The sequence below is a fragment of the Tachypleus tridentatus genome, chromosome 13 (genome assembly GCF_004210375.1).
Source record: "Tachypleus tridentatus isolate NWPU-2018 chromosome 13, ASM421037v1, whole genome shotgun sequence".
In the NCBI taxonomy this organism is placed as follows: domain Eukaryota; kingdom Metazoa; phylum Arthropoda; class Merostomata; order Xiphosura; family Limulidae; genus Tachypleus; species Tachypleus tridentatus.
In genome coordinates, this window is record NC_134837.1 from 82479748 (window position 1) to 82546650 (window position 66903).

Sequence of the window (66903 nt, forward strand, 5' to 3'; positions counted from 1 at the left end):
ACATCTCTTCCACTGACTCATTCGGTGCACTTAAAAGAGCAAGACGAGCGCTTTCACAAAGATATTCTGGACTTTCAACGTCGCTACCAAGGAGAGTACAACGAAAACATGATGGAAGTCTATATTTGGGGACTGATACGTGAAAGTGATTTACATTACATTCTCAAATCTCGAGAAACTACTCACTTCTAAAAGTTTTAAACATTTTGTATAACATTAGTATAAATACATGTAAATCTTGATTCTTATGTTATTTTATTCAGACCTTATGTAAATGAAAATGTGCATATATTTTCATAGAAAAACTAGTTTTTACATAGAAAATAGGTTAATTCCTACATTTCATTATCCAGGTCACGAACGCAAAGTTTGAAGGGGAATAATGGCCATTTTCTGTACTTTTACAACATAAGCAATTAAGAAATAACACATATTATCCAAGAACAAAATTTGTGTTACATAGTCGGACCTAGCTCGTAGAGCACTTACTAAGTGCACGTAAGGTTCTAAGTTCAAACCGTTGTGATTGGCTGCATCTATGCCAATTCCGTTTTTGCATTTTCCACGAACAGGGTTGAAGTAGTTACATTAGTTTTTTCAAAACATCTCATCCAGAAATAAAGGACTTCAATGCTACGTAAGTCTAAGCGTTTCATCAACGTTAGGATTATGTTCGCGTGTAGGTTTATCAGCAAATATTAGGCAATTAGCAACGAACACAAATAGTGCAGTTGAAACAAAAATAACGAAAAGCTGTAAGCGAGACAGAGATATGATGTAGTTCTATAAGCAACGCAGAAGCTTAAAAATCTCTTACCAGCTACAATAAATTCTTCTATTTTTTAAATCCTCATACATATTATTGTGTCACAAGTACAAACGTCAATCACAAAATGAGTAGATGGTATCCCAAGTGTAAGAAACAATGAAATAAAGTCAGAAGCAGTATATTCCTGTATAGCTCATTCTACGGCTATTTCTTAATGTGTATATACGTAGTAAATCTAGTATTTTCTAGAACCTAACAACTGACTGATGTAGGTAAATTGAACTTCTACTGTTTTCAAGAACTTTGTAAGTTTCGACTGAAATAGATACATGATATTCGACTGTTTTTTACCATGTTAACAATATCAAGAGTGAAGACACAGAGGATTAATTATCCAAGTTAAATATTATACCTTCGTTTGAACTGTAGATAAAGAACTAAGAGCAAGTTGTTCTGTTGACAGCTTATAAGAAATGTTTAGTCAGTCAGTACAGAAAATGTTTATGCTAAAACAACCCATCTTATAAAATAATTTTTTTCTTACATTTCATGCAAAATATCGTTGTTAAGCCTTAGGCCATTTTTTATTACAACACCTTTAGTATTTTTAACTCACAAAGATATCTCATAAATCATCAACTTTATGATTCAAAGATCGATTGTACCACACAGTTTTAGTATAAGTGAGGCCCGGCATGGCCAGGTGGGTTAAGGCGTTCGACTCGTAATCTGAGGGTCATGGGTTCGATTACTCGTTGCACCAAACATGCCCATCCTTTCAGCCGTGGGAGTATTATAATGTGACGGTCAATTCCACAATTAGTTGGTAAAAGATTGGCCCAAGAGTTGGCGGTGGGTAGTGATGACTAGCTGCTTTCCCTCTAGTCTTACACTGCTAACTTAGGGACGGCTAGCGCAGATAGCTCTCGTTTAGCTTTGCGCGAAATTCAAAACAAACAAACAAACAAAATGTTTAAAACCAAAAAAACATCGCTCAGTAATATTTAGCAAAAAAAAAGAAGAGTGGTAATTTGTCAAACTAACGCAGTATTCTTTGTTGATATTATCATTTATTACTATTTAGTTTTATTTCGATTTAAGAAATGTACCAAGAAACTCTACCAGCTAATCAAATGGGATTATCCACCAGCAACTAAAGTACTTTCTATCAACTCAAACCACAACATTCTTTCATTCTCGCAAACAAAACCTATTTTCGGTCTTTATATGAGAAACGTAGGATGACCGTTAAAGAGGCAGATATTTTTCTTAGGTAATCTAGTTTTGTTAGCCTATAACCCTATATATTTAATTTCGATAACAGCGAAGGACACTGGGTATATAGCTCATTGTGTAGATTTGTATTTATTTTATACAAAATTACTTTATTTTATTTCTTTAATTTGATTATCAATCGGAAACTTTTCGCACATCATGATTAATATACACTAATAGTTTTTCGTAAAGTAGGTTTTAAAAAGTGCAACTACCTTATGTATAAAACTATTACACGGCAGAGTTCTGTCACATTTATTGCAATAAAATACAAAATATTGTTACACTTTGTGCCATCACTGATCGCATCAGATAGATTATCTGTCGTTTGTGGCCCTTTTTAAATTTTTTGATCTTGGTGTTTCTCCTATTGGATTGTTTGTAATAACGCACAAAGCTACACAGTTCAGCGAAACTCGGTTTATAGTGTTGAAAGTCCGTAGATATTCCACTGTGTTACTGGTGGGCCTTAAACTGGAGTCTCGACTCAAAAGGAGGGTTACGAGGCCATAAGAATTGCGATAAAGGACAGTTTAAAACAAGTACAGTAATATGCTATCAGTTTGTACGTGTGGGTAGAGATAGTTGAGTCGCAACCTAAAATATTTTCATAGTTGCGATGTGGTCGTTGGAAACTCCTGCTTTATGTCATCGTTTCTCTATCTACCTCATCAAATTTATTTCAGAAATGTTCTCTTTGTTTACAATTAGTTTTATTTTGAGAGAAAATCGTAAACCTGTCGAACTTTATGGGGAGAGGGGGTAAAGGTGTAGCTGACAACTTGTATTGAATGGTATCTTTGGCCCATCTGCACTCTTCTGTCGTCTTTATATGGGGTTAGTAAAAAATTTTTTTAAATCGTTATGATTCAGTTTTTCTGTCGGAGCAGTTCAACTTTCTACATACCTGTTTGATTGTTGGAAATTCTATAGTTGTGTGACACAATGAAAACGTACTGCTTGTAGTGTTATGTTAATATAAAAAAATTGGTACAGGTGGTTTAAAGTTTTATGTTGTAATATAATCTTGTATTTGTTTTTTAGCCGTGGCATAGTGGCTTATAGAATAGTTATGAGTTTTTTTTTCTTCAAGTACATAATTGTAACTTACAAACTTCTATCTCTTTAGCGCTTTGAGATCTAGTTTCAGCCGCGGCATTTGAGGATTCCCTTTTGTTTTGTTACTATATCTATGCATATTACATGGTTTTAGAACACTATGCTAACGTTTAGTATTTTATGTAATTCACAAATTCTTCATCTGATACTCATTATTGTTAAAAAAAATTACATACTGCTATTTCATGCTTACGTGTTCTATATTTTTCGTTAACTTTCCCATTATGTAAACGATACTTATTACGCTCTCATTATTCGACTGTTTGAAACACTATACTTAGTTATAAAATGATGTGTTGTAACTATTACTAGTTCCATTGTGTTTATGTTTGTTATTGTGATGCGTATCTGGGCATCCGGAAATTGTTATCAAGTCACATATTGAGAAAAAAGTAGTTTCTTGACGATTTCCGGACATCCTGTTATATATTAACAACTTTTTCAACTCGTGTTTTCTCTGATATTGTTTCTTTTATGTACAAGTTTGAAATGTTTAAGTAAAGAGATGTGTCTTTCATGGAATCGAATTGTTCGTTGTGCTGACTGTTTTTTTTTATTTGTAAAGTTCGTCGCTTGGTGGGACAGCGGAAAGACTTCGAATTTACAACACTAAAATCTGGGATTCGATTCCTCTTGGTGAACATATCAGATAGCTCATTGAGACATTTTGAAGCTCTTGAACGTGTTAAATCACTGAGAATGCTTAATACATTTTAACGTTTTTTTTTTATCTTAAAGCTTTAAAATGGGGTATCTAGGGCTTTGCCCACGCAAACATCGAAACCAGAATTTTAGTTTCCTAAATCCTCGATGTTACTCATTCTGATGCTTACCCATTATCAAACTGACTTTTATTTCTGATATAAGCAGATAGTTTGTTTTATATCCACTCATTATTTCAGTTGGCTTAGAAATGTTACACGCCCTGAATTTTCAAGTACACAATATTGTTAAAGATAGAGATCAGAATTAGCAAAATGCTAAATTATATTTTTTTTTACCAGATAACTAAACTTATGGTGTTTAAGGTTACACTGTTGTATATAACCATTTGTGTTACGGACAAGTCTCCGATTTATTATGTTACGTACGTTACGTATTACGATTTCAAATAACCGGAAATTTAATTTTAATTCAGAAGTTAATAAATGTTAATATGTATTAAATATATGATATTTGCCAACAATATTTATACACACAGTTTTCTTTTTTTTAACACAAATATGTTTTAATATATAAACAAAAACACAATACCGTTTATAGTAAGGGTTATTAGTGACAGTTTTTATAAATGATGGTTTATTTACAAGAGTTTTACAAACTTACAAACAATACTGAGTCTTATAACTGGTATAGAACTGAATATTTTATTGATGATCTCGGTTCACGACAAGCAAATTAATTTTGAGTTGATATTGTGACACCTTCCTTAAGCAAGCTAGCTTGATTGGCCTCACACCGCTGTCTTTTAACCGAAGGAAATATTCAAGGTACTTGTAAAAATACTAACGTTTGAAGTTAATTCACTGAAGTTAAACGGTTTGTTCGAAATCTGTAAACATTCCTGGTCAAAAGTTTCTAGAAGGTTCAGCAATGTTCGAAAACAGGCTAACGGTTTCGTAAACTACATATTATTGATTTCTGCTCTCCAGAATCTTCTAAGTATTTAAACAAGAGACAAAACTTGCGCAATACGCGTTGAGCAATATACTACCCATAATTTAAACAACTATACTGAAACAAATTTACAACAGTAAATCTTAGAGAATTAAAAATTGGTATTAGTAAGATGTTACATAAATATACATATTGATAAGAATACATTAAATACAATACATTTTCAAAGAATTATACAATTTAAAAAATCATGACAATATATAACAAAATTAATACAAATAACCTAATGATAATAAAATTCCATAGCACTTAAAAGTGATAAAACACAAATGTTATTTTTCTGGCTTAACACAATCAATAATTGTATGACTGAGGTGTTCTTTAAAAGCTGATACAGACTTCAAAGGAGTAATAGAAATTTTCTTGTCGGGTTTTCCTTGCAACTGATATATATGACACTTTCACAAAGGTGAGAAACATCTTGCCTGATTTTTGGCCAAAAGAAATGTCTATAATTTTGTCACACATGTTGTTAATACCTGTGTGACCTCTCATGGAAAGTTCATAGACAACTATGATTTGCTTTGCAAACAACTATTAAGTAAGCTATATATCCTCATAAGAGCACCATTTTAGAAAAATAATCTTTGTAACGTTATCTAGTTCATCTTTTAGGACTGCATATTTAAAGAGTAATAAAATATTTGGATCCTCTTCCTTCTCGATGATCAGTTAAGGACCTCGACTCGTAATCTGAAAGTCGAGGGTTCGAATCCCCGTTTCACCAAACATGCTCGCCCTATCAGCCATTGGGGCGTTATAATTACGATCAATCCCACTATTCTTTGGTAAAAGAGTAAGAAAGAGTTGCCGGTGTGTGGTGATGGCTAGTTGTCTTCCCTCTAGTTTACATACAGCAAACAGAACTTAACCAGATAAACCACATTTCTCACGTTTATCATTTTCACTCACCGAAGAATTATCAGTAGGAACAGTTAGTTATTCACAAGATCCCCGTCGGATCCCACAAATGTCTTAGAAAAATCTATCATGACTTCCTCTGAACACGTGTCTAACACATCATTTTGACTTAATCTTTTAGCCTAAGTTTGAGTCACAGCACACGAGGGAAACACTTCTGGATTCTTTTCAGCAACATAATCCTCAAATGAAACAGTGATCAGCTTCATAACCATATCTGGTTCGTTAAAACGACTTTTTCGCAGGCAATTGTTTCCCTACAATAATGATAAACCCTGAATTGGTCCTTCAATAGGTGTGATGTTAAATAAATGTTACGAGAGAAATGTTAATAAAACCATGCACAATACCCTGAGGAATAATTAACTCACCAATGGCAGAACTTGAATATAACAACAATTATTGAGTCGTCACAGTATCACGTACAATACGTACGGGTATGGAATTAGCAGTTCCATTTGTAAAAAAAACAACACAGAACAAACAGACACAAAAGGCCTAAATACCTCTCTGAGAACATTAGATATTTATCAGGGGCTAAATCAACAACATTGTTCATATGTTGCAACAAACATAGTGTATGGTGCCGTCTTTCTTTTAACCTTCTAATTATCGGACACAACATGACAAATTTTGTTAAAAATGGCCGACAGGTCTTGATGATTTTGAGGAGCTGGAATTATTAGAAAAATCTTCAATTTTAGTGATTCTTGTGCTCAAGTATCTTCCATAAACTTAGAGAATAGACGGAACGAATGCAATACGCATTCCATAATATACAGTACCTGATAATATAAAAATATTAGTATTTGTGTTATTTTCTTTTTAGCTCTAGGTATTAGTTCTGCCTAATATTTCTAGATAACGTTTTTGTTCAAACATCAATTAGAAAATACATTACAATAATATTTATTGTTATACTAAGAACAACATGAGAATTTTCTGTATCGTTATGTCTCTTGAATTGATGATGTAAATTGTCTTAAGTTGTTTAAAATTTTCGCCTGTCATGTCGAATGTAAATAATTGAAAATCCTCGGAGAAGACATGGAAGCTCATTTGAAGGAACACTATCGATCCGTTATGTTTATTGTGCTTTCACTTTTAGAAATATACGTTGGAAACTCATTGTCATTTTAATTCTGACATTCTTTAGTCTGATGTATTCAAGCCAAACCTAATTTAGTTAGGACTAAAATTTAAAGCTTCCTTTTGAATGTATGTGATTCAATCAGGATAGACTATAAAATATGAATAAAACTTATAACCCAAGAAGTTCAATAAGACCGAAATGTAAATTTTAAATAATTCTTCATAACAACGTCTAGTAACTGATGAAAACTCATTTGACGGAGCTACGAATCTTTTAAGCACTTAGTGACGCCTGTGGAGCCTGGTAACAGAACGGTGTACATAATACAGCAAAAAACTAATGTTTATGTAAGTAAAAAATAACAAATTAATAACTAAACAGTATTGCAAATGGAAATACTAATATAATCCAAAATAAATAGGCTTAATCTATTTCCAAGTTGTTTGTTTGTTTTGGAATTTCGCACAATGCTACTCGAGGGCAATCTGTACTAGCCGTCCCTAATTTAGCAGTGTAAGACTAGAGGGAAGGCAGATAGTCATCACCACCCACCGCCAACTCTTGGGGTACTCTTTTACCAACGAAAAGTTGGATTGACCGACACATTATAACGCCCCCACGGCTGGGAGGGCGAGCACGTTTAGCGCGACTCGGATGCGAACCCGCGACCATCAGATTCCGAGCGCATGCCTCATCGCGCTCGGCCATGCCAGGCCATTTCCAAGTTGAAAGTTTGTTCTATTTTTCTAACATATATCATAAATATTTGAGCCTAAATCATCTAAGCAGGAAAGATAATTTACGTACTATGTATTTGATATTAAGTGATGAGGTAATTGGACGCCCCTAGTTTGCTATTAATATAAACAGTTTTTTAAGAATGTTTTGTTTAAACTTTAGTATCCGTAAGATCGTAACAAGTATGTGAGAAATTATCTGTGATTACAACAAACGTGACAGCAACTCAATAATAAAACATATTTGTTGATAACTGATCGGCCTGGCATGGCCAAGCGCGTAAGGCGTGCTACTCGTAATCCGAGGGTCGCGGGTTCGCGCCCGCGTCGCGCTAAAACATGCTCGCCCTCCCAGCCGTGGGGGGTGTATAATGTGACGGTCAATCCCACTATTCGTTGGTAAAAGAGTAGCCCAAGAGTTGGCGGTGGGTGGTGATAACTAGCTGCCTTCCCTCTAGTCTTACACTGCAAAATTAGGGACGGCTAGCACAGATAGCCCTCGAGTAGCTTTGTGCGAAATTCCAAAACAAACAAACAAACAGATAACTGATCCTTTAGGGCCACACGAGTAGCTGCCAGTATGAGCCAGTATTTTGTGAGAATAAATGTGGACTAAAGATTCTGCGAAGATTTGTTACTACTCACCAAAAGAATGAATGCGCCAAGAGGCTGGTAGCGTGTCGATATTGCCAGAATAAGTTTGTTTATGATACATTACAGGTTAGATTTTAAAAAAATTCCTTGTTGTCTAGAATATTTACTAAACTTGTCATTAAATTATTTTATGTGTATTAACGTTATTAGAATAACATGGCACTTTGTAGTTCTGCATTATTTATGTTGAGCCATCTTTTGAACTCACAAATAAGTTTCTTGTTTTCATTTACTTAATTTTGATCTGGCAAATTTATGATTTAAATTCTAAATTTTAAGAGAAATCGACTGTAAAGGATAACTAATATAAATCTTATTGTTAAATTTCTAAGTAAAGTATTTCATTCGGTAGTCGACGGCAGACAGTGACATCGTAGATATTAAGGGTTAAACGAAAATTGCCCAAGTAAAATATCCTTCAAATCACTCAACTACGCCGCTGGAATATATTAAATTGAGAAACATTTCTGTTACATACAAAAGTTGCACTTTTAAATATTTAAAATTAAAAACCTATTAACTTGAAAATGTTTTCTTATTGAAACACAAATTGTTTCACTGATTCGTAACAAATATTTCATTGTTTTAATTGATGAAACATTTGAAAATTGAACCTTCTCTACAGTGTAGGGCTGTGGTCTCTGTCTGAGTATTATATTTTATTATCATATGTGTCCGATAATTATGTTTTTATTTTTTAAAGAAAAAGCTTAAATTAAGATGTATTTTGTATCAACAGACAAACACATATTCATTTTATTTTCCAGGTATTATATTAATAAAGTGGAAACTAAAGTGTTGATAATAAATTCATATAAAATTCGTGTTATCTACAAAGAATAGCAGTTTTATTTTGAAAGGCTTTCCACGTTTGGCAACTATTTCCTTGTCATTCGAATTACATATTAATCTCAACTAGAGAATTGTATAGCTCGCAACTATTTTTACATATCAATAATTTCTGATTCTATATGGGAGTTCTGTGTAGCTGACAGTGTGGTTTTTTACGTCTCAATACACTCCGATTCTAGGAAAAAGTAGTATTTGGTCGACAATGTGTTTTTTCATCTGAACAATCTCTGATTTTGGATTGAAGTATTATATAGTATCATAAAGCATGAGTAAAAAAACTGTTTGTTGACTAACGAATTAAATTTAAGAAGGCGAAAGATTGACCATCAGAGGTCGAAAGTATTGTTAACAACGAATGCACCGCTACCTAGTGACCTGGCATGGCCAAGTAGTTAGGGCGCTCAAGTCGCAATCTCAGGGTTGCGGGTTCCAATCACCATCACATCAAAGACACTTGCCCCTTGGCGGTGGGTGTTGATGACTATCTATCTTCCCTCTTGTCTTACACTGCTAAAATAAGGACGGCTGGCAGAGATAGCTCTTGTGTAGCTTTGCGCGAAATTCAAAAAACAACAATAACACCCCATCCCCAGTGGCACAACCATATGTTTGCAGACTTACAACGCCAGAAACCGGTGTTTTATATCCGTGATGGGCAGAGCACAAATAGATGCTTAATTACAAATAAAGCGATGGTACTCAATTGAAAAATAATAAATTTTAATATTTATTAGTAGTTAATTAACTGTACTAATGGTTTAAAAAACCCACAAAGAAACGGTTTCTTACAAAGTTTTACAGTAATGGTTCAGTTGATCTTTAGTTTCTCTTTAAGTACACAACTAACTATGATTGGAAGTTAATATTATTTAACTTTGTTTCAGAGAAAGTATCTCACGGACAAATAAATTTTTTTATTGCTTAACATGTTAAGCAGCTTTATAACCGAACAGCTTTTTGTAATGTTGTGAAACTGCAATGAGTTTTGGAAAGAATATTTATAATAATTACCCCATTGTCTACGATACAAACGGTAGATACTGAGATATGTTTGTGTCATTGTGATATTTATATTTACAGAACCACACAACCAAATGTCCCAGGTATTCAGTGCCTTGTCCTAACCTCTGTGAAACAACTGCCCAACTTCCAGATAATTTAGACATTTCTAAAGAGCAGTAAACAAAGTCAAAATATATACATCTGAAGTTACAGGCCTCTGTTTTTTATTTGGTACACAGTAAATTATATTATTATTTCATATATTCGAGTTTGAATTAAATCAAGACTGAAAGTATTATTTTTAATAGCGAATAGGGAAGACCATATTTCTAAAAATGTAATTGAGCCTTTATAGGTATTTGACCTTGATTTTACACAATTTTGATGCACTGTTAGTTTGTTCGCTTTTGTAGTTTATTTAAATTGTCTTTCTAAATTTAAAACTGAGAATCATCGTTTACCACATTTGCAAAAAGGTTTCAGTAATATTTAATAATGTTAAAGTAGATTCGAATTAAATCGCAGCACTATGAAATAGTTATACTGTGACAGTCAATCCTACTATTCGTTTGTAAAACAGTTGCCCAAGAGTAGTTGGTGGGTGGTGATGAATAGCTGCTTTCCCTCTAGTCTTACACTTCTAAATTAGAAATGGCTAGTTTTGTAGAGAAATCAATAAAAATAACAAAACAAATGGTATGAAATATTAACTATTTGGTAATCTTTTATAATCTCATTATAAAAAAGTAGAAACTTTTATTGTTGTATTTTTAAATCCTATATGTGTGTTGATATTTATTACTTATAGTTACAATATTTTTTGTAACATCTGATCTTTTTTAAATCCGCTGTATTGAACTTATATTACAGATTATGAACATAAATTTTGGCGTTTGATAGACTATCACAAATAATTAAATTTGTAAGATGTTATTATTATTATTGTTTTGCTAGAATGTTCTAGAACCCTCAAGAAACGTACCGGCATGTCCAGGTAGTTAGTGTGATACTCCGAATCTGAAAGTCACGAGTTTAATCCTCATCACACCAAACATGCTTGGCCTTTCAGCCGTGAGGGTGATATAAGGCACGGTTAATCCCATTATTTGTTGGTTGATAGAGTTGTACCGGAGTTGGCGTTGAGTGGTAATGACTAACTGCTTTTTTTCTTTTTTACACTGCTATCTTAGGGATAGCTAACGCAGACAGATCTCATGTAGCTTTGAGCAAAATTAAAAAACAAATAAACCCACGAGAAACACACCAGTAGTATATAAACTATTAAAAGGACCCACGACGTGTGATTTGTGAATAGTTTTTGTGCATGCACTTTGACATTATTTTTTCTTTTCAATATTATTTATTCGTCGCTACCACATCTTCAGGTTGTACAAATGACCCAAACATATTTTGTTCTATTTTGTAGAAAATTTTATCAAAGTAAGTGTTTTATTTTCCTTTTCGATTTGTAAAAAATCCTTGTGCGATATAAAAGAAAGAATATTATTTCCAAAATCTGCGTAGCTGATTTATGGAAAATTCCTTATTAAAACCAAAATAAATTTTATGAAGTTTAAATGTGCAGAATACATGTTCTAAACAACATCAAAAATAACCCCAATTTAATACACTAATATAAAAGGTGGATAGTTGCGAAAGATAACGAATATGCGGTTATGACTGACAACGTAAGTATAAATTAATTATATTAGGTAACGTTTTGTCACGTGGTATTGCAACAAAAGCGTCCGGAAGGTTATCAAAACCAACGAAGATTTAAAACTGGATGTTTTGTTATTAAACTATGTTTCCGACAGGTATGCTCCTCTTCAAGGGGATCAAAATATGTTAGTGTTTTGTTTTTTTTTCAATTTACTCTTCAAGTGTTTTTCTCTTATAGCAAAGTTACATCAGGTTATTTCCTGTGCCCTGAATTTAGCGTTTTAAATCCATTGCCTTACCGCTGCCTCAACGGGTGACGAACTGTCTATGTTTAATCAGTATTAACAAAAGAAATAAAGTGAGGTGCTTTTTTTTCTCTCACGTTATGGTTCACATTTTGCTCTGGAACTACACATTGAGTCAAGTACCAACGTTCATCTCGACCTGATGAGTGATTTAGTCTTGAAGCAACAACACCAAATCATTTCGCTTCGAAATGCATTTCAGAACCTTACATTTAATACATGTGGTATTCTGCTATGGGTGGTTAGTGATTACACCCAGAAGATGTGAGAAGCCAAATCCAGAAAGAGCTACGAGATAAGTAGTTTCCCGTTTTATACTAGCCAGTATGGTTGCAAACTGGTGGTAACTCTTCTTTTCCTGAACGGCAACGGAGCAGGAGAAGGTAGTCATTTGTCTGTGTATATAAAGATTTTGCCAGGAGAGTATGATTCCCTCCTTTCTTGGCCCTTTTCACACACTGTTTCTTTCACACTTCATGATCAGGCCGCCTCTCCAGAAAACGCCTGTTACATTGTCGAAAGTTTCGTGCCAAACCCTTCCTGGAAAAACTTTCAGCGGCTAAGTAAAGAACCAGACAGTTTAGGCTATGGTTTTCTGATATTTGTTTCCCACGAAACTCTGAAGAAGCTCAACTATGTAAAAGACGACACAAACTTTTCATCTCGTAAAACTCTAGTAAAATCGCAGAAGTGTGAAAATATAACATATTCGTGTTTGGAAATCATGTTAAGCCTAATTTAATACATTTTTTGAGTGTTACGACTGATAAACTCACTGTTAGTTTTAAATAGTATAACGTGTAGATTCGTTTGTTGTTGTTTTTGTGATGCTCACAGAAGCTAAATGAACATTTTTTTTCGAAACAGAAAACAAGAGCTAACACATAAAAGTAAGTTCAGTTTGTCTTTTCGTGTGATGTTTCGTGTGATGTCAACCGAATTAAAATATCTAATCATGTTACAGAAAGTAGGTTTTTTCGTCACACTAATATATTTTACTATAGGAAATTATTTTCATTTTGTACCTTATAAAACTTCTTTGGTACCACAAAGTCTTCTTAGTATAGTGAGTGATTACTACTTCAGAATTATCGGTATTATAAATTACTATTTGATAGTAGTTGGTTTCTAAGTAAATATGTGTTTCTGTCAGTGAAAAAGAAAAAAGAGGGTAACAATAGAACTATATAAAATGTCATGACATAGATATGTTCTGTTGTTAAATATTTTACTCATAAAGGTTCGACAATTCTGTATTTATCTGAACAAAAGATGCATAACTGGTATGATGTGAACAGTTTAGTCGTGAAGTAATTTTTTTTCACAGATGAAAATAAATAAAGTTACATGTTGTATTTTATCACTGTTGGTTTTGTGCATTTATATTTTGAAAAGCTAAATAGATATTGTATTTTTATGCTTGTGATAATTGGGTGAAGTTTTTATGAACTATCACATATAATTACAAGGAACTTTACCATGTATAAAACGTCATATCTTTAGGATCCTCTCTACTTTAATTTTGCACCCTTTGATATGATAACATTTCACTAGCTCCTTTCTCTCCACACATGCCATGTTCATGTTAGACTTAATTTATACGTATCCCTTGAAAGTGTGAGGAAGAAGCCTCCTTGACACTTTTGATGACAACATATATCTCTGGTGATATGGTTTAAATATCGCTCAAACCAAACAATGAAAGACTAAAAGGAAGCCGCCAAGTCATAACGATAGTTTGTGAGACGCAGATTCTAACCTCCAACCCGTAACCTGGGAGTCGAGTGTTTTAACCATATATCCGTTTTAGACTGCTCATAATATTGGTTTATGCAGAATTATTGTTAGATCTAATTTTACTCTAATTTGCGGCTAACCAATGATGTAATTAAAGACACGATAAATTTATACAGCTTCGAAATATTAAAATAAGTATAGGGAAAATAAAAATAATTTTTTTTTAGCATTTAATAGGGAAAATTTTAGCACTATGAATATGAAATTAGCCCAAATACTAGCTGGTCTAAAGTTTAAGACCTTACTGAAACGAAGCATTAATCGGTAAACACGTAACGAAATTTAGTCATTTGTATTCAAGCATTAATGTTGTCAACATCTTTCATTTTTATCTCTGGTGTTACTTTGGTTAAAAAAATGGCAAAGGCTAAAAAGTTGACAGAGTTTAAACTGGCAGAATTGCTGAGCTGCAAAAGTAAGGTCACTCTCAACGCGCCATCGCTGGTGAGATTGAGCGTAGTAAAACTGCTGTTTCAAATTTCTTAAAAGACCTTGAGGGATACGGAATGAAAATTCCAAATGGTCAGCTCAAGAAAATTTCGCCGGCGTTGAGCAAGAGGATCCGACTTGTTGTCCGGCAAGACACCAGCCGATCGTAAAACCAGATTAAGGCCCTTACAAACGCAGAATGCATGCTAAAAAACAATAAAACGGCATATTCGAGAGAAAGGCTTTAAAAACCATAAACGTATTTAAAGGCCACGCCTCCTTCCATACAACGAAACAGCTCGGTTAAACTTCGCTGAGAAGCACCAAACATGGAACGTAGAAAAGTAGAAGAAGGTTTTATTCTCTGATAAGAAAAAATTTAACATGGATGGTCCAGATGACTTCCAACGTTACACGATAAGTATATCAAACTGGAGACATTTTCTACACGACACAGTGGAGGAGGTTCGATCATGATCTGGGGTGCTTTCTCCTTCCATGGAACAATGTAGCTTTAGCTTATACAGGGGCGTCAAACAGCGGCTGATTACATTGGCATGTTGGAGAGAGTATCCTTATTGACTGAAGGCTCTCGCTTGTTTAGAAATGTCTGGATCTGTCAACAAGACAACGCTGGAATTCACAGAGCCCGCAGGACAAAGGAATTTTTCATGGCGAATAATGTGATTCTTTTGGACCATCCAGCGTGTTCGCCCGATCTGAACCCCATTGAACGTGTTTGGGAATAGATGACAAGAGAAGTCTATAGAAATAGACGTCAATTCCATATAGTGCATAATCTTCGTGAATAACATTCGAGCCAGCCTTCTGCAAACGCTTATATTAACCATGCCAAAGCGAATGTTTGCAGTTATTCGCAATCACGGCCGTGCTTGTCACTACTGAGAAGATCTTGTTGGGCATTTCCTACCCTCTTTATCACTGCTTTTTGGTATGGTCTTAAACTTCTGACCAGCTAGTATTTTGGCTAATTTCATAGTGTTTACATTTACCCTATTAAATGCTAACAATGTTTTTTTTTTATTTTCTCTTTTCTTATTTTCAACTTTCGAAGTTCTCCTCAAATAAGTGGTTGAGTCTAACAACGCAAAATGCATATTTTTCTATATGTTTATTGGATAGCAGTGTATGAGAAACACTTTATGTTTTGCTTACATAATGCACAGAATTAGGCATTAGTTTATCTCTCAAACAAAGTTTGATGTGGTTCGACCACCGTGGTCCCGTTCGGACATGTAGCACATTTTCGTTCAATTTGGTGTTTTTTGTTACGTATTCGAGAAATCTGTTTTTTTATTCAATATTTTATTAATATGAATTGTGAGATGTCATTTAGAGAAGAAGTGGCCCTATATTATCGAAATTGTTTGTCTAAATATGAGAGAATTGATATAAATAAATTTCATATTTCGTATTAATAAATCACATATTGTATAGTTATGGTACTCAGTCTTTCTTACAGTTTATCTGTACAGTGTTATGAGAAGCTAGTATGCTAACTTTCAAAATCTAAATCAAAGTTATGATCATTAAACATAGGCGGAGTCAGTAAAGACCCCAGGTATACTGAAAGGTGCATATTTTAACGTGTTATGATGAAGGTTACGTAACTACGCCAGTTATGATATTTTATATTGATTATATGGGTTTGTATTAATTATTCGATGAAAAAAGAATAAAGAAATATTCAATTCATTTACAGAAATAAAACAAAATAGTCGTAGTGCAACAATTAAGTATAATGTAGAAATGACAGCGTGGCGATAGGTCTTAGAATTTCTAATGTTAAAAGTCGGTGTCTCTGCCTGTGGTGTGCAGAACACATATAAATTCACTGTGTAATTTAGCGTTTATCCACAAAGAAAAGCCCAAAACTGCAGAATTTCACGTTTACCGTATCCATTGTTCACTTGTAAACCTAACTTGACAGATATATCTACTTCATTTGCTTGAAGGTAAGTACAAAACTAAAGAATACAATAACAGTGCTCTGCCTACCGGCGGTATCGAAACCTGGCTTCTAGCGAGTCAAGTCCGTAGAAATATCGCTGTGCCACTGGGGAGGGGGGCTATTACATCTACAGACATTATACTTGTATGATAGTTTTGTATCTCTGTTTACTTGTGCAAGGAAAGAGGCGAACAAATGTCGTTTGTACTTATATTTACCAAACGGTCACGTATGGAAGACAAATGCGAAGCTTCACGTTCAGAAAGCACGATGTAGGAAGATTGTTACTTATATAAGTAGCTATAATTTCATCTGAACCACGTGTTAAATAACGTAAGATGTAAATGTCATATAAAACCAACGCCAAACAATTTAGTTACAACGCTCAGTAGTTATAATTTAATTTTAGAATACGTTATTTCATGTATTTTCGACGTGGGTAAAGAAGGCGTAACATTTCCTTTTCCTTCCTGTCTAAATCATTTAAATTCTGATCCAGTAAGTTAGCAACTGCAGTGTTGTTTTCTTCACATGTGGTTGTTTTATTTTGATAATACCATAGCCGAAGCGCCTTATCTTTTTTAGGCTACTTTTGCTAACGGTTTGTTTGTTATCTTACTGAAGAAGAAGGTGAGTTCTGTTTTAACTGGATGCGAGTAGACGTTCTTTTTATTATTTTCCACGAAGCATTGCTTTATATAATAAAATAAAGAGTAAGTCTATATTTTATGTTTTAATTTATATATTAGGTTATAGTTTTACCTCTGAAAATTACAAAACTTGTAAAAAGAAAAGAAAGCAGAAATCTGATTAACAGTAGTGTTCTGACACCAAAGTAACAGTTCAAAATGTGACGCGTCTAAATTAGTTAACGAAACTACAATGACAGTGAGAGAACTACAAGCGGGAAAAGTTAGAGCATTATAAAGCAGCGAAACTGAACTAACAGTAGTAGATTGCACTCCTTCAGAGTAGCGGAAAAAAAAAGGTGACAATGAATTGACAGTAGGAGAGTAGGTAAACAGTACTTGTTGGAAAAAGTGAGAGGAAAAACACTTTAAGTTTAATGTGAAAATTCAATAAATACTTAAACAGTACAGGAATGTTTGATTAGTTGTATCATGGTTTCCTGGTATGTGATTCACTTTAGTATGTAATACACAGTTAGGAATAATCAAAGTGAAGTTAATAAGGTACATTATCAAGCAGCAGTTTAAATTAAGCTTAACTGCTAATTTGACTTAAGGATTGAGATAACTTTTACCATAATATTCAGTTTACGTAGTTGAGAAGTTATTGCTTTCCTGTTTTTTAAATCTGGCCCGGCGTGGCCAAGTGGTTAAGACACTAAACTCGTAATCTGAGGGTCGCAGGTTCGAATTCCCGTTGCACCAAACATGCTCGCCCTTTCAGACGTGGGGGTGTTATAAAATGACGATCAATCCCACAATTCGTTGCAAAAAGAGAAGCTCAAGGTGGGTGGTGATGACAAGCTGCCTTCCTTCTAGTCTTACTCTGAAAAAGTAGGTACCAGCGCAGATAGCCCTCGAGTAGCTTTGTCCGAAATTTAAAACAAACAAAACAAACTTTTTAAGTCTGTACTAATTTGGTGACAAAGAAAGGCTGGTTATGAATTTATAAGCTTATGATTGAAAACAAACTAAGTTGACTACCGATACTGTAAAGTAACTTATATGATACTAAAGAAGAATTGAAGGATAAAAATATATTGTATCATAAAAAAATAAACATAACTATTATTGGACGTAATAAAGATAATAGAGGAAGAAAAGTGACCGGAGTTGAGACAAGTGTTTCATGTCACTCCTCTGGTGGGCGTTTCGCTAAGATGTCATGAAAGGAAGAGGTGAGAGAATTTACAGTTTAATGTGGAAGATAATTTTATGAAAATAAAAGCAGAACAAGTATATTATAATGCGTTGTCGTTATATATGATTATACATTATACATAATATTGTAAAAAAAAAACAACCTGTTAAAATTCTTCACAAATATAGTTTCTACATTAATGTAATTTATCATAAAATACTGAGCTAGATATATATATATATATCAGTAACTTACAAACTAAAATGCGTTTGTTTTAAATTTCGTCAAAGCAACACGAGGTCCATTTGCAGTAGCCGTCCCTAATTTAGCAGTGTAATGCTAGAGAGAAGGCAGCTAGTCAACACCACCCACCGCCAACTCTTCGGTTTTTCTTAACCAACAAATAGTGCGATTGATCGTCATATTATCATGTCCCCATGGCTGAAAGGGCGAGCATGTTTGGTGTGACGGAGATTTGATTCATGCACCACCATGTAAAGTGAACACTTATCAAACCTAGTAAAGTTAAAGTATCGCGAACATTAAATTTGTGTGGAGAATGTATGATTATGTAGAGTTTTAAAAATATATTTTCAATATTAAGTATGATATATTATCATAAATAATGACAATGTCTTAAACTGACTTGTTCAACATAGCATATTTAGTTTGTGAAGCCAAATTAGCGAAACAGTAAGATTGTCGTTAAAATAATGGTTTTACTTGGACATTTATGACGTTCACAGTGTAATACCTACAAGTGATACAATCCTGACTGTGTGAAGAACCGAGTGTGTTAAGTACATCACACTTAGCGAGCTCACTTTTATTCTAAACGTTTTAATCAGTCACTTTATTCATTCATATTTTAATTTAAATATTATCCAGAAGTTATGATCACTGAATAATCTTATTAATTCGAGAACTAAAGCAATAATCCGTTCCATTCAAAAGTAGAGTGAAAATTGTTCTATTTATAAGACTTTTTATTGCTTTTCGTAATAGATGGTTTACTTGTGATTTCACTTAACTATGATATTAACTTATGTTTAAGTCACTTATTTTTTCTTAGTTGTGGTTCAGCACTGAACTTGTAGGTTTATATCACTAAGAACAGAGGTTTGACACTCACAGTGGGCACAGCGTAGGTAGTCCAACATGTAGCTTTGTTCTTAATTCCATACAAAGAAACTTTTATTTTTAATTTGTGTAAATATAAGTAATAAGTATGTAATATTGGTCTCATACCTATGGCAGAGATAAAAAAAGTAAATAAAATGTTCCTTCAACGTTCTTGAGATATCGATACTTATGGGGTTAACTTTGACATTAAAACTCCCGTATCGCTGAAATAGGAACCACGTTAGGTGTGACGGATAACTGAAGCCAGGAATTGTAGATTTGGAGTAAAACGCCCTATCTACCAAGGCAGAAAATTTATAAATTCCTTTGCATATTAAGAACTTGATGAATATTTTATTGTGTTTTATTTGTCTAAAGAGCTACATAATTACAAAGGTATCATAAAATTAAACAACGAAATATGAAGTATCCAAATCACATTTTGTGTTGACTATAATACACTTTAGAACAGGCGCAGTCCAAACGTTTAGATGCACACGGAAAAAATAGCTATGATTTTCTTTCTTGTAGCCTCTTCTCCCCCTTCTGGTGGGTCAGTGACAGGTGTACAATTATGCAACACAAAATCCGAGTAAATATGCCTTTAGTGCTGCCACCTAGGGATATAGTATCCAACCACACCAGAGAACGAAAAATATCTCAAAAAAGAAGCAAAACAAACCACACACTTCATCTAATTTTTGTTACACTAAGTTCTTCACTACACTTTATGATGATTATTAAGTACGTACAATACAGAATGATTTAGAAATGTTACGAAGAAAATAATATGGACACAATTCTAACGAAAATACAAACAAACGAGTTCAAAATAATAAAGTTGTATGTATATAAGATCTTACTTTAGCATTGGTCAGTAGAATCTTTGTGTTCAGTGTTAAGCTCTGTGGCTTTTGGAACTGGAGAAAAGCATATCTACGTAAGACAAAGACAGGAGTCAGTAGAGAGATTAATATGATAGTTAAGTTAGACTAAACTCACAATGATTTATCCACAATCCTTATATTATCTGCTTCATTAGTCATTCCTTCTACACATATTCAAGGGTAACGAGCTATATATAACTCATACTGAATGAAACATGTAATGGATTTAATATTATTTTGATATCTATGTTTGTTTCAGTTTAATATATATTTAGATATGTATGCAACTTGTATCGTTAAATGTGTATTGCTGAAGTTTCACCCGATCTCTAAATTTGCGAAAGAATCTCGACTGTAAGAATCAATAATAAATATTTTACGAAAGCACCATCGTATCTTCGAATACTTTTGCCAGCCGACCTTTCCACAACTTCACCTTGAAATCTTATAACTCGACGAGCCAAGAGACGGTTTAATAGTGTTGGGTCGCTGCAGTCAGTATACTATAAGCACCGGAAGCTAAAATTGAGCAGGGTGATTTATAGATTTCGAATATAACTGCTTCAGTGAATTAACGTTGGACGCAAGTATTTCTATGAGAACATTAGATATTGTCGTCGGAAAAAAACTCACGTGTCTGGAATAGAGCTAGCTAGCACTCCCGTGAAGTGAAGTGTATCTTTTCATCAACATATAAATAATTTGAGCCTCGTGAACTGTCAACAAATTATTCAGTTCCATACCAGATAGGAAACTCAGTATTATCTGTAACTTTGTAAAACGTTTATGTAAAAACTATTATCTGAAATAACCGTTATTATAAATCCTATTGTTGTTTGTATACTAAAATATATTTGTGTTAAGTCACTTAAAACAATACCAGCTGTGTTTGAACTTTTTTGTCTCATTATTCCTCTTCTTGCTGAAATAGTGTACTTTGCAGAATTTTGCCACCGTATTTAATAGAATAGACTTTTTAAATTAAAAATCACATCATGAAAGTGTTAGAGATTGATAATTATTCACAAGTATGACTTAAAATGTCAGTTATCAGTGAAAGATAACATAGAGAAACTCCAAACGATTTGGATGTTTACAAATTCAAACGTATTTAAGTTTCGAGACGCTTATATAGCCTGTGTTAACGTCACCTTTTGAACAGAATAATAGAGCATTAACACAGAATAAAAAACACTCAACTCACAAAAATAGTAAAATTCCATCTAGTGACAGTGGTGTCGTTAAGTGTTTAAAAGATTCGAGACCCGAGGCCTCTAGGTTCGGGAATTTTTGGTGTTTCGGTGTGATACCGATCGTGTTTTTTGTTTTAATTTCTCAAGACACGGACTGAGTATTCAGGGCACTTTCATATAGAATTGAGGCTTAGGCTCTCTGTGACAGTGTCTAGCCAAACAGTTTTTGTTTTTGAGAATAATTATGTAGTGAATGCTCATTTTTCTCTTTGTTATGTGTACTCGCAACGTTAAATTATGCTATTGTTTTAAAGCCCCTGTAAACCACTGAATACAGGTTTCACAGTCTATCTCTTCCACTGTTGAAAGAGAAGAGTATTTATTTTCAGCTGCTCATCATAGTTCGAATCTTAGATCAATAGACTTACAGCCCAACAAAATAACCATCAGCTCATACTGTTGTCTAAGGGAGGAAGATATCAGAATATATTCAAATAATCCATTGAAGATGGTTTGATATGAATATACTTAATATGGCAATGCGAAAAACAACAAATTCGCAAAAAATAATAAGAATAATACACGGTGGGTGGTGATGACTAGCTGCCTTCCTTCTAGTCTTACATTGCTAAATTAGGGACGGATAGCAAAGATAGCCCTCGAGTAGCTTTGTGCGAAATTCCCAAAACAAACCAATATCGTGCCATCCATTGAGTGCCACAGCGTCGAACGCTCTTTTCACCTAATGACGTTTTTGAAAGATTCCCTCTTCCCAACAAATTGTTTTTATATAAGTTTATAATGAACCCGTCTAGTTTCTTATGTGTTGTTATTCTGTGTCTGTCTATGCATTATATAATTAAAGACAACAGCCTACGACCTTCCAATATTACCCTCGCGGACTCCCAGGGGTTCGGGAACCCCAGATTGGAAACCACTTCTACCTTCCAACGTAATAAACAGGACCGTGGCAAGTGAAGTTATTCTACTGTGGCTTGCACGTACAATGCAACTAAAAGACTTTAATTATGAATTAAAAATTAATTGTTTTTCCCTCTATAGCTATAAGTGTAATACTTGGGAGAAGATGGGTAAGAGTGATAAATATAAGAGCTTGTGGTAAAACGATTATATGAGGAACATATGCAGAAGCGCAATTTTGTACTTAATAGAATCCAGTTTCAACAGAAATACTCATTTCTTCTAATATCTGTTAGATTATAACAATGTTTCTCGTACAAAATATTTAAATATACATTGTGATAACAACATACATTTAGGGTTATTACCTTTGAAACGAAAAAAAAAGAAAGAAACAAAACCTTCATTCCTCCCATCCCTGAACAGGGAACTATGAAACCTCTATAGACGGTTCAAACAGTGAATTAAAGGACTAAATAAATAAAACACTACACTAGTATAATACGACAGCTGTAAGTTTTCAGATTTATAAAGCTGAAATTAGAGTTTGGATTCCCCTCGAAAATACAGCAGATAGCCCTTTATGGCGTGGCTGTAAGAAAAACACACAAAGACAGCAACTTATATTAGCATATTAACAAGCACTCTAGCAAATACTAACCAAAGAGACACCTGTTATATTTTCAGTATTGTTTTTCTGGTAACTGGAAAATACGTTTAAAAAAGTAAAATCGGTTAAGCTTGTTAAAAAATTAGCAGTTATAAACCATTGATTACTTATAATACAGACTGTGATAACCCTAAGCACAGCTTACTTACAAATTACCTGAGCACTGAGGTAGAGTTTAATTTCCATGGTGTCAAATACACAGCTGATTACAGTGGTAATGGAAAGGGCCAAGATACATTTAGGTTTCATTGTGTCCAATGTACAGCTGCTTACAGTGGTTATGGAAAGTGCCAACTAACGGAAGAATAAAATAACATTTATAAACAAACGATGTAGCGATTCATATGTAATGAACTAGCTTCCGTTTGGGAAGAGAGGTACTACAGTTCAGTATCATCACTAGCAATCTCTAAATTATGAAACTCGCACAACCAATGACAGCCCGTCTTACTGCTGTTGTTTAAACTACAAGTGTCTCATCCACTACATTAATGGAAACATTTTTCCTACTTTCTGAAGAACTGTGTAAGTCTGAAATCTTGAAAGAAAACAGTGAATCACGGAAATGGGTTGAAAGAAGGGAAATAATGGTTCTTTGATGACGTCATCGTTTAGATCGACTGAATGTTATTAAATATTTTCAATATACGAAGAAGAAACAGCGAAACATAAAGGATTTGTTAAAATTAGAAGTCCTATCCTGGGCCTTATATAATGACTGGGTTAAATCAGAAAGTTAATGGCTTGCTTCTCTTTATATGATTATAACTGACTTTAAAAGTTGTGACAACTTTAAAATACTAGTACTACTCAGAAAAGCTATTTGGTTGTTTCTGTTTATATGATTATAGCTGATTTTAAGGGTTGTGCGAACTTTAAACTAACTACTAGCGTTACTCGTTAAAGCTATTTGATTGTTTCTGTTTACTTTATTGTAACTAACTGTAAGCGTTGTGCCAAATTTAAACTACTAGTATCGGAAGTCTTTTAAACTTGACTTATTTCTATTTCTGTCATGAAATATTTTTATTTGTGTTTTCACTTTCTTTCCACTTGCCACATACATCGGTATTTTTATTTTCCATGCCTTTGTTAATTATATTTGTAGTAGATTTATATATCAGTTTGCCTCTTGGGGTTCAGCTAAAGCTTAAAAGCTTTTGACGCTATAATTCGAGATTCCACACATGCTACGGATACAGAAACATAAATGGTTCGTAAAAATTAGAAGTCTTATCCCTTATATAATGACTGGGTTAACTTAGAAAAGCTAATGGCTTGCTGCTCTTTATTTGATTATAACTGACTTTAAAAGCTGTGACTACTTTAAACTACCAGCGCTACTCAGAAAAGCTATTTGCCTGTTTCTGTTTATATGATTATAACTTATTTTAAGTGTTGTGCCAATTTTAAACTAGTAGCATTATTAAGAAAAATTACTTGCTTCCTATTTTTCTTTATACAATTATAACTGATTTTAAAGGATGTACCAACTTTAAACAACTAGCATTATTTAGATAAAGCTATTTGCTTGTTTCTGTTTATAATATTATTACTGACTTTAAGGGTTGTGCCAACTTTAAACTATTAGTATTACTCAGAAACGCTATTTGCTTCTTTCTGTTTATTTTATTGTATCTGATATTAAAGGTTGTGCAAAATTTAAACTACTAGCATCGGAAGTTTTTTTAAACTTGACTTTTAGCAACTCTCTATATTTACCTGTAACAAATGTCGTAGGCTATAATAGGTGAAGAAACGAACATCCTGTCAATCAATTCTTATTTCTGTGATGAAATATTTTTATTTGTGTTTTCACTTTCTTTCTACTTGCCACATAAACAGATATTTTTATTTTCCATGCCTTTATTAATTACATTTGTAGTAGATTTATATATCAGTTTGTCTCTAGAGGTTCAGCTAAAGCTTAAAAGCTCATGACGCTATAATTCGAGGTTCTACACATGCTACGGAGACAGTAAATGCAGAGTATTTTGCAGCTTTGTGCTGAAACAAATCAAACAGGTATATACCGACCAGTCTGTCCAATTTACAATGTTACGTCATCGAATGTAACTAGTTCTAATACGAAGTGAGTGTACTTAGTTTTCAATCATATTAGGCTGACATTATTGTTTCCCGCTGGGACGGTAATACATTGGATTTACAACGCTAAAATCAGAGGTTTAATTCTCCTGAGTGGATGCAGCAGATAGCCTGTTGTTGCTTTGCTATAAGAAAACACGTTCACTAAAATAATTCTCCAGTAGTTAAATCAAACAGTTTGAGACTGCAATTTACTACCGTTTTCATGTTAATTGGCTATTTATGGGGCAGTGTTTTGATACTTGAGAACAAATTTCGCCTTTTAATTACTAGTGATATAAGTTCAATTAGTAGCACGTAGCTACAGATGCGAGCTAAAACAAGGGAACTTTTAAAAGTCTATGTATTTGGTTCATGACATATTCCGGTCCATACGATAGCGCAATGCTTTAATAGGTAACTTTATCATTGAGGGTTTATATGACACGTCTCTACCAGGAAGAAGGTTTGCATCGGGAGAATGTTAAATCACGTTAAGCCAAATAACAAAACTTTTTGAAAAAGAGAGCGTTCAGTGTTTTCCATAAAAGTAGAAGATTTCTTACAACAGAGCGTTTAGAAGAATAGCATACAAGGCTTCAAAACTACAATCTGATCCAAACATCCTCATCTGTAAAGTGTAGGCTGTGGATACAAAAGAGAAGCTTTTGACCTAAAACAATACATTGCGATAAAACTGGGCACATCTCATGGTACATTTAACAAGTGAATAAGCCAAGATTTGAGGCTTATAAACGTACAATAGTTCTAGATATATCTCTGTATCAGTCATTATTTTCACGAGAAGGATGGCAGAGAAACTAGGATCACAAGAAGTACCTGTGATACCTCCCGTGAGAATACAATGACATATTGTGCATTTAACTGGCTTAATCGTGGCTTTTTGGGTTCACGTCCATGGATCGTTTCTTCAAGCTGTGTGGTTTAAAAGTAGTTTCGCATGACCATAGTAATCAGACTTAGGAAAAACGGCGAGGAAATAAAAGTTCCAGGAGCAGCATGAGATGTAAAATGACCTTTTTGTAAAATGCGATTAAATTCTATCATGTAGTAGCAAAATGTATTAGTGTATACTTGTTAAGTCTTCCTGTTTCGACAGTTAACGTATTTTATAGCAAAACTTTCTCTCTTTACCTGAAATATAATATGAATGTAAAAGACAGATGACACAAAACAAACTTTATGACTGGCCTAATGTGAAAGATAATTTAATTTCTATTTCTATTTCATTTATATTTTACCTATCACGTGACTTAGAGATCCGGCAAAGTATTCATGTAACTGAAAAGTCCGATATAACTATAAATTGGTCTCTGGCCAATTATAACTGTGATTTCCTTTTACGTCATAACTTAGCTCTCAGGTTTTGTTTCGATCTCATAATATACATTATAAGAAATTATTATTATTCATTCTTTCTTTTTATACTTTCTTCTGGAATATTAATAACTGATGGACATGACGCAATCAGTTTTGGATATCAGTGATTTGTGTGTACTACAAAGACAAGAGCAAACTTTCGGTAATGATGTTATAACAAACTTTCCTTCTGGCTGCAGCTAACTGTAGTGATTATTCTTAACTCATTCTTCTATATTAGTATAACTATTCGGTTCTCTGTTACTAGCGTACTTCAGATTTTATATTATTGACATTGCTATATATTTCCTACATAAGATCAAACTTTAATTGTAAACCCTTGTAATCTTATGATTTATTACCTTAATCTCTTAATGATATCCTTTCTGCTCATTATTTCTGGCTGCGAGACTCGTTTAGATACTAAAATTCAGATCACTATAGGTCACAATAAAACTTTAACACCTTCAAGGGTTTTTTTTCGTCTCTAAACCAGACTACCCTTCGTCTCTCAAACAACAATAGAAAACAAACAAACAATTTGACCCAAGAATACTACGCGGTCTTTTTTCTTCAGATGTGACTATGCTTTTTGGTTGTTTTTTTCTGCAGCAAACAGTGAATTAGAGTTAAAATATTATATTAATTTGCGTTACAGGTGTACCCAGATTCAAACACAGAGGATACGGTGATGGGTTCGCTAGTTTACTGTATACATAAGAAGGGTTGTAAGTGGGTTGTTTATTTTGAATTTGGCACAAAGCTACTCAAGGGCTATCTGTGCTAGCCGTCTCTAATTTAGCAGTGTAAGACTAGAGGGAAGGCAGCTAGTCATCACCACCCACCGCCAACTCTTGGGCTACTCTTTTACCAACGAATAGTGGGTTGACTGTCACATTATAACACCCCCACATCTGAAAGGGCGAACATTTTTAGTGCGACCAGGATATAAGTGGATGGACGAACTTATTACAGGTAAGGCCTGGTGAGAAAAAGAATTCATTTCTAGACTTATCGATTTCATTTGTTCACTTAAAATATGAAGTAAAAAGAAGTCATTGTAATAACTTAGGAACTTTACATCAAAACATTTTCAAGATGTTATGTTAAAAAATTTAATAAGTTTGCAAAAAATTTTCGAAATGAATAATAGCTTAACAACAACTTTTTAGATGACTGGTCAAGAGGCAAACAAAAATATTTTAATAGAATAGTTACAGTGAGTGTTAAAACGTTTCAAATAATTGGTCAAGAGCTTTGCGAAAACATTCCAACTGATTGGTCAAAATGCAAGTTAACATATTTTCAATGATTTATTAAGGGACGTGTAAAAAAATGTTTTAAATGATTGGTTAATAGATGTCAAAAGGTCATAAACAGGTGACTTTTACCTATTAATCACACTTCAATTTTATTTTGTTCTTCAAGCTTCGAATCTTAATATCGCTCGCAATCGGTGAAAGGAGAATTATAATTATATATGCAACAAAATTTTTACTTTTTCATGTTCCTGGGCTGAAAGTGTTATTTCCCAATTGCTTATGCCTCAAGTATATGAAAAATACCTATTTTTTCTCTTAAAACGTTTTTTGTTACCTGGGTAAAGAAATTTTCAAATTTACCCATTTTCCAGAACATTTTAGGTAACTGAGTAGCCGATAGAGAATTTTTCGAACTGACAAGAATTTTCAAGAGCTTTCTAGAATGTTGTAGAAATTACGAGAATTTTCAAGAACCTTTTCCAATTTTCTAGAACTTTCTGAAACTTTTCACTGAAATTTTTCAAGCTTCTTCATTCGTCAAGATGGGCTCTTATTCTGCCACATTGTATCCAGTCTGAGCGAGGCAATTAGAATTGCCTGTAACCCGATCGAATGACACCTCTTCATTGATAGATCATCCAGAAGCCTCAACGTTGTGCTGCTCCATAACGGGAATAAGTATCCGTCTTTTCCTCTGGCTCATTCGGTGCACCTTAAAGAGCAAGACGAGCGCTTCCGCCAAGATATACTGAACTTTGAACGTCGCTACCAAGGGGCGTATAACGAAAATATGATGGAAGACTATATTTGGGGACTCATACGTGAAAGTGATTTACATTACATTCGCAAATGTCGAAAAACTACTCACTTTAAAATTTTTTGTTAATTTTTAATACTTTAGTATAAATACATGTAAATCTTGATTAATGTGTTGTTTTATTCAGACCTTATGTAAATGAAAATGTGCAAATTTGCCCATTTTTACATAGAAAATAGGTTAATTTCTAAATTTCATTATCCAGGTCTCGAACGCAAAGTTTGAAGGGGAATAATGGCCATTTTCTGTACTTTTACAAGATAAGCAATTAATAAATAACACCTACTATCCAGGAACAAAATTTGTGTTACATAGTTCGGCCTAGCTGGTAGAGCACTTACTAAGTGGACGTAAGGTTCGAAGTTCAAACCGTTATGATTGGCTGCATCTTTGCCAATTCCGTTTTTTGCATTTTCCACGAGTAGGGTTGAAGTAGTTACATTAGTTTTTCAAAACATCTCATCCAGAAATAAAGGACTTCAATGCTACATAAGTCTGAGCGTTTCATCATCGCTAGGATTATATTCGTGTATAGGTTTATCAGCAAATATGAGGCAATTAGCAACGAACACAGATAGTGTAGTTGAAACAAATCTAACTTAAAGCTGAAAGCGAGACAGAGATATGATGTAGTCGTATAAGCAACGCGGAAGCTTAAAAATCTCTTACCAGCTACAATAAATCCTTCTTCTTTTTTTTAAATCCACATACATATTATTGTGGCACAAGTACAAACGTCAATTACAAAATAAGTAGATGGTATCCCATTTATTTAACAAGTTTCGTGAATTTTTGTCAGTGGTGAAAGTGTAAGAAATTATGAAATAAAGTCAGAAGCAGAGACGTTGACTTGTGTTAGTCTGGTTCGTTGCTTCTCAGTATATTTCTGAATAGCACATTCCACAGCTAGTTCTTAATGTGTATATACGTAGTAACTCTTGTATTTTCTAGGACCTAACGACTGACTGATGTCGGTAAATTGAACTTCTAATGTTTTCAAGCACATTGTAAATTTTGACTGAAGTAGATACATGATATTCGACTTTTTTTTACCACGATAACAATATCAAGAGTGTAGACACGGAGGATTAATTATCCAAGTTAAATATTATACCTTCATTTGAACTGTAGATAAAGAACCAAGAGTAAGTTGTTCTGTTGACGGTTTATAAGAAATGTTTAGTCAGTCAGTTCAGAAAATGTTTATGCTGAAACAACCCATCTTATAAAATCATTTTTTTGTCATTTCTTGCGAAATATCGTTGTTAAGCTTTAAGCCATTTCTGATTACAACACCTTTAGCATTTTTAAGTCACAAAGATATCTCATAAAACTAGCTATTATCCACCAGCTACTAAAGCACTTTCTGTAAACGGACACCACAACAATCTTTCATTATCGCAAACAAAGCCTATTTTCAGTCTTTTTATTAGAATCGTAGGATAACCGTTAAGGAGGCAGATCTTTTTCTGAGGTAATCCAGTTTTGTAAGCCTATAACCCTAAAAATTTAATTTCGAGAATAGCTGTTGACACTGGGTATATAGCTCATTGTGTAGATTTGTATTTACTTTAAACAAACAAAATTACTTTCTTTTATTTCTTTAATTTGATGAACAATTCGAAACTTTTCGCACACCATGATTAATATACACTAACAGTTTCTCGTAACGTAGGTTTTAAGTCCAACTTCCTTATGTATAAAATTTGTACACGGAAGAGTTCTGTCACTTTCATTATAATGTTTGACCGCAATATACGAAATATTGTTACACTTTGTGCCATCACTAATCGTAACAAATAGATTATCTGTCGTTTGTGGCACTTTTTAATTTTTTTATCTCGGTGTTTCTCTGATTAGATTGTTTGTAATAAAGCGCAAAGCTTCACAGGGCAGCAAAACTCGGTTTATAGTGTTGAAAGTCCGCAGACATACCACTGTGTTAGTGGTGGTTTGCAAATTGGAGTCTCGCCTCAAAAGGAGGGCTATAAGGCCACAAGAATTACGACAAAGGACGATTTAGAACAAGTACAGTAATTTCCTATCACTTTGTACGTGTGTGTAGAGATAGTTGAATCGCAACCTAAAATATTTTCACAGTTGCGAGGTGGGCGTTGGTAACCCCTACTTTATGTTATCGTTTCTTTATCTACCAACATCAAATATATTTGAGAAATGTTGTCTTTCTTTGCAATTAGTTTTATTTTGAATGAAAATCGTAAACCTGTCGAACTTTATGGAGAGAGGGAGTAAAGGTGTAACTGACAAATTGTATTGAATGGTATCTTTGGCCCATCTACGCTCTTCTGTCGTCTATATGTGGGGTTAGTAAATGTTTTTAAAAAATCGTTATGATTCAGTTTTTCTGTTGGAGCGGTTCAACTGTTTTACATAACTGTTTGAAAACGTACTGCTGGTACGGTTATGCTAATATAAAAAAATTGGTGTAGGTGGTTTAAAGTTTTATATTGTAATATATTCTTGTACTTGTTTATAGCTGCGGCATAGTGGCTCATAGAATTGTTATGAGTTTTTTTTTCTTTAAGTACACACTTTTAGATTACAAACGTCTATTTCTTTGGCGCTTTTAGACCTAGTTATAGCCGTGGCTGTTGAGGATTCCCTTTGTTTTGTTACGTATATCTGTGCATTTTACATGGTTTTAGTATTTTATGTAATTCACACATTCTTCATCTGGTAGTCATTACTGGTAAAAAAAATACATGTTACTATTTCATGCTTAGGTGTTCTTCATCTTTCGTTTACTTTCCAATCGGCCCGGCATGGCCAAGCGTGTTAAGGCGTGAGACTCGTAATCTGAGGGTCGCGGGTTCGCATCCCCGTCGCGCCAAACATGTTCGCCCTTTCAGCCGTGGGGGCGTTATAATGTGACGGTCAATCCCACTATTCGTTGGTAAAAGAGTAGCCCAAGAGTTGGCGGTGGGTGGTGATGACCAGCTGCCTTCTGTCTAGTCTTACACTACTAAATTAGGGACGGTTAGCACAGATAGCACTCGAGTAGCTTGGTGCGAAATTCTAAAAACAAACAAGTAAACATACTTTCCAATTACACTGGTTTACAAAAAAATATTTTTTGTCTGAGGCAAGAATGTGAATAGGTGTTTTTTACTAATTTGGGTTTGCTGAATTCAAATTTATAAACAGTTTTGCTCTATCACTTCTAGTTTTCTGGCTTTTAAATAGTCTCATTTTAGTATATACAGAGTATATACGTGCTTATTTCAACAGTTGCAGCAGCTTATTACAGATAAAACAGGATAGATAAAGAACATTGACGGAATAAATATACTTGGATGACACAATGTACACAATTCATAGTACCGCAGACAGTTAGAAGTGTGTTTTCTTAGATGATCTGGTGTATTTTGCCTCCGGGATGTCACGCAAGAGCATCCAGCAGAAGTCTCCCATCATGCTGGGGTTCCACTTGCCTTGGTAGTTGCTCTCCATCTTCGTAATGTCTTGGTGGAATCTTTCTCCGTGCTCATCACTCACTGCTCCAAGGTTTGGAGGAAAGATGTTGAGGTGGGAATGGAGAAAATGAATTTTGAGTGACATTCGGCATTCCATATCCTCATAAGTCTTTAGCAACTTCTCAATACAGGCTTGGTAATTTGGTACGCGTGTGTTACCAAGGAAGCCACTACAGACTGACTTAAATGCTTCCCATGCTCTCAGTTTCTTTAAGGTAAGAAGCTCCTCAAAATCAGTATCCTTCAGCACTTCTCGGATTTGAGGTCCGACAAAGATGCCCTCTTTGAGCTTAGCAGCACTGAGACCTGGGAACACAGTAGACAAGTGTTGGAAGGCAGCACCATTTTTGTCCATGGCCTTCACGAAATTCTTCATCAAACCAAGCTTGATGTGAAGAGGAGGAAGAAGCACCTTCTTCATGTCAACCAGAGGATTCTCCTTGACGCTGTGTTCGCCAGGAACGAAAGTGCTTCTAGACCCCCAGTCTTTCTGCTTGTAATGCTGGAATACAGCTCGACTATCCCAGAGACAGAGAAAGAAACAGTACTTTGTGAAGCCCGCTTGCATACCCATAAGAAGACCAATGACCTTGAGGTCCCCACACAGACTCCACTGGTACTGGTTGTACTTAACAGCTTCTAAAAGAAGCTCCATATTGTCATAGGACTCCTTTAGATGGACAGAGTGTGCAGTGGGAATGCTGAGATATTTATTCCCGTTGTGCAGAAGCACAGCCTTGAGACTTCGCTTGGAAGAGTCTATGAAAAGACGCCAGTTTGAAGGATTATGTGGCAAACCAAGGAAAGTGAACAAGCCAGGTACATTTGTGCAGTAGCACAACTTGTTTTCCATGTCGAAAAATGAAGCAAGGTCTTTGTTCCGATTCCTGAAACTGGTGATCTTTACATCTTCCTGGACTAGGTTCCACTGTTTAAGCCGAGAAGCCAAGAGCTCTGACTGCTGTTTTGACAGATACAAATCACGAGCAAGGTCATTCAGATCTTCTTGCGTGATCCAGTGTGGCTCGTTGCCACTTGTTCCTGAATAAGAAGAGTCAATATCTTCGGAAGAGATTCACTTGGCAGAATCTTCCCTTGGAGGCATTTCTTCATCTGATGAGGAAAGAAGATCCTTATTTACTGGAGGTGTTGGGACAGGAAGATCATCTGAATGGGGAACGGGTCTCATAGCAGATGGAAGGTTGGGATATTTGATCTTTTTTCTAGAAGATGCATTGAAACCAGTTATATTTGTTAGACAAAAATAACAATCATCTGCATGGCTTCGTGGCTCTCTCCAAACCATCGGGACTGCAAAGTGGAAAGCCGCTTTCTTGCCATTAAACCAAGCAGTTAGTCCATTGTAGCAGGGTTTACAACAGATGTGTGGAGCCCAAGATTTGTCCTGATCACCAATTTTACAGTCAAAATAATGAAAGTAGGCAGTTCTGAGGAGGGAAGTGATGGTTCGACGCTGTGCAACTGTCGTGAAGTCCCCACACACGTAGCAGAAAGAATTGGCCTTGTTGAGGCATCCTCGGTGTTTTGACGAGCTTGAAGCCATTGGAGAATCTGAAAAAAAACAAAGTAAAATTAAATCATATGTAAGGCAATAATAATTATGTGCGTCGTTCGAAATTGTAATACAAATATATACCCAAAAGATTGTGTAACACAATTGTCGAGGGACACTAACCTCCTGCGCTGACTGCCAGTGCACCACTGGCTGTTGATTGAGACGTGTTGGCTACGCTTAACTGCCAAAATCCGTCTTGATATATAGCTATATATATATATATAATGTAATGCTATCACTTACATTTATTGCATAATAACTAAAAAAGAAGACATAAGTCACACAATATTAGAAATTAACCCTGAATGCATATACGCCTTTATGTACAGTATGTGTACAAAATGTACAGTATGCATATCTAAAAAACTAGAGGTGATGAGTAAAAACGGATTTCAAATCTGAATTCAGCACCCCAAATTAGGTTAAAACAGCTATTTTGTGCTTGCCTCAATTTCTTTGTAAACCAGTGTTATGTAACGATACATATTATGCTCTCATTAGTCGATTGTTTGAAACGCTATACTTAGTTATAAAATGATGTGTTGTAACTATTATTAATTTCAGTGTATTTATGTTTTTTCTTATTGTGATGCATATCCGGGCATCCGGAAGTTGTTATCAAGTCACATATTCAGAAGAAAGTAGTTTCTTAACGATTTCCGGACATCCTGTTTTATATTAATACCTGTTCGAACTCGTCTTTTCTTTGATATTGTTTCTTTAATATACAATTTTGAAATGTTTAAGTAAAGAGATGTGGCTTTCATCGAATCGTTGCTCTTTTTTTTCACCAAGGGCCATTTAAATACGTGTAAATACGATGCGATCCCTTGCACCAATCAGTGCGCAGCTATGATTCCCAGGTTGCTGATGGAAGACTATCTGTTATAATCGTAGTCTAATCGGAGGACCAGTTGTAAATTCTGCCACAGGGAGTACAGTGGGGAGATATTGGAGGTAAGTTGCTCGTAGTTCGTTGTGCTGACTGTTTTTTTTATTTTTAAAGTTCGTCCCTTGATGGGACAGCGCAATGACTTCGAATTTACAACACTAAAATCTGGGATTCGATTCCTTCTGGTGGACACATCAGATAGCTAATTGAGACATTTTAAAGCTCTTGAACGGGTTATATCACTGAGAATGTGTAATACATTTTAACGTTTGTTTTTGTAAATCATAAAGCTTCAAAATGGGGTATCTGGGGTCTTGTCCACGCAAATATTGAAACCAGATTTTTCGTTTCCTAAACCCTCGATGTTACTCATTCTGATGCTTACTCATTACCAAACTGACTTTTATTTTTGATGTAAGTAGATAGTTTGTTTTATATCCACTCATTATTTCAGTTTACTTAGAAATGTTACAAGCTCTGAATTTTGAAGTGCACAATATTGTTAAAGATACAGATCACAATTAGTAAAATACTAAATGATATTTTTTATCAGATAACTAAACATATGGTGTTTAATGTTACACTGTTGTATATAACCATTTGTGTTAAGGACAAGTCTCCTATTTATTATGTTACGTACGTTACGTATTACGATTTCAAATAACCGGAAATTTAATTTTAATTCAGAAGTTAATAAATGTTAATATGTGTCAAACTTACGATATTTGCCAACAATATTTATACACACAGTTTTCTTTTTTAACACAAATATGTTGTGATATATAAACAAAAACACAATACAATTTATAGTAAGGGTTATTAGTAACAGTTATTATAAATGATGGTTTATTTACAAGGGCTTTACAAACTTACAAACAATACTGAGTCTTATAGCTGGTATAGAACTGAATATTTTATTGACGATCTCGGTTCACGACAAGCAAATTAATTCTGAGTTGATATTGCGACACCTCCCTTAAGCAAGCTAGCTTGATTGGCGTCACCGCTGACTTTTATCCGAAAGAAACATTCAATGCACTTGTAGAAATACTAACATCCGAAGTTAATTCACTGAAGTTAAACGGTTTGTTCGAAATCTATAAACACTCTGGGTCAAAATTCTATAGTTTTCCGATTAATAGTCGTAAATTATAATTGTAGCTTCAGAGGCCTAAACACACTGATTGTAACTGTAATTTTCTGTTACTGTCTCTCGGCTAGCTGCTTTCACACAAATCATAAAGAGTTTCCCGAAGGTTCAAGAATGTTCAAAAACACGCTAACGTTTTCATGAACCACATATTATTGATTGCTGCTCTCCAGAATCTTCTAAAATTTAAAAAGGGACAGAACTTGCGCAATACGCGTCCAGCCATATACTTGACATGCTTTAAACAACGATACTGAGACAAACAAAGGTACTAAAACAAATGTACAAAAGTAAATCTGTTACACCTCCTGCCTTAGACAATTAAAAATTGGTGTTAGACAATTTTTTAGTCAGATGTTACATAAATATACACATTGATAAAAATATATTAAATACAATACATTTTCAAAGAATTAAACAATTTCAAAAATCATGACAATATATAACACAATTAATACAAATAACCTAATGATAATAAAATTCCATAACACTTAAAAGTGATTAAACACAAATGCTATTTTTGCTAGCTTAGCATAATCAATAGTTGAATGACTGCGGTGTTCTTTAAAAACTGATATAGACTTCAAAGGAGTAACAGAAATTTTCTTGTCGGGTTTTCCATCCAATTGATATATATGACAGATTTCACAAAGGTGAGAAACATCTTGCCTGATTTTTGATCAAAAGAAATGTCTATAATTTTGTAACATATATTATTAATACCTCCATGACCTCTCATGGGGAGTTTATAGACAACTTTGATTTGCTTTGCAAACGACTATTTAGTAAACTATAGCCTAGTCCTCTGAAGCTGGCACGTCTGATGGTCTCCATTCCTCATAAGTGCACGATTTTGGAAAAAATAATCGTTTGTAACTTTATCCAGTTCATTATTTAGGACTGAATATTTAAATAGTAATAAAATATTTGGATCCTCTTCCTGCTCGATGATTAGTTTACATCGACTCGTCACAATCTCGTAAACTTATAATTCTTTCGGTTTAGCTCTTTATCACTAGCCCTGCATCAAATCTGACTTCGCGAGTAGAGTGAAGAGAAGGACACATCTATGTGCCCTCGATTGCCTTGCATCTTATCCTGAGGTGCAGAGTGTTAAATCAAAATACCTGCCCCGCTTTTTAGTTCTTTAATTGTTTTAACAACATTTCAAAAAACTTGTGATGGTGTGTGTATCATCCAGATACGTAGAATTAAGTGTGTAGTGGTTCAGAATAAAACTGTGATTGTGATTTTGATCCAATATTACGTCTCCATATATCTAGAGAATATGAGGTTTTTATAATATATACTGAAGGTGTGTGTTTATGATTACAGTTAAATGTAAAACGAATATCTGGTGTTTTAAATATGTGATAAAACATTCATTTAGTAAAGCGACAGAGGATTAAAATAAGTCGTTATTTTAAGTGGGAGCGAATGGACACTGACCTTAAATAAATTAGACAGCACTATAGCTGTAATATTCATTGCTTAAGAGGCGTTTCGCTAATACCAAAATCTATTCAGGTCGCATGGAATAATTGTAGTCATGACACTATTTCTGTCATCATTGTTAATCAACAGTTGTTATAGTGTGAACTATATTTAATGAATTGTAATTATTATCTAAGGTAATTATTATTTAAGGTAAGAATAACTTTCTCATTCAGTGCGCGCGCACACACAGTCAAGCTGAACTTAATAATACCACTCACTTCTAACAGAATAAATTGAATATAATTAGCAACACAAAACAACCATCTCTTCAACTGGAACATTGGTGAAAAGGAAAACAATGTTAAGAGTAGCTATTTTATCTGTGTATTCCAAGGTTTATTTTTTTAACAAAAATTTTAATAACAAAAACGAATAATCCTTTTTACTTTTGTCCTTGTTCTGTTAATAAACTAAATAAGATTTTGAGAAGATTACGGTTTAAAATAAAATTACAAATCGAAAATCATCCTCTTGAAGATGTCCAGCTCAATAAGATAACACACAGTCAGTTATTTATTGGTAACTAGTTAAATGTCAGAATTGGGCCTTTTTAACCTCTGCATTGCTAAACTAGATCATATTTAAACAAACGCACACATCTCCATTTTGTTGGAAATTACTCTCGTGAATGTTTTCTTTAAATGCGTTTCTCTAAGGTTTTCAAGGTAGTTCGATTTTAAGTACTGGTCCGGCATGGCCAAGTGGTTAAGGCACTCGACTTGTAATCTGAGGGTTGCAGGTTGGAATTCCGGTTGCACCAAGCATACTCGCCCTTTCAGCCGTAGGAGTGTTATAATGTGACGGTCAATCTCACTATTCGTTGATAAAAGAGTAGCCCAAGAGTCACCGGTGGGTGATGATGACTCGTTGCTTTCCCTCTAGTCTCACACTGCTAAATTAGTGACGGCTAGCGCAGAGAGCCCTCGTGTAGTTTCGCGCGAAATTGAAAACAAAACAATAAATCGATTTCAAGTGAAAAAAAAACGAATATTTATCGTAATTATTAAAACATAAATTTTATCATCTACATCTATATCCGGGTAAGTTTGTTTATTGGCTCTAAATTAATCAATAACAGGATTGAAGAATAATTGCATTGACTGAATCACAGCTCTCAACTTAATGTGGTTTAGGCAATGTAGCGTTATTATAATCTAGTTTTTGTTTTTTTAAGCTGATAAAATTTTAAGTTTGTTTGTTCTTTTAAACAATATATACTTTTTGTTTTGCCATATTTTTGCAAAGTTACGTGAGAGTGTGTTCGCGTACCCATCTTTGATTTTGATATTATGTACTAATAGAAAGAAAGACAGGCAACCAACACCACCTAATGTTAACTCTTCGACGACTGTTCATTCATTCAGCCTACACTTGATGAACTTAGCCCAGGATCTATTTCACTTCTAACGTCTAATCTATTTCCCTTCACCAGTAAATAAAGTCGTTATTTACTGGACATAAAATAAGTCACACTCAGAAGGCTTAAAATATCAAGAGGTCTACCAGCTTTTTCAATGTTTCTGTTTTTATCAGAAACCCAAAGCTCACCTTTGCACCATCATCCAACACTGAAAGAGCTGGGCTGACTAATAAAATATTTGGTGCAACTATTTGCTGTGATCTTTTCCAGCAAGTAATCAGGTCGAACTTGAGCTCCATCAGTTTTAGGAGCACTTTTCATAACTTCTGCCACTTGTTGCTGGTTATCCTGGACCTTCCAGTTCAATAGTTAGTATTGTCACGGCCGTGCTTTTCACTGTTGAGAAAATCTTGTTGGGCATTTTCTACCCTCTTTAAGACTGCTTTTTTATATGGTCTTAAACTTTTGACCAGCTAGTATTTAGGCTAATTTCATAGTGTTTTTCTCTTTTCTTACTTTCATCTTTCGAAGTTCTACTCAAATGAGTGGTTGAGTCTAACAACGCAAAATGCATATTTTTTCTCTATGTTTATTGGATAGCACTGTATGAGAAACACTTTATGTTTTGCTTACATGATGCCCAGAATTTGGCATTAGTTTATCTCTCAAACAAAGTTTGATGTAGTTCAATCCCCTTGGACCCATTCGTACCCCAAGCACATTTTCGTTCAATTTGGTGTTTTTTGTTACATTTTCGAGCAATCTTTTTCTTCATTCAATATTTTATTAATTTTAATTGTGAGATGTCAATGAGAGAAGAGTGGCCCGAAATTAGCGAAATATATGTCAATGATAACAATTTGTTGTCTACATATGAGAAAATTGATATAAATAAATTTCATATTTTGTATTAATAAATCACATATTGTATACTAATGGTACTCAGTCCTTCTTACAGTTTATCTGTACACTGCTATGAGAAGAGAAGCCAGTATGCTAACTTTTCAACATCTAAATCAAAGTTATGATCATTAGACATAGGCGGAGTCAGTAAAGACCCCAGGTATACTGAAAGGTGCATATTTTAACGTGTTATGATGAAGGTTACGTATCTACGCTAGTTGTGTTATTTTATATTGATTATATGGGTTTGTATTAATTATTCGATAAAAAAGAATAAAAAAATATTCAATTCATTTACAGAAATAAAACAAAATAGTCGTAGTGCAACAATTAAGTATGATGTAGAAATGGCAGCGTGGCGATAGGTCTTAGGGCTTCCAATGTTAAAAGTCGGTGTATGTGCCTGTGATGTGCAGAACACATATAAATTCACTGTGTAATTTAGCGTTTAACCACACACGCACAAAAAAAAACACCAAAACTGCTAAGCTTCATGTTTATCGCATCCAATGTTCACCGGTAAACCTAAATTGACAAATATATCTACTTTATTTGCTTGAAGGTAGGCACAAAGCTAAAGAATACACTATCAGTGCTCTGCCTACCAGCGGTATCGAAACCTGGTTTCTAGCGAGTCAAGTTCGCAGATATATCGCTGTGCCACTGGGAAGGGGGTGTTATTATTAGGTTGAGGAATAATTCGTGAGCGTTTTTAAATAATTTCATTCAAGCATTACATGCAAGACTATACAATAGTTCAATACATGAACACATTACACCCAAAACATTTATTATGATACTTTATTTCATGTAATACCTAGGTATATAGTATGCATTGTTTTAAACGAAATTGCAAGAAATTAAATGCGAAAAGCAGATGGTGTCAAAAATGCTCGATTTTGTCCACTTGACATTCCATATAATGAGCTGAAAATGAAAGCAAAAATTAAAGGCATATGAAAATCAAACACACCATCTATTAGAGCAAAAAATTATCTACCAAATGACATGAAATATTTTGCGAAAGCGTTTCAATTATGAATATATTTTTTTAACTTGAAAAAATGCTCACGAATTATTCCTCAACCCAATACATCTACAGACATTATACTTGTATGATAGTTTTGTATCTCTGTTTTCCTATGGAAGGAGAAAGGCGAACAAATGTCGTTTGTACTTGTATTTACCAAATGGCAACATATGCAAAGCAACTGCGAAGCTTTACGTTCAGAAAGCATGATGTAGGGAAATTGGCACTTATATAGGTAGCTATAATGTATTCTGCGCCACGTGTTAAATAACGAAAATGTAAATATTATATTGGAGCAACGCCAAGTGACACACAAACAATTTAGTTACAACGCTCAAAGCTACTGTTGCTAAAGGCTTGTTTGTTATCTTACTGAAGAAGAAGGTCAGTTCTGTTTTAACTGGATGCGAGTAGACGTTCTTTAAATTATTTTCCACGAAGCATTGCTACAAAGAATAAAATAAGGAGTAAGTTTGTATTTTATGTTTTCATTTATATATTAGGTTCTAGTTTTACCACTGAAAAGTACAAAACTTGTAAAAAGGAAAAGAAAACGGAAATCTGATTAACATAATTGGTTTTCTAACAATAAAGTAGCAGTTCCAAATGTGACTCGTCTAAATTAGTTAACGAAACTACAATGACAGTGAGAGAACTATTAGCGGGAAAAGGTGGAGCTTTATAAAGCAGCGAAACTGAACTAACATGGGAGATCGCACTCCTTGAGAGTGGCGAAAAAAAAAGGTGACAATGAATTGACAGTAGGAGAGTAGGTAAACAGTACTTGTTGAAAAAAGTGAGAGAAAAAACACTTCAAGTGAGAAATAAATGTGAAAATTCAATAAATACTCCAACAGTACAGGAACGTTTGATTAGTTGTGTCATGATTTACTGGTATGTGTTTCACTTTAGTATACTGTAAATAATTTTAAAATCTTGACTAACAATATATTATTGATAGTAAGTTCATTGACATACATTACTGAGAAAATTATTTACTTTAAACTTTTAATATAATGCTGCAAGATTTCGTGACATGCACAGTTTAATTCTCCTGTAAACGTGAGGTTAATACTTGTTTATTGTGTAAGTGCACCATTTGGTTTATGCAAGATTCGTGAATGACTTTACATATTGTTCACATATGTATGTAAGACTACACACGTATATCAGCTGTACACATTTTTATGTAATCCAGTGAATTATAACAAACTGTTTCAAGAACATATACCACATTAAACATAGTAGTGCTTAATATGTTGGGAAGGACCAAGAAATAACAGTTATATCCACTGCGACAACGATATTCTTATCGTATTTTCATATAAAAGAGAGAAAATGTGAGAGAGTTTAATGAATACTTAAACCGGTGGAAGTATTGTACAGTTTACCATACAAAACGAAACAGGCAATGAATTGCATGGTTAAGTTAGTTAACTACTCAAGATAAATTCTTTTCACAAACAGCTCTGTCACTTAAAACAATACCAGCTGTGGTTGAACTTTTTTTGGCTCATTATTCCTCCTCTTGCTGAAATAGTGCACTATAATAAAGTCACCAACCATATACTGAACAATAGAAAACAATTTGAACCAATTTTTCAAATAAACATAACTGAGACAAACACAAGACCTGTCACAAATTATGAAAACACGTTATTAACAAAAGAAATATCCCAACAAGAACTACTTGAAGCAATAAAAAACACAAAAAATAAATCACCAGGTGAAGATGAAATACAAGCCATTTTTCTAATAAAGGGCACTCCGAAATTGTTTGACCACCTAAGAACACTTTTTTTAATCTATCTTTATCCTCAGGATACAACGCAGTTTCTTGGAAGCTCGATAATATATCAGTTTTCTATAAGGAGAGAAAGCCATCAAATAAACCTAATAGCTACCGACCAATCAGCCTGACCAGCTGTATAGGCAAAATTCTCGAAAGAATAATCAGTAATAGACCCTCCACATTCTTGGAGATAACATCAAAATTAACAAAAGAACAAAATGGATTCAGAAAATTTAGAGAAACGACAGATCACTTAATTAGATTAACCAAAACTATAATAAATAGCTTTAATAAAAAGAATGCACTGTCGCTTGCTTCCTTGATACCGAGAAAGCATTCGACACTATATGGCAGATAGCCTTCGAGTAGCTTTGCGCGATATGCAAAACAAACCAAACATTTGCAAATAAAAGGGAGTCTGCAAAATAAATTAATATGCTGTCATTTACTTGATCTGTTCTTCTAATTAGATTTGCCAGGTGATTTAAAAGATCTTTTCTACGAAAGAATGAAGTTACAACAATATTATATGGAGATGGGCATACTTTAAAGATATAAACAGTTTTATTGTCCGTGCTTCCTTTCTAAATGTTTTATAGAATCAACATATATGAGGTTTAAAGTATTTAACGTTTGTACAACAAAGCCAACCAGACAAAGTCTAATGATTTGTTCTGTAAATACTTTTTTATGATTTCGTAAAATTAGATTACATGTCATTTGTTGATTTCTTACACATTTTCTATTTGATATTTCGTTTTACATTATTTTGCAAATTACGATCTGGTGTGTATATTCAACAATATTTTCATTTATTTTTCAGACCTTCGTCACCTGTAAGTGCTAACGCTTATAATGAACTGTATGGGAGTTGGTTTCCTTCTGATAGCAGCTACAGGAGAAGGGTTCTACGGCCTCGTCGTTCAACTCATTGACGGAATAAATATAGAGAACATTATTGGTTTTAATAATCTTTACCAACTTTTTATTTTGTTGCCAATTGTACTAATCAGTAATTCACGGATGTTGTACGACAGAAAAACAATGTTAATTTTAGCCCTTCGTGGTATTTTTGGCTCCTTAGCTTTGTCTCTGCTGACTTACTCGTACACTTTGCTGCCGATAGGAGATGCAGCTTCGTTGTATTTCTGTAGCCCTTTGTATACAATGCTCTTCAGTATTTGTCTCTTGAAGCATCGATGTAAGCCTGCGGACGTCCTCGCTGTTTTGTTGTGTTTGTTTGGAGTCGCATTACTTTACAAACCAGCCTTTTTGTTTACAGACGAAACAAACAATGCAGACGAGTTTTCAAAATCTAGACTTTTTGGCGCCATGATTGCAACATGTGGTGCTTTATCTGATGCCTCCATGTTTGTGTGTAGCAATTCTCTATCTAAAGTACATTACACTGTGATCTCTTTTTACACAGTTCTGTGCACAACAGTTCCCTGGACTTTGTTACTTATGATGAGAGGTGTACCTACAAATTTCTGGAAATGTTCGAAGAACAATTTATACTTGGTTTTATTGGCAATTTTTGGTGTAGTAATTCTGCTATCTTTAAATCGAGGGTTACAACTAATCAGTCCAAAACCAGCGAGTATAATTTTTTCATTAGCAATTCCGCTAAGTTTCCTTATTCAAGTTTTCATAAAAGGTAACCCAATAACCCTAATGTCTGTATTTGGTGCTCTGGCGATCTTTATATCAGTATTAATTTCCATTTCTTTTGGATATACCTGTTTTTCTAAAACCTTGGAATCTTCTTATAATTAAACCAAATTAAAAAGGGACTTACCTTTAGTTTTAAAACTTTAAAAACATTTATTTAATTTATTAGTTTTCAAATTCCACTTGTTTGAAGATGTTAAAAAGGTGCTTTATGTTAATCGAAGTTGTAGTTAATAGTGTTAAAGTGTAATTTTTTGACTACTGCATGAAGAAAAAATTAATTCTTTTCTGTTTATATTCCACTGAAATCTTAGTAACTTAAAAAAAATAACTTAGATTGTAGAACTCGAATACAATTACAATACTTTAGTTTTCTAAATATTCACGCTCCAAGACGCTCAGCTTCTGTCATTATGGTGGTAAAGTATACAATATGGTTAAGTCTCGAATTTAAATTTTCATGAAATTACATTTGAATATCACGAATTTTGTAATATCCTAATATAATGTTTCAGTTTCACAATGCATTCCAAATCATGTTTCGTGTTGTTCCTAAATGTATTAATAACCATGTTTCGGTACTCCACTGAACATATATTGTAAAATTAACCTTATAAAAAGTTTAAAGTGTGCACTAATTTGTAAAATAGTATATGTTTGTCAACATTACATTTCAATATAATATATCTTCATAACGAAGTACTTAACTTCATATAATGATTTGTTAACATTAAACCAAATTATGATATTTAACATTGTATCAACAAGAAGTGAACACAGTATGTCAAAAAAAATCTACAATCTGACTTACATTTTTATATACTATTATGAGCAAGATACTTTTTAACTGATCAAATTATCGAGACGAACCAAGCAGCAAAAAAAACAACAAAAAAACTTAGACATAGGCTATGGAATTCAACCAAAACCAGAACATATCGGGTTCAAACTAAATATAATTCAATTCATGTGTTGGGTATCATGGATTTTTATTTATAAGTTTCGTTACTCATATTTATCCTGGTTTATCACTGGTATTTTGTATTTCTACTCACTTTGGCATTATATTGAACTCTTTTTATAGTTTTCTTATTTTTAATATATTTATTTTGAGTCGAGCTTCAACAGCTTTTGGTAATTTGTTATGTTTGTTCACTTTGGTTGCGCTGGGTAAAGGTAATAAATTAACTAATAAACGGTTGAATAAACTTGATTTTTAGGTCGTTTAAGACGAGTGTAATAAATTAGCATGAGAGTTGTAGAATTCCTACTAACAATTGTTCCTTCTATACCTTCAATAAAAAGTATTATAAATTTCGTTCCTATGTTTTCCTTCTTTGAGTTCTTTTTTTGTACACCATGCTAAAAATTCTAGTTTTCACGAATTAAATCTGTATTTGTCTTTTCATTAGTTTTTGAACCTTATTGAACTGGAAGGTAATTTTTTGGAGGTATTGATCAGTCAATCATATGAGGAAATTGAGCAGTTACTGGTTACATGGTCGAGCATGCTTCTGCTCTCACCTTCATTACACCATTCGTATTATTTGTTTGAGTAACTAAAGTTTCATGTACAATATATCTCAAATCCAGTCGATTTACGAGTCATCCAATTCTCTACTAGTTCATCAAATTCATCCTCATCTAAATAGTGTAGTAGTGATCAGTGGATTATATTGATTTAACATCAGATGTTACGCCACATGGGCCTCAGTCCACCCATCTAATAGGAGAACCTGAAATGTTTGAAGAAACCGTCCAGATACTTCTTTGCTGTTTCTTTAAACACTAACTACACATCCCTAGTAGTACATGTACATACTATCTACTACATATACGTTGCTGAGATTTCATTGGTTTTTCTTTAACTCCTGGACATCTAAGTGTATTTCACGAACTCATATGACTGTTGGAATTCGAGAGCGAGAGAGAGAATAATTACAGGAAACGAAGACTATGACAAGTATAATGACATCCACACTGTTGGCACAATACTCGACTACCTAAGTACGATCCAGGGAAACAAACACAAGTTGATACCAAATTCTACAATTTTCTTTGTTAACCTTCATCTTCAGTTTTATCTGTACCCTATAGGAGTGATAGTTCAGGAACAGGGTCAAGCAGTTATTATTAGATAGTTACAATGTAAAGGTTATTTGAAAGACATTCGTGTGATAAATTTGAACAAAATGTGAAAACGGCAAAGATCTGGGAGAGAAAATTTCAGGGCTTTAATCTCTCAAGAATAAAGGTTTAAGAAAGAAAACAGTTAAGTTTTAGAAAATGTTTAATTTTGTACTAAAAATCACTTTCTGGTTAAAAAAGTTATTCTGTTTATTGTCAACTCATTTATAACTTAATATATTGCCTCAAATGTACGAGAGCAGCTTGATAAGTTTTCTGATGTTGTTGAGCGTCCTAACATTTCATTATTTTCAGTGAAATGCATTTCTGTCAATTTCTTAATATATCTGGATTTAGTTAAATATGTTTTAGTTAGTTTGACTACACCATGCAATAGGTTATTGCAATCCATTTTAATAGGTAAAATATAAAAATTAGTTGGACAATAAGAATAAATATTTTTATTTGAAATAATTTTAAAGGATATCTAATACTTTCTTTTGCTAAATGCACTTTTTTAGGTTCTAGCTTGTGAAATTTATATCGCTTCTTGTATACAAAAGATTCAGGGTACTGTAGAAGTTGTACTTCACATTGGATTCACATGCTGATTAGTTACCTCAGGGAAGAGGAGAGATGTTGATGTCATATTTACGTAAAGTGTCGTAGAAGATGTTTTTGTGAAGTGATGATGTCATCAGAGACGATGATGTTTATACGTGGCACCAGATGGCATAGGCGGATATGGCGTCAAAAACGATGACGTCTACGAAGTGGAATCTGAAACATAATAAGTTCACCATAGATGTCTCAACATGTGATCAATGACTGGGTTTAATATTGTTCTAAACTGATACTAATAAAACATTTCATGAATTCATCAACTCTTACATTTCCTGAAAAGGACACGTATTTAACTTTAGCATGCAACTTATGGGAGTGTTATTGTTTCACTAATTTCTCTTATGGACAAAACTCTGAATATAGTAGGAAACTGGTCATTGACAACACTCCTGTCAATGAACTTATAGAGCATTATCCTTTCCTTGTGGCAACACCAGTACAGCTATTGAATGAATTTATGCGGCTAGGAAATGATGCAGGAAAAGGAGTGTCCAACTTTCTCTCTTAATAAAAGGACTCAGTAAATTTTCACGTGCAGGACAGAAACATATCGCCAGAAAATAATCCATTGCTAGCATTTCTTATGAAACAATCCTCACATATGCCTGATGTTACATCTACTATTGCCATTCTTGGTATCCCTTTTCTTCTAAAAGAAAGTGAAAGTATCATGGTGGGTACTGAAGTTAGGGAACCTGCTGAGAGTGGTATATAAATTCAATGTGGTTCAATTTCTCAGTTTTGTGACCAGGAATTCAAACTATATGTTGATGGCTTTGATATTTGTGCCACTGAAGATTTTGTGGAAGCATTCACTATGTATGTAGGGAGTTTTTATATCTTCAACTTTGAATTTTTAACAAAACTCGAGAAAACTTTCAACATTGTTGAAAGAGTTATTCTGAAGCTCAATGATGAATCCAGGAAAATTACCAAATCTGAAAAAGATGCAGACAGATGTGTTCTTCAATTGCTTGATATCTTGAATGTCAAAAAACATAGCATCGGGAAATCTATCAAAACGTCCAAAGGTAAAGGAGGAGAAAAATGTTCAAAGCCATAAGGTTATATTAGATCTGGTAATAGTAGCTTGTCATGTATATTTGATCCAGGGTGAATTTGAAATAAAACAAGTGCAAAGTTCAGTTGTTTATTTTCAAATTGTTGCTGCATTTTGAATTTTATTTTGGTACATGAATATTGATGTACACTTCTGTTCAGTTTGGAATAAAAATGGTGCTGCTATAATGCATTATATATTTTTCAAGATGGTGGCAGGTTACTGGGACTTAGGTTGAATCATCAGATGGCAGCGGGGTCGACTGCTCAGTGATGGTTCTGTTGACCCCAACTGACTGAAAATGGTCTCTTTGCTTAACAGTGACATTGCAGAGGTGGTCCTGACCGGGTCAACATGACTTATCTTCCATAATCGTTGGATAATCATAATGACAACAGTCCACTGTTAATGGATAGTCATAATGACAACCGCTCCTTGGACAAAGAAGATCACACTGACTATGTCATGACTACTCTGTAGTGGTTTGCAGGTATGCAATGAGACAATTGTCAGGTAGTCAGCATTGGTCAGAATGACTACCTAACGAAAGTCATAACGATTATCATATTGCAATCAAAGTTATTACCTGCCAGGTATCCCTGCCACCATCACCTGACTATTTCCCGACTACACAATAGTAAAAATGACTAATATTTAATAGTCATATTAGGTAGTCATCGATTTTAGCGTCTACTTGGAGAGACTTTTTGACACCGCTTGACTACCTGATTTACTATTCAAAAGTCGTCACTTTGACTAGTTCATATTTTGGGTGTTTCCAAACCTATACCATACGTTGTATAATCAGCGTGTGAACCATGAAATGCAATTTGAACTGGCTACGCGAGCCACTTGGTTGTGTTCTATTTTAATCTTGACTTTTCAGTATATCTTAAGTTTTGGAGATCAGTGATTTGTGTGTACTGGAAAGACAGTAGCAAACTTTCGCTAATGATGAATAATGTTATAACAAACTTTCTTTCTGACTGCAGCTAACTATAGAGGTTATTCTTAACTCGTTCTTCTATATTAGTATAACTAATTTAATATCACGTCGTTTGTCAACTTTGTTTATATAGTTGTGCCTTCTTGAAAAAATTTTCGACTTTGTTCAGTCGTATCTCTGTAACTAGTGGACTTCAAATTTAAATTAATGACAGTTTTATGTATTTCCTACATTAAAATTTAATTTTAAACCCATGTAATTTTATGATTTATTACTTTAAACTCTGTATCATATTTTTTCAGCTCATTATCTCGGGCTGCGAGACTCGTTTAGAAACTTTAATTAAAATAGGTCACTGTAGGTCACAATAAAACTTTAACACCTTCAAGTTTTCTTTTTCGACTCTAAACCAGAATACCCTTCGTCTCCCAAACAACAACAAAAAACAAACAAACAATTTGGCACAAGAATACTACGCGGTCTTTTTCTTCAGATGTGACTATGTTTTTTGGTTGTTGTTTTCTGCAGCTAACAGTGAATTAGAGTTAAAATGTTATATTAATTTACATTTCAGTTGTACCCAGATCCAAACACAGAGGATTCGGTGATGGGTTCGTTTATTTACTGTATACACCATAAGAAGGGTTGTAAGTGGATGGTCGAACTTAGAATATTACAGATAAGGCCTGGTGAAAAAAAAGAATTCACTTCTTGACTTAGCGACTTTATTTTTTTACTTTAAATATGAGGTAAAAAAGAAATCGTTGAAAAAACCTAGGAATTTCACATCAAAACATTTTCGAGATGTTATGTTAAAAAATTTAGGAAGTTTGCAAAAAATGTTCCAAATGAATAATAGCTTAACAACAACTTTTGAGATGACTGGCCAAGAGGCAAACAAAAATATTTTAATAGCATAGTTAAAGGGTGTGTTAAAACATTTCAAATAATTGGTTAAGAGCTTTGCGAAAACATTCCAACTGATTGGTCAAAATGCATGTTAACATATTTTCAATTATTTATCAAGAAACGTGTAAAAATGTTTTAAATGATTGGTCAATAGATGTCAAAACGTCATAAACAGGTGACTTTCACCAATTAATTAAAGTTCAATTTTATTTTGTTCACGAACAGGATTGAAGTAGTTACATTAGTTTTTCAAAACATCTTATCCAGAAATAAAGGACTTCAATGCTACGTAAGTCTAAGCGTTTCATCATCACTAGGATTATATTCGCGTGTAGGTTTATCAGCAAATATTAGGCAATTAGCAACAAACACAAATAGTGTAGTTGAAACAAATATAACTGAAAGCTGAAAGCGAGACAGAGATATGATGTAGTTCTATAAGCAACGCAGAAGCTTAAAATCTCTTACCAGCTACAATAAATCCTTCTATTTTTTAACTCCACATACATATTATTGTGTCACAAGTACTAACGTCAATCACAAAATGAGTAGATAGTATCCCAAGTGTAAGAAATAATGAAATAAAGTCAGAAGCAGTAAAATTCCTGTACAGCACATTATATGTAGGTAAATTGAACTTTTACTGTTTTCAAGAACTTTGTAAGTTTCGACTGAAGTAGATACACGATATTCGATTGTTTTTTGCGATGGTAACAATATCAAGAGTGTAGACACAGAGGATTAATTATCCAAGTTAAATATTATACCTTCGTTTGAACTGTAGATAAAGAACTAAGAGTAAGTTGTTCTGTTGACAATATATAAGAAATGTTTAGTTAGTCAGTTCAGAAAGTGTTCATGCTAAAACAACCCATCTTATAAAATCTTTTTTTTTTTTTTACATTTCATGCAAAATATCGTTATTAAGCCTCAAGCCATTTTTGATTACAACACCTTTAGCATTTTTAACTCGCAAAGATATCTTCGTAAATCATCAACTTTATGATTCGAAAGACCGATTGTACCACACAGTTTTAGTATAAGTCAGGCCCGGCATGGCCTGGTGGGTTAAGGCGTTCGACTCGTAATCTGAGGGTCATGGGTTCGATTACCCGTCGCACCAAACATGCCCACCCTTTCAGCCGTGTGAGTATTATAATGTGACGTTCAATTTCAGAATTCGTTGGTAAAAGATTGGCCCAAGATTGTGCGGTGGGTAGTGATGACCAGCTGATTTCCCTCTAGTCTTACACTGCTAACTTAGGGACGGCTAGCGCAGTTGGCTCTCGTGTAGCTTTGCGCGAAATTCAAAACAAACAAACAAAATGTTTAAAACCAAAAACATCACTTAGTAATATTTAGCAAAAAAAAGAAGAGAGGTAATTTGTCAAACTAACGCGGTATTCTTTGTTGATATTAACATTTATTACTATTTAGTTTTATTTCGATTTAAGAAATGTACCAAGAAACTCTACCAGCTAATCTAATGGGATTATCCACTAGCAACTAAAGTACTTTCTATCAACTTAAACCACAATATTCTTTCATTCTCTCAAACAAAACCTATTTTCGGTCTTTATATCAGAAACGTAGGATGACCGTTAAAGAGGCAGATATTTTTCTTAGGTAATCTAGTTTTGTTAGCCTATAACCCTATAAGCCTATATATTTAATTTCGATAACAGCGAAGGACACTGGGTATATAGCTCATTGTGTAGATTTGTATTTATTTTATACAAAATTACTTTATTTTATTTCTTTAATTTGATTATCAATCGGAAACTTTTCGCATACCATGATTAATATACACGAACAGTTTTTCGTAAAGTAGGTTTTAAGAAGTCCAACTACCTTATGTATAAAACTATTACACGGCAAAGTTCTGTCACTTTTATTACAATAAAATACAAAATATTGTTACACTTTGTGCCATCACTAATCGTATCAAATAGATTATCTGTCGTTTGTGGCCCTTTTTAAATTTTTTTATCTCGGTGTTTCTCTTATTGGATTGTTTGTAATAACGCACAAAGCTACACAGTTCAGCGAAACTCGGTTTATAGTGTTGAAAGTTCGTAGATATTCCACTGTGTTACTGGTTGGCCTTAAACTGGAGTCTCGACTCAAAAGGAGGGTTATGAGGCCATAAGAATTGCGATAAAGGACAGTTTAAAACAAGTACAGTAATATGCTATCAGTTTGTACGTGTGGGTAGAGATAGTTGAGTGGCAACCTAAAATATTTTCATAGTTGCGATGTGGGCGTTGGAGACCCTGCCTTATGTTATCGTTTCTTTATCTACCTACATCAAATTTATTTCAGAAGTGTTCTCTTTGTTTACAATTAGTTTTATTTTGAGAGAAAATCGTAAACCTGTCTAACTTTATGGGGAGAGGGGGTAAAGGTGTAGCTGACAACTTGTATTGAATGGAATCTTTGGCCCATCTACGCTGTTTTGTCGTCTATATATGGGGTTAGTCAAATTTTTTTTTAAATCGTTATGATTCAGTTTTTCTGTTGGAGCGGTTCAACTTTCTACATAACTGTATGATTGTTGGAAATTCTATAGTTGTGTGACACAATGAAAACGTACTGCTAGTAGTGTTATGTTAATATAAAAAAAATTGGTACAGGTGGTTTAAAGTTTTATGTTGTAATATATTTTTTTGTTTTAGCCGTGGCATAGTGGCTTATAGAATAGTTATGAGTTTTTTTTTCTTCAAGTACACAATTTAACTTACAAACTTCTATCTCTTTGGCGCTTTGATATCTAGTTTCAGCCGCGGCATTTGACGATTTTCTTTTTTTGTTACTATATCCATGCATATTACATGGTTTTAGAACACTATGCTAACGTTTAGTATTTTATGTAATTCACAATTTCTTCATCTGATAGTCATTATTGTTAAAAAAAATTACATATTGCTATTTCATGCTTACGTGTTCTATATTTTTCGTTAACTTTCCAATTATGTAAATCATACATATTATGCTCTCATTAGTCGACTGTTTGAAACACTATACTTAGTTATAAAATGATGTGTTGTAATTATTACTAGTTCCATTGTATTTATGGTTGTTATTGTGATGCGTATCCGGGCATCCGGAAGTTGTTATCAAGTCACATATTCAGAAGAAAGTAGTTTATCAACGATTTCCGGACATCCTGTTATATGTTAATAACTTTTCCAACTCGTGTTTTCTCTGATATTGTTTCTTTCATGTACAAGTTTGAAATGTTTAAGTAAAGAGATGTGTCTTTCATGGAATCGAATTGTTCGTTGTGCTGACTGTTTTTTTTTTTTTTTTAAAGTTCGTCGCTTGATGGGACAGCGGAAAGACTTCAATTTACAACACTAAAATCTGGGATTCGATTCCTCTTGGTGGACATATTAGATAGCTCATTGAGCCATTTTGAAGCTCTTGAACGTGTTAAATCACTGAGAATGCTTAATACATTTTAACGTTTTTTGTTAATCTTAAAGCTTCAAAATGGGGTATCTAGGGCTTTGCCCACGCAAACATCGAAACCAGATTTTTAGCTTCCTAAACCCTCGACGTTACTCATTCTGATGCTTACTCATTACCAAACTGACTTTTACTTTTGATATAAGTAGATAGTTTGTTTTATATCCACTCATTATTTCAGTGGCTTAGAAATGTTACACGCTCTGAATTTTGAAGTGCACAATATTGTTAAAGATAGAGATCACAATTAGCAAAATACTAAATGATATTTTTTTATCAGATAACTAAACATATGGTGTTTAAGGTTACACTGTTGTATATAATCATTTGTGTTAAGGACAAGTCTCCGATTTATTATGTTACGTACGTTACGTATTACGATTTCAAATAACCGGAAATTTAATTTTAATTCAGAAGTTAATAAATGTTAATATGTATCAAATTTATGATATTTGTTAACAATATTTATGCACACAGTTTTTTTTTAACACAAATATGTTTTAATATATAAACAAAAACACAATACCGTTTATAGTAAGGGTTATTAGTGACAGTTTTTATAAATGATGGTTTATTTACAAGAGTTTTACAAACTTACAAACAATACTGAGTCTTATAACTGGTATAGAACTGAATATTTTATTGATGATCTCGGTTCACGACAAGCAAATTAATTTTGAGTTGATATTGTGACACCTTCCTTAAGCAAGCTAGCTTGATTGGCCTCACACCGCTGTCTTTTAACCGAAGGAAATATTCAAGGTACTTGTAAAAATACTAACGTTTGAAGTTAATTCATTGAAGTTAAATGGTTTGTTCGAAATCTGTAAACATTGTTGGTCAAAATTCTATAGTTTTCCGATTAATAGCCATTAGTCACAATTATAGCTTCAGAGGCCTATGGTACTCTAATTGTAGCTGACCAAAAATAATTTTCTATTACTGTCTCTCGGCTAGCTGCTTTTGCACAAATCATAAGAGTTTCTCGAAGGTTGAACAATGTTCGAAACACGCTAACGTTTTCGTAAACCACATATTATTGATTGCTGCTCTCCAGAATCTTCTAAATATATAAACAAGAGACTGAACTTGCGCAATACGCGTTTAGCAATATACTTCATATGCTTTAAATAGCTATACTGAAATAAATGTAGAACAGTAAATCTTAGAGAATTAAAAATTGGTCTAAGAAAATTTTAAAATCAGATGCTATATAAATATACATATGGATAAGTAAGTATACGTTAAATACAATACATTTTCAAAGAATTATACAATTTCAAAATCATTACAACATATGACACAATTAATACAAATAACCGAATGATAATAAAATTATCATTTAGTTAGGACTAAAATGTATTCAAGTCAAACCTAAATCAAGACTAAAATTAAAGTTTCCTTTTCAATGTATGTGATTCAGTCAGGATATACTGTAACGTATGCATAAAACTTATAAGCCAAGAAGTTCTATAACACCAAAATGTGACACCAGTAAATTTTAAATAATTCTTCATAACAACGTCTAGTAACTGATGAAAACTCATTTAACGGAGCTCCGAATCTTTTAAGCACTTAGCGACGCCTCTGGAGCCTTGTAACAGAACGGAATACATAATACAGCAAAAACTAATGTTTATGTAAGTAAAAAAAATAACAAATTAATTACCAAACCGTATTGCAAATGAAAATACTAGTGTAATACAAAATAATTAGGCATAATCTATTTCCAAGTTGAAAGTTTGTTCCATTTTTCTAACATAACATATAAACATTTGAGCCCAGACCACCTAAACAGGAAATATAATTTACAGACTACCTATTTTATATTAAGTGATGAGGTAATTGGACACCTCTGGTTTGCTTTTAATATAAACAGCATTTTATGAATGTTTTTTTTAACCTTTAGTAACCGTAAGATCGTAACAAGTACATGAGAAATTATCTGTGATTACAAGAAACGTGACAGCAACTCGTTAATAAAACATATTTGTTGATAACCGATCTTTTAGGGCCACATGAGTAGCTGCCAGTATGAGCTAGTATTTTGTAAGAATAAATGTGGACTAAAGATTCTGCAAAGATTTGTTACTACTCACCAATTGAATGAATGCGCCAAGAGGCTGGTGGCGTGTCGATATTGCCAGAATAAGTTTGTTTATGATACATTAGAGGTTAGATTTAATTCCTTGTGGTCTAGAACATTTACTAAACTTGTCATTTTTTTGTCTATGTTAATGTTATTAAAATAACATGGTACTTTGTAGTTCTGCATTATTTATGTCGATCCATTTTCTGTACTCACAAACAAGTTGTTTATAGATGAAAGTTTCGAACCTACTTACGTAGGCCTAAAACAACCCTATTAGCTGTCGCGTCACGTTTTACACCACACAATTAATTTTCATTTACTTAATTTTGAACTTGCAAATTTATTATTTAAATTCTAAATTTTAAGAGAAATCGACTGTAAAGAATAACTAATATAAATATTATTGTTAAATTTCTAATTAAAGTATTTCATACGGTAGCGGTTAATGATTGAATCCCTTAAGAAGATAATGGTAATTTTGTTCTGTGAAAGAAACGGAGTTGTGTCAGAATTTGTAGTAGTAGGGATCGCGGGCGTGCAAACAGTGACATCGCAGACATTAATGGTTAAATGAAAATTGCCTAAGTAAAATATCCTTCAAATGATTAGATACAGGAACATTTTACACTCAATGATGCCGCTGGAATATATTAAATTGAGAAACATTTCTGTTATATAAAAAAGTTGCACTTTTAAATATTTAAAATTAAAAACCGTATAACATGAACATGTTTTCACATGTTGTAAAAAAATTGTTTCACTAATTGGTAACAAATATTTCATTGTTTTAATTGATAAAACATTTCAAAATTCAACCTTCTGTACAGTGTATGGATGTGGTCACTGTCTGAGTATTATATTGTATTAACATATGTGCCCGAAAATTATGTTTTTATTTTTTAAAGAATAAGCTTAAATTAAAGTGTATTTTGTATTGACAGACAAACACGTATTCATTTTATTTTCGAGGTATTTCATTAATAAAGGATATACTAAAGTGTTCATAATAAATTGATATAAAAATCGTGTTATCTACAAAAAATAGCAGTTTTAGTCAGAAAGGCTTTTCACGTTTGACAACTATTTCCTTGTTTTTCGAATTACATATTAATCTCAACGAGAGAATTGTATAACTGGCAACTGTTTTTACATATCAATAATTTCTGATTCTATATAGGAGTACTGTGTAGCTGACAGTGTGTTTTTTACGTCTCAATACACTCCGATTCTAGGTAAAAGTAGTATTTGGTCGACAATGTGTTTTTACATCTCAACAATCTCTGATTTTGGATTGAAGTATTATATAGTATTATAAAGAACGAGTAAGAAAGCTGTTTGTTGACTAACTAATTAAATTTAGGAAGTGGAAAGATTGACTGTCGGAAGCCGAAAATATTGTTAACAATGATGGCACCGCCACCTAGTGACCTGGCATGGCCATACAGTTAGGAAGCTCATGTCGCAATCTCAGGGTTGCGGGTTCGAATCCCCGTCACATCATATACGCTAGCCCTTTCGCGGTGGGTGGTGATGACTATCTGTGTTCCCTCTTGTTTTACACTGCTAAATTAAGGACGGCTGGGAGAGATAGCCCTTGTGTAGCTTTGCGCGAAATTCAAAAACAACAATAACACCCCATCCCCAGTGGCACAACGACATATCTGCAGACATGAAACACCAGAACCGGGTTTCTATATTCGTGGTGGGCAGAGCACAAATAGATGCTTAATTACAAATAAAGCGATGGTACTCAATTGAAAAATAATGAATTTTAATCTTTATTAGTAGTTACTTAACTATACTAATGGTTTAAATACCCATGAAGAAACTATTTCTTACAAAGTTTTACAGTAATGGTTTAGTTGATCTTTAGGTTAGTTTTAAGTACACAACTAACTGTGAGAGGAAGTTAATATTATTCATGCTTTGTTTCAGAGAAAGTATCTCACGGACAAATAAATTTCTTTGTTGCTCAACGTGTTAAGGCACTTTATAACCGAACAGCTTTTCGTAATGTTGTGAAACTGCAACGAGTTTTGGAAAGAATATTTATGATAATTACACCATTGGTAACGATACAAACGGTAGATACTGAGATATGTTTGTGTCATTGTGATATTTATATTTACAGAACCACACAACCAAATGTCCCAGGTGTCCAGTGCCATGTCCTAACCACTGTGAATCATCGAAGGTCCCTAGAGAAGATATGGAAGTCCATCTGAATGACCACTATCCATCTGTAGCACTTTATTGTGTTTTCAGAGATATGGGTTGCAAGTTCAAGGTGAAGTTTATTGGAGCATTCTTTTGAAAGTCGTAAATGAACTAACTGAAGTATTGAACATGTATTGAAACAAATGAATTATTTCTAACTCCACGAGAAACAACTGTGCAAATTTCAGGTAATTTAGACATTTCTGAAGAGCAGTAAACGAAATCAAAATAAATACATCAGGAGTTACAGGCCTCTGTTTTTGATTTGGTACATAGTAAATTATATTATTATTTCATATATTCGAGTTTGAAATTAAATCAAGACTGAAAGTATTATTTTTAATAGCGAATATGGACGACCATATTTCTAAAAAGGTAATTGAGCCTTTATATGTATTTGACCTTGATGTTACACAATTTTTGATGTACTGTTAGTTTGTTCGCTTTTGTAGTTTATTTAAATTGTCTTTCTAAATTTAAAACTAAGAACCATCGTTTACCACATTTGCAAAAAGGTTTCAGTAATATTTAACAATGTTAAAGTAGATTCTAATTAAATTGCAGCACTATGAAATAGTTATAATGTGACAGTCAATCCTACTATTCGTTGGTAAAAGAGTTGCCCAAGAGTAGTTGGTGGGTGGTGATGAATAGCTGCTTTCCCTCTAGTCGTACACTGCTAAATTAGGAATGGCTAGCGTAGATAGTTCTCGTGTAGTTTTGCGCGAAATGAATAACAACAAAACAAATACTATGAAATAATAACTTTTCGGTATTTTTTTTATAAACTCATTACAAAAAAGTAGAAACTTTTATTGTTGTATTTTAGTTCATATGTGTGTGTTGATTTTTATTACTTATAGTTACAATATTTTTTGTAACATCTGATCTTTTTGAATCGTCTGAATTGAACTTATATTACAGATTATCAACATAAAATTTTGGCGTTTAATATACTGTCACAAATAATTAAATTTGTAAGATGTTGTTATTATTATTGTTTTGCATACTCCTAGAATGTTCTAGAACCCTCAAGAAAAGTACCGGCATATCCAGGTGGATAGTACGCTTCTGCTATTCTGAGGGTCGGGAGTTTAATCCTTATCACACCAAACATGCTTGGCCATTCAGCCGCGAGGGTGATATAATGGCACGGTCAATCCCACTATTTGTTGGTAGATAGTGTTGTACCAGAGATTGCGGTGAGTGGTAATGACTAACTGCTTTTCCTCTTTTCTTGCCCCCCGCTAGTACAGTGGTATATCTCCGGATTTACAACGCTAAAATCAGCTAAAATATCTTTTATGAAGTTTAAATGTGCAGAATACATGTTCTAAATAACATCAGAAATAACCCCACTTTAGTTAATAAGCTAATATAAAAGATGGATGGTTACGAACGATAACGAATATGTGGTTATGACTGACAACGTTAGTTTACGTTAATTATATTAGGAAACGTTTTGTCACGCGGTATTGCAACAAGAGCGTCCAGAAGGTCATCAAAACCAACAAAGATTTTGTGAAACAAGATGTTTTGCTATTAAACTATGTATTCAAAGATATGTTCCTATTCAAGTGTATCTAAAGTATGTTGATGTTTTTTTTTTTAAGTAACTCATCAAGTGTGTTTTCTCTTATAGCAAAGCCACATCAGGATATTTGATGTGCCCTGAATTTAGCGTTTTAAAACCATAGCCTTACCTCTGCCTCAGCGGGTGACTAACTGGTCTATGTTGAATTAGCATTAACAAAAGAATGAAAGTGACGTGTTTTTTTTTCTCTCACGTTAGGGTTCACATATTGCTCTAGAGCTACACATGGAGTCAAGTACCAACGTTCATCTCGACCTGATGAGTGGTTTAGTCTTGAAGCAACAACACCAGATCACTTTACTTCGAAATGCTTTTCAGAACCTTACACTTAATACATCTGGAATTCTGCTATGGAGGGTTAGTGATTACACCCAGAAGATGTCAGAAGCCAAATCCAGAAAGAGCTACGAGTTAAGTAGTTCCCCGTTCTACATTAGCCAGTATGGTTACAAACTGATGGCAACTCTTTTCCTGAACGGCAACGGAGCAAGAGAAGGTAGTCACTTGTCTGTGTATATAAAGATTTTGCCAAGAGATTATGATTCAATCCTTTCTTGGCCCTTTTCACACACTGTTTCTTTTACACTTCATGATCAGTTGCCGCCTCTCCAAAAAACGCCTGTCACATTTTTGAAAGTTTCATGCCAGATCCTTCCTGGAAAAACTTTCAGAGGCTAGGTAAAGAACCAGACAGTTTAGGCTATGGTTTTCCGATATTTGTTTCCCACGAAACTCTGAAGAAGCTCAACTATGTAAAAGGCAACACAAAGTTTCTCAAGATGAAAGCAAATATAGTAAAATCGCAGATGTATGAAAATATTACATATTCGTATTTGAAAGTCATGTTAAACCTAGTTTAATACATTTTTAGTGTTACGACTGATAAACTCACTGTTAGTTTAAAATATTATAACGTCTAGATTCGTTTGTTGTTGTTTTTTTTGTGATGCTCATAGAAGCTAAATGAACATTTTTTCCTCGAAACAGAAAACAAGAGCTAACTCATAAATGTAAGTTCAGTTTTTTTTTCGTGTTATGTCAACCGAATTAAAATATCTAATCATGTTGCAGAAAGTAGGTTTTTCGTCACACTAATATATTTTATTATAGGAAATTATTTTCATTTTGTACCATAAACCTTATGGAACTTCTTTGGTACCACTAAGTCTTCTTAGTATAGTGAGTGACTACTACGTCAGAATTATCGGTATTATAAATTACTATATGATAGTAGTTGGTTTCTAAGTAAGTATTTGTTTCTGCTAGTCGAAAAGAAAAAAGTTGCTAATAATAGAACTATATAAAATGTCATGACATAGATATGTTCTTTTGCTTAATATTTTGCTCCTAAAGGTTCGACAATTCTGAGTTTATTTAAACAAAAGATGCATAACTGGTATGATGTAAACAGTTTAGTCATGAAGTAATTTTTTTTCACCGTTGAAAATAAATAAAGTTTCATGTTGTATTTTATCACTGTTGGTTTTGTGCATTTATATTTTGAAAAGCTAAATAGTTCTTGTGTTTTTATGCTTGTGATAATTGGGTGAAGTTTTTTATGAATTATCATATATAATTACAATTAACTTTTCCATGTATAAAACGTCATATCTTAGGATCCTCTCTCTTTATTTTTGCACCCTTTGATATGATAACATTTCACTAGTTCATTTCTCTCCACACATGCCATGTTGATCTTAAGACTTAATTTATACGTATTCCTTGAAAGTATGACGGAGAAGCCTCATTGACACTTCTAGTGACAACATATATCTTTAATGGTGTGGTTTAAATATCGCTCACACCAAACGATGAAAGCCTTGAGGGAAGCCACCAAGTCATAACGATAGTTGGTGGGACGCGGATTCAAAACTCCGGCCCGAATCGTGGGACTCGAGTGTTTTAACCATATGGCCGTTTTAGACTGCTGATCATATTTTTTTATGCAGAGTTATTGTTAAATCTAATTTTGATCTAATTAGCGGCTAACCAATGATGTAATTAAAGACACGATAAATTTATATACGTGAGATTACCAGTATAGTGTAAGATTCTTTCATTGTATTTATGATCTTATTTTGTGGAATATGTTAAAACAAAATGCATTTTTATGCTTTAATGACGCCCAAGGTGCAAACCAAAATTCATGACGTTGTGATCCTCTTCTCCAAATCTGTTAAATTTCCAGGTGTTCATTTTAATTCTAAACTAAACTGGTCAACCCATATTAACATATTTGCATCACGTATTAATCATCGCATTTCCTTCCTTCGAAGGATCAGCAGTATGAACAAAAGTTGTACCCCTCACACCATTATGTACATATACAAATTATACATTAGCTCCCTGGTCGGTTGTGGCAGCATGCTATTCCGTTACATGCCCGACTCTTTAAATGAGAAAATACACACATTACAATACACGGCAATCAGTACTGCCTTCCGTTTGCCATGCCATACTCCTCACTGTTACCTAAAAAAAATATATAACATACCACCTGTATAAACAAGTTTACTTTAACTAGCCAATAAATTTTATAAAAAAGCAGTAAACCGTAATCCGCTTACAGCCCAGTTAACCAATTTATCAACCACCCCCTCCTCTTGGCAAATACACATTTCACCCTTTAATTGACTCAAACCAATTTTCTAATGTCTTCCAACTCAATTTAGTAATGCTTATTATGTCTCACTATCTTTTTTGTTTACAGCTCAGTCACTAACCAGATATATTATTTGGCATCTGGTTAGTGAAAGTGGGTTTTTCTCGGGGTACTCCCGTTTTCCTCCCACAGCTAAATTGTCGGGTATTAGGATTTACATATCCTTACCCTCTTGTTATTGTTTTTTTTTAGTCAAGATATGACCTCTCGTAATCCACCAACAGACCTTTGTCATTGGCCTACAGCACAATCTCGTAAACGTAAAATTCTTTCGGTTTAGCTCTTTGTCACTAGCCCCGCATCAAATTTAAATTCGTCAGTAGGACGAAGAAAAGGACTCTTCTGAGCACCCTCGATTGTTTCGCATCTCCTCCTGAGGTGCAGAGTGTTAAATCAAAATGTCTGCAACGATTTTTAGTTTTTCCTTTATTTTAACAACATGTCACAAAACTTGTGATCGTGTGTGTATCATCCAGATACGAAGAATTAAGTGTGTAGTGGTTCGGAATGAAACTGTGATTGTGATTTTGAACCAATATTACATCTCCATAAATCTAGAAAATATGAGGTTTTTATAATTTATACTGAAGGTATGTATTGATGATCAAAGTTAGATGTAAAGCGAATATCTTGTGTTTTTAATATGTGACAAAAAATCATTTAGTAAAGCGACAAAGTATTAAAGATTAAAATTAGGTCGTTATTTTAAGTGCGTGCAAATGGACTTTGAACTTAAATAAATTAGACAGCACTATAGCTGTAATATTTTCGTCCTATTTGGTGTTTTTTTCTTACATATTCAAGCAGTCTGTTTCTTCATTCAATATTTTATTGAAATTTTTTGTCTAAATGTGAGAGAATTGAAAAATAAATTTCATATTTTGTATTAATAAATTACATATTGTATACTTATGGTACTCAGTCTTTCTTACAGTTTATCTGTACAGTGCTATAAGAAGCAAGTATGCTAACTTTTCAACATGTAAATCATAGCTTCAAAGATATGATCATTAACCATATGCGGGATCAGTATGGACTCCAGGTGTACTGAAAGGTGCAAATATTTTAAGGTGTTCTGATAAAGATTAAGAAATTCTTTCTCATAACGTTACGTAACTAGGCCAGCTGTGATATTTTATATTGATTATATTGGTTTGTATTAATTATTCGATAAAAAAAAGAATAAAGAAATATTCAATTCATTTACAGAAATAAAACAAAATAGTCGTAGTGCAACAATTAAGTACGATGTAGAAATGGCAGCGTGGCGATAGGTCTTAGGGATTCTAATGTTAAAAGACGGTGTCTCTGCCTGTGGTGTGCAGAACACATATAAATTCACTGTGTAACTTAGCGTTTAACCACAAAGAAAAGCCCAAAACTGCAGAACTTCACGTTTACCGCACACATTGTTCACTTGTAAACTTAACTTGACAGATATATCTATTTCATTTGCTTGAAGGTAAGTACAAAACTAAAGAATACAATAACGGTGCTTTGCCTACCAGCGATATCGAAACCTGGTTTCTAGCATGTCAAGTTCGCAGATATATCGCTGTGCCACTGGGGAGGGGGTCTATTACATCTACAGACATTATACTTGTATGATAGTTTTGTATCTCTGTTTACTTGTGCAAGGAAAGAGACAAAGAAATGTCGTTTGTACTTATATTTACCAAACGGTCACGTATGGAAGACAAATGCGAAGATTTACATGCAGAAAGCATGATGTAGGAAGATTGTTACTTATATAAGTAGCTATAATTTCTTCTGCCCACGTGTTCAATAACGTAAGATGTAAATATCATATAGGAGCAATGCCAAGTAACACACAAACAATTTAGTTACAACGCTCAGTAGTTATCGTTTAATTTTGGAATACGTTATTTCATGTATTTTCGACGTAGGTAAAGAAGGCGTTACATTCCCTTTTCCTTCCTGTCTAAATAATTTAAATTCTGACCCAGTTAGTGAGCAACTGCAGTGTTGTTTTTCTTCGCATGTGTTTGTTTTATTTTGATAATACCATAGTCGAAGTGCCTTATTTTTCTAGGCTACTTTTGCTAACGGCTTGTTTGTTATCTTACTGAAGAAGAAGGTCAGTTCTGTTTTAACAGGATGCGAGTAGACGTTCTTTAATTATTTTCCACGAAGCATTGCTTCATAGAATAAAATAAGAGTAAGTCTGTATTTTATGTTTTAATTTATATATTAGTTATAGTTTTACTTCTGAAAAGTACAAAACTTGTAAAAAGAAAAGAAAACAGAAATCTGGTTAACAGTAGTGTTGTAACACCAAATTAACAGTTCAAAATGTGACGCGTATAAATTAGTTAACGAAACTACAATGACAGTGTGAGAACTACTAGCGTAAAAAAAGGTAGAGCTTTATAAAGCAGCGAAACTGAACTAACAGTAGGAGATCGCACTCCTTCAGAGTAGCGGAAAAAACGAGTGGCAATGAATTGACAATAGGAGAGTAGGTAAACAGTACTTGTTGAAAAAGTGAGAGAAAAACGCTTCAAGTGATGAGAAATAAATGTAAAGATTCAATAAATACTCCAACAGCACAGGAACGTTTGATTAGTTGTGTCATGATTTTCTGGTATGTGTTTCACTTTAGTATGTAGTACACAGCTAGGAATAATCAAGGTGAAGTTACAAAGGTACATTATTAAGCAGTGATTTCAATTAAGCTGAACGGCTAACTTGACTTAAAGATTGAGATAGATTTTACCATAATATTCAGTTTACGTAGTTGAGAATTTTTCTAATTTTGAGAAGTTATTGCTTTCCTGTTTTTAAATCTGGCCCGGCATGGCCAAGTGGTTAAGACATTCGACTCATAATCTGAGGGTCGCAGGTTCGAATTCCCGTTTCATCAAACACGCTCGCCATTTCAGCCGTGGGGGCGTTATAATATGACGGTCCATCCCACAATTCGTTGCTAAAAGAGTAGCTCAGGAGTTGGCGGTGGGTGGTGATGACTAGCTGCCTTCCTTGTAGTCTTACGCTGCAAAAGTAGGTACCAGCGCAGATAGCCCTTGAGTAGCTTTTACCGAAATTTAAAACAAACAAAACAAACTTTTTAAGTCTGTACTAATTTGGTGACAAAGAAAGGCTGATTATGAATTTATAAGCGTATGACTGAAAACAAACTAAGTTAACTACAGATACTGTAAAGTAATTTATATGATACTAAAGAAGAATTGAAGGATAAGAATATATTGTATCATAAAGAAATAAACATTATTTTTGGACGTAATAAAGATTATAGTGAACTAACACTAAAGAAAAGTGACCAGAGTTAAGACAAGTCTTTCATGTCACTCCTTTGGTGGGCGTTTTGTTTGGATGTCATGGAAGGAAGAGGTGACAGAATTTATAGTTTAATGTGGAAGATGATTTTATGAAAACAAAAGCAGAACAAGTAAATTATAATACGTTGTCGTTATATATGATTATACATTATACTTAATATTGCAAAAAAAGAACCTGTTTAAAATTCTTCATAGATATAGTTTGTACATAAATTCAATTTGTCATAAAATACTAAGCTAGACATATATAAATTAGTAATTTATAAACTAAAATATGTTTGTGAACAATCTATCGGTGTTTGTTTGTCCAAAGCTACACGAGGTTTATCTGCACTAGCTCTCCCTAATTAAGCAGTGTAAGACTAGAGGGAAGGCAGCTATTCATCACTACCCAACTCTTGGACTACTTTTTTACCAATGAATAATGGGATTAACCGTCACATTATAACGCCCCTACGGCTGAAATGTCGAACATGTTTAGTGTGACGCGGATTTGAACCCGCGACCATGGGATTACGAGTTGAGTGCCTTAACCGCCTGGCCATGCTTGGCCTAAAATCGAAAGTGTATTATAGTTGATTTGTTGAACATTTATTTTATAAATGTTTCTTCCATGGTGAATTTAAGTTATATTAATCACAATCTTATGACGCTTTGGAAACGCGTCTTCGGGTTCCACGTCATCATCTCTAACCCTCTGATATATCGCCTGAGGTTTACACAACAGCAGCCCTTACTACTAATGTTTAGTGAATTTAAATGTATTCGAAAGATCCAATTCTCATGATAAACAACAGTTTGCAGAAAGTTTAGTTAATATTTCAGAAAGAAGAAGCTTTAAGTCAACAAGTTTATGAAACATTTTTCTGACGGCATACCAACCAAATGTTTTATGTGGAACACTGTAGAACCAGAAATGAAATGTTCCAAATTTTTTGGATTATATACAATTACACCATGTTTTCTCCTAACTTTGTTTGTTTAAGAAGTTTTGAAAGTATGGTTATGAGGTACACTCATAAACCCAAATTGACAGGAACAAAGTTATATTCTGATGGAGGAAAAGTATCGAAGGTTCATAATTAACAATATAGTTGGTAAACATCTGTAGTACGATTCTGTAAGTACAGTAGTTGGACAATATGAGAATACTAAAAATAAAAAAAATAGAATGGACAATCAGGAGTGCAGTTCATGAAGTCACGCTAACACGTTGTGATTGTAAATTTATTTATACAATTTCTTTTGAAATTTAGGAATTATACTGTAAATAATTTTAAAAACTTGAACTACAATATATTTTGAGAGTAAGTTCATTGACATACATTTCTAATAAAACTATTTACTCGAACTTGGGCTTGGCATGGCCAAGCGTGTTAAAACGTTCGCCGTAATCTGAGAGTCGCGGGTTCGCGCCAAGTTGCGCCAAACATGCTCGCCCTCCTAGCCGTGGGGGCGTTATATGTGCGGTCAATCCCACTTTTCGTTGGTAAAAGAGTAGCCCAAGAGTTGGCGGTGGGTGGTGATGACTAGCTGCCTTCCCTCTAGTCTTACACTGCTAAATTAGGGGACGGCTAGCACAGATAGCCCTCAAGTAGCTTTGTGCGAAATTCCAAAACAAACAAACAAACAAATACTCTGAACTTGTAATATAATGCTGCAAAATGTCGTGGCATGCACAGTTTAATTCTCCTGTAAACGGAGGTTAATACTTATTTATTGTGTAAGTGCACCATTTGGTTTATGCAAGATTCGTGAATAAATTTACATATTGTTCATATATGTATGTACGACTACACACGTATATCACCTGTATACATTTTTATGTACTACAGTTAAATATTGCAAACTATTTGAAGAACATATACCACATTAAACATAGTAGTGCTTCGTATGCAGGGAAGGACCAAGAAACAACTTTCTGTGACATTCAATCTATTACTCTGTAATGCTTAGAAATAAGTGTTAATGCTGAGTTATAGACTTGAGCACCTAATTGCTATTATCAGTTCCACATGAATATAGAACGATAAGCTATACAATTTTTTACGTTTTTCCTTATTGTACGTTCCTAACATTAAACCAAAA

General features: G+C 33.7%; 2 pseudogenes; both read left to right on the top strand.

The window, feature by feature from the left end:
• LOC143236209 (TNF receptor-associated factor 4-like) overlaps positions 1–12808 on the top strand; it is a 23110-nt pseudogene extending 10302 nt beyond the window's left edge.
• A 12973-nt stretch (positions 12809–25781) lies between these two features.
• On the top strand, positions 25782–59812 carry LOC143236210 (TNF receptor-associated factor 4-like; annotated as a pseudogene).
• The last annotated feature ends 7091 nt before the right edge of the window (positions 59813–66903 follow it).